Raw genomic sequence first — 72,089 nt, 5'->3', positions numbered from 1 at the left:
CATTACGATGCCACATTCAGTGGGTGGTTGGCCCTGGCATATCCTGCAGCGTGGCGGTATTCGTCCTGCATTATTTAGACAACCCCAGTGACTTGCTGTCGCTGTGTTAAATTTTTAATCAGTAATCATGCAAATCTCGAACAACATCGGAATGAATTTCACCGGTCATCTTAGTGCTTACTTTCAGTCTGGTTCCCTGGGTCTGACACTGAGTGTCTGAGCGTGGCGCAGGCGCAACAGACCCAGGGAACCAGGCTGGCTTACTTTGAGCTACGTTACGTCTTTTGGGACAGCATCTCTCGCCATATACCCTCACGCACGTACCCTTGAAGATCCGGGTTAGAATTAATCTTCAGTAACCCATGTTTGACGTAAGAGGCAACTGCATGGATCGGGTGGCCAGGCTCGCTGACTTGGTTGACAAATGTCATTATATCCCAGTTGCGTAGATGGATGCTCATGGTGTTGATCACCAGTTGGCACGAGTGGCACAATCGTACTGTTGCATAGAAGAATGGTTCGTCAACATTATATCTCTACGTCTGTCAACACCAGGTGTCAAGGCCTGTATCACTCCGGGTTTTCCTCCCATCCCAAGCAGACACACCGCGGCATGAAGGAATACTGTTCAAAGCGGTGTTCAACCAAACTCACTCACTATTGGTGGCAGACTAAACCCAGAATGGGTCTGTATCTCTTTTGAGGTGTAGTTCCTATGGTACGTAGTTCTTATGGAGGGTAACCGTTGACTCTATGAAGTCACTCGGGTCGAGTTGACATAACTAATTGGTTCATTTCCTCATAAATAAACTGATAACAGCCAGCGACATGTGTTAGAAAGTAATATCACGGAAAGGTAATTTATGGCACTCAAACCAATGATAGAGTATAAGTGCACATAATCAGCCTGTTGAAGCATTGGACAATGTCACTAGTATTCTGTACTACCAAACTCGCGAGTTTGTTGGTATAAAATTAGTTACATGGTCCTGTGATTAGAGGAAATGGCGACATATCAACGGAGTGAGTGAGTGAGTGAGTGAGTGAGTATATTCTTATGCTGCTTTCAGCAATATCACGACCGGAGAACCAGAAAGGGGCGTCACGCATTGTACCCCAAGTCAAAACATTGATTACACAACAGTCTCGTTTCCTGTTGACTGGGTTCCGTCCTATTGCGCAACTTAGTACGATAACCAGTCCAGAATTTTGAGACCAATTCATTTAACTGGAAAACGAGGCTCTGCCGCTAGAAATGTTTGGCGGTCTGGTATTATATACTTGATATTATATCCATCACATTGTGCGTTACAGAACTACACTGAATAAACGTAAAAAAAACACATAACAGGTGTAACCAGTGAGCCAGATGCATTGTGAATCATTTTACGACCTCATCAAACTGGGGCAGTCTGTGACGTCTTAGTTAAGGTCATGCTGCCTACACCTCGCCATAAAATATACAAATACGATGTTCTTAAAGTTTAAAATTAAAGTTCATTTGTAAATACCATTTTCTTATGAAACAAGGAATTGGAATTCAGTGTAACCATACTTGTTTGTGATGTCTAATTTCACTTTCACACGAGAAATTCGGATCGGCTGAAAAGTAGGTCATTGTGTAAATAGGTTAATGAGACTCGTGTTTCGGTTTGTATGGGGAATCGAACCGGGTCTTCGGCGTGAAGAGTGAATGCTTTAACTACCAGGCTACCTCACGGCTCCCACTTCAACCGAATTATCCCATATCACAAACTATCAATGATGTCACCAAATGTGTCACCATAAGGAAACTCGAAACAACTTTATTTGTGAACTGATAAAGAATACGTTTCTATATATTTATGTGCATAAATTTCAGTTGATTACGTATCATTTGACTGGTTACACATATTTTTTGCGTGTATGTTTCACCTAAACAACATAGGCCACGCCCACTTCCGGTCTACAGAGATTTACATAGTATACACACCTGTTAAGTTTATAGTTCAATAAACACAAGACACATTTCAGTCGATTCTTAAATAATATATTATTGTGGAAACTATACATTACATGTACATATCCATGTTACCCTGTCTCGGTTCGAATCCCATTTGTAGGTTTGTCCGCACCATATCCGTGCTCCTGGGTTTTGCTAAACTGGTCAGCATATGAGACGAGGATTTCATCTGGCTTTTCTCCCACATTCAGCTGTCACGTCACTATATAGCTGGGATAACGTTTAAACTGGCGTTAATCACTGACTGTACTGTGTCGTCAGACTGACCGACTAACTGACTGACAGACCGACCTGCCGAATACCCACATACCCACCCACCAACCCACCCATTCACTCACTCACTCACTCACCCACTCACCCACACGCTCGCTCGCTCGCTCACCCACCCACCCACCTCTCACTCACTCACTCACTCACTTCTGTGCTGACGTTATTTACGACAAACCTCATTCTGTATATTCCATTCAACTGAATACATAATTCACAAGTCGTAATTCACTTCCGATTAATCCTCATTATCATTTACAAATACAGCATCCTGTTATGATAATTCTATTCGATTATCTTCATTTTCTGCCTTTGCCTCAAAGGTCAACGGTCACGTCATCTCATCAAGCTCCGTAAGGTCACAGGTCATCGGTCTAATCCATTGTTAAGTGCAAGGAGGGTGGAGTAGCCTTTTTTAAACACACTGAGTGTGTTTTACTTGTGTAGTGATAGAATAAACCAATTTGTTCTCCGTTTACTTTAGGTGTCACTGTGTCTTGATAACACCGTTAGTGGGCGATGCATGAGTAAACGCCAGTATTTACCCGCCACACTCCTGGAATTAGTGGAGTGGACATTACACTAGACTGGGTTCCGTCCCCTTCAGAATGAAACTAACCCGAGATGCACTGAACAGCACTGCTGTGCTCTGATCACATCAAACAAGTCGGGGTGGTTTGGAGTTTTGATGACGAAGTGCATGTATTAGCTCTAGAATTGCCACAGTTATTCAAGTAAGATTGTATCGTGTAAGGAACCATGACTGATCTGTTGCGTTGTTTAACGCAGCCGCACTATTCCAGCTATATGGAGACTGTCTCTAAATAATCGAGTCTGGACCAGACAATCCAGACATCATGAGCATCGATCAATGCAACTGGGGAACGATGACATGTGTCAACCAAGTCAGCGAGTCTGACCACTCGCTCCCGTTACGACAAGCATGGGTTGCTGAAGACCAATTCTTACCTGGATCTTCACCGGTGGGTGGTTTGGAAGCCTGTACACTTGTCACGACATTGTTACAGTTGGGCACAGGGGTCGCACCTGAGTATATATGTCAATGACAGATGACAATAAAGCAAAGATGAAGATGATGATTAGGTTTCACTGATTTTGTGTAGCAATAATTGAAGGATATTTATATATATATTCATGTCCAATATACATGATAAAAGGTCAGTTTTACCCTTGCGCTCACCAATATTCCAACAATGATAAAACGGCAGAATATTGCCCTTGCGCTCACCAATATTCCAACTATGATAAAACGGCAGAATATTGCCCTTGCGCTCACCAATATTCCAACGATGATAAAACGGCAGAGTTTGGGACTTGTGCTCATCAATATTCCAACTATGTCACGAAGACATATAAATCAAGTTTGGATCAGAGAATCCATTGTCAGCTATAATGAACAATGATGTATATCAGATTACAATAACGAGCGTTTAACCACCAATTCAGTAGGCGCCAGTTACAATTGGCATAAGTTGCTGCAAACCTTTTCCATCACGGAGTCCCCTCGGGGACATTACGTATCAACAGACATTCACCCTTCATACAGCACTACTGTCTTACTTGTATCTCGGAGCGGTGGGGTAGTCTAGTGGTTAAAGAGTTCGCTCGTTTCGCCGAAGGCCCGGGTTCGAGTCCGCACATGGGTACAATGTGTGAAGCCCATTTCTGGTGTCCCCCGCCGTGATGTTGCTGGAATATTGCTAAAGGCGGCGTACAACTAAATTCACTCACGCACTAGGACCCATGAGAATATTTCAAAATCTTGACAGTTTTCTTTAGGATGTTTTATTATTTTATAGATATTCGAGCTAAAAGGTATTGCCTCATATACAGAGACAATATATCTGGAGGTGACAATAATTACTAGCAATGATATATGCTAACCATTACATATATCATGAGAAACCTGTATCTCTGGAGCAAAATGAGTAAATGTTAGTCAGACCAATCTCAAACACTGTCAAATAACGTTAAACAGAAACCAGAACAATAAGATAGAATATAAAATATGTCGTACAGAAAAAAAGAGTACTGAACAGGTAAGGAATTGCCGTTTCCGTGATTAGATTAGCTACAGCTTGTAGGTAACCAATCCTATCTCGAGGCTACATGAAGACCTGTTGGTGCCCTGACTCCTCCTCGGGGCAAGTACACTGATTTCTTACATCTTTATCTCCTGTTTGACATGGAAGTCACGGTTTCCACGCCCTAGGGTCACCAAGCATTCACAGAGGTCACAATGCACTATCGGCCTATACAGCAAACCGGATAAGACTCCCCTCGTTGCCTAAACACAGGTGTCATGGGGCGAACTCCCAGGGCAAATACAGACAAAGCTCAAATCTTCTGATGCTGTGTGAGACAGTTTTCTTGTAAAGAGCTTCTTTGCTGGGAATGCCGTTTTTTTGTCAAAGATCTATTTTCTTGATTAGAACTTTGAATCATCTTACTGGTTCAAAATTATCTAAAAATCGAGACATATTTGGCTAAAGAAATTCGGTTTAGATTGATGTTTCGATTTTTTAGTTTAAAAGTTTGATTGGGTTATATTTTCAGTGGATATTGGAATTCACTGGTGGCGTCAGGCAGTGTTCGCCCTTAACCCTGAAAAGCTGCAGGCCCTAACGACCCAGAACCATAAAAAGTTGTGGGTGCTGATCAGAATGTGTAGGCCCTATATTCTAGCTACAATATAAGTAATTCCCACGAAACAAAACTGTGTCGATTAACAAACTGAGTTAAACAGTTTAATTTAAGTTTAGTGACTGACGAAGTCTTTGCGATGCATTCGGATAACTTGTTCAAGGTTAAAAGCTCATATTTCATCAATCTAAATTGCTTCCTCGAAAATGATAGTCGTTTTACTTACAGACAACTGTTGCTGATCGAGATAGAAACCAAAAATTACTGAATGATATTTTCTGAAAAATACTCTTAGTTATTGGTGATGAAAGAGCTGTCGGCCATAAGGGCCTAAAGAAAACAAAAGCTGTAGACCCGAGTGGCTTTCAGTCGGCTTCGGACCTAAGGACCGACGTTAATTTCCAACGCTGGCGTTAGGCAACAAGCAAAATTCTTTCTATAGTAACTGTGTGAATGCTGCGTACAGGGCGGGACATGCTTACCGTGACACCTGGTGTACAGTGCGGGACATACTTACCGTGACACCTGGTGTACAGGGCGGGACATACTTACCGTGACACCTGGTGTACGGGGCGGGACATGCTTACCGTGACACCTGGTGTACGGGGCGGGACATACTTACTGTGACACCTGGTGTACAGGGCGGGACATACTTACCGTGACACCTGGTGTACGGGGCGGGACATACTTACTGTGACACCTGGTGTACGGGGCGGGACATACTTACTGTGACACCTGGTGTACGGGGCGGGACATACTTACTGTGACACCTGGTGTACAGGGCGGGGCATGCTTACCGTGACACCTGGTGTACAGGGCGGGACATGCTTACTGTGACACCTGGTGTACGGGGCGGGACATACTTACTGTGACACCTGGTGTACAGGGCGGGACATACTTACTGTGACACCTGGTGTACGGGGCGGGACATGCTTACCGTGACACCTGGTGTACGGGGCGGGACATACTTACTGTGACACCTGGTGTACGGGGCGGGACATACTTACTGTGACACCTGGTGTACGGGGCGGGACATGCTTACCGTGTTCAGGAACACCTGGTGTAGAGTGCGGGACATGCTTACCGTGACACCTGGTGTACAGTGCGGGACATGCTTACCGTGACACCTGGTGTACGGGGCGGGACATGCTTACCGTGACACTTGGTGAACGGGGCGGGACATGCTTACCGTGACACCTGGTGTAGAGGGCGGGACGTGCTTACCGTGACACCTGGTGTACAGGGCGGGACATGCTCACCGTGACACCTGGTATACAGGGCGGGACATGCTTACCGTGACACCTGGTGTAGAGGGCGGGACATGCTTACCGTGACACCTGGTGTAGAGGGCGGGACATGCTTACCGTGACACCTGGTGAACGGGGCGGGACATGCTTACCGTGACACCTGGTGAACGGGGCGGGACATGCTTACCGTGACACCTGGTGTACAGGGCGGGACATGCTTACCGTGTTCAGGAACACCTGGTGTCGTCCCAAGAGAATAATACTTCCCGTTTACCCGGGCTAACTGATTTCATTGTGGGTAAAAGACAAACTAGCGCTGGATACTGTATTAACAGGTCATTGAAAATCCGCAAATAGAGCTGGTGGTCACACAAGAAAATATGTGAATTGAATGTTTCAACTTATACCAACAGCAGGACGCGATATAAGCGATATATAATGCTTCAATAATTGTGCACCTATATGTTACAGCATGGGCTGAGAGAGAGACAGAGGGAAAGAGAGAGCATCACACACAGCCTTCCTCGAAGCAACGCACACACACACACATACAGAGAGAGAGAGAGAGAGAGAGAGAGAGAGAGAGAGAGAGAGAGAGAGAGAGAGAGAGAGAGAGAGAGAGAGAGAGTCACGCAAGCACGCACGCACACACACGCACTCACGCACACAAGTACGCTCGCACGCACGCACGCACATATATGGGTTTCAGCGTCACCAACTCTCAGTTGAGACACGGCAGCTTTCCTCAAACTATATTCATTACAGTCGTCCAACATCAGTAGGCAACGCAGACACACACAGAGAAGCACAGCCACACATACAGATAGAGAGTCACGCAAGCACGCACACGCACACGTACACATATGGGTTTCAGTGTCACCAACTCTCAGTAGAGATGCGCGGACCTCCCCAAACTGTATTCATTATGTACAGTCCATCATCAGCGGGTAAAGTAATAACCTTAACGGTACCGGGGCTGCTTAACTCTCAAGTCTACATGCACACCGTGTTCAAATATTATTTATCCATCGAGTTGTTGACCTAGCTGCAGGATTTCACAACGTTCTTCCCTGGAATCTGGATAGGCCTAATATTTCTACGTCTAGATCGGCTTGGCCTTTCTTTATTGTTATCATTTAGACTGGTTATCATCAAATCACATTTATTCCACAGTGCAGGATTATGGAAATGGGTTCTTCCTCCCATTTCCATCGACGTTTTGACGAATTCAGTCTATCAACATCTGCAAATATTCTGATATTGTACGTCAAACTGACGCTCTGCACCATGCACACTTTGTATAACGATTCATGCACTTTCTCTATAACCCGGTTGTGTATTCATAACACTATACACAGGTTCTTTGTTCCCTCAGACTAGTTACTTATTGTGCAGAGACTTAAACCACTGGGGCATTAAACGTTACATGTGAGACATCCTTTAATATACCTCTTCCAATAGGGACATTCAAGCATGTAACTCAGTAATGTATCTGAGACCGGCTTACTTGTGGTGTCTGTGTAAAACAGGGGTCAGACAGGGAGAACGCCTTTTGCCCTTACTATTTAGCTATATTTATTAAGGACTATAGAACTGTATCTTTTAAGTGTCATCTATGAAGGAATCAGAGGGAAAATAATATGGCTCAGGGACTGTGAGACAGACTATGAGTTCTTCTACGTATGGATTTCTGAGTGAACTTTTTTCAACCTGGAAATCGACATTTAGCGATGCTCGTTAATATTTTGTTGTGGATTGGCTTAATAATATCAGTTTCACTTTTCTACAAAATGATCTGACGTCGCACGTCACGTAGAGATCAATCAATCCTATGGTCTCTTCTTAACAATGCACAAAGCCCAGGACAACAGGGAAAGTCGAGCCTAGACCAGACCAGTGTACATGCTCAACAACACACGCAGTGCCAGACGTGAGGACAACACAAACTGCTTCAACATCAATAAGTCCAAAGAATGTCGCCTTGGTAATAATATGGTTATAATAAGCTATGAAATACATTCCACTGAATGAGATATTATTCCCAATCACGCTATCGGTATATCGATGTTATAACATGGCCGTGTATATTATTTAGATTAATCCATTGAATGAGCCTGAAGGGACATATCGTGATATGAACGAGAGTACAGGCCACTGCCTAGACTTACACGTGTCTCTAAAGTAATGATTAATAGCAGGGATGTCACGATACATAAGTTTCATGAATCGATACGTATCACGATACATATTTTCACGGAATTATTGCGTAAATTTAGTTACATTTTAAACATTAATATTTCATATTTTATAATTTTTGATTCTCAGAGATTAAAAAGTTCTAATTTCAGATCTTTGTGGATGAAAAATAATCATTTATAACTCTCATAACATCAAAAAAACATGATACATTACAACATACATAAACATATTTAAACCGATACTTTCAAGACTAAATACAGTTTTTAATGTATCGATAATTGTATCGTCTCAGAAAAAGTATTGATGTATCGAGGCATTCCTAATTAATAGTTCAAATGCTAATTTCTAAAAACATATAAATATCCCTATAACAGACTGGCGTCCTCTTATCTAGACTTGTCTCTTGAATCACTATACATACATGGGCTTAGCCTTCATTACAGCCTTGGAGCTGTCTCTGAATACATAGTCTCTGAAACATATAATTTTGATAGTAACAAATAAACCCATTTACATTGAAAATGAACCCCAGTGAGATGGGGGTTTTAGAACCTGAGGAAATCTAGATTGCTTCATTTAGGATTTAGCATTGTAGGCAGGGCTAGGAAGTAGGGAAAATAATGTGGTTCGGGGCCTGTGAGACAGACTGCCTTGGAGCAAGGTTAGCCACTGCCATGCATTCCTTCTTACCTGTATACTGTGTATACTGACAGTGTACATAGTTCTGCTTGATGTGTGGCAGGTGTGGGTGACAGCAATGTGGCTATTCATGAGACACAGTATACTGTGTGTTAACTGAGCGACTAGTAATTATTCTGGGAGGCTGATAGGCAGGGGATTAAACAGTTACCCCACTGTGACCACCAGAGAGGGAAAGAGAGGAGAAAGAGGGAGCAGGAGAGAGAGAAAGAGAGACGGAAAGGGAGGGAGAGGAGAGAGTAACCACAGTAGCAAACTGTACACAGTGTCAGATCGGACAGACATACTGAACACATCAAGACACATCTTGAGCTACACAGACATTTAATCACACACGTCAAGGACATTTAACGTAAACAGTGTACTTTACATACCCTTCACCACTCAATGCTTACAAAACACACGGACAACACAGCCAGGGAAGGAAGGATGAATGTATGGACTGCTTTATTGCTGTGGGAAATTAGACACACAGTCACGTTAATATGGTCACAGCTGGTATATAAATCATTATTTATACATGACTACCGGCAACAACCTACATAGAGAGTGCACCCAAAGATGCACTAAGACCAAGGTTTCAGTGGTGTGACTTTTAATTATCAACAGCCACCCAATTTAATGAACGCATTGATTTTTTTAGACAAACACTGAATAATGCATAACCTTTGAACATTAAGCCATGTCTTATTTTCTGAATCAATAGTAATTTTTGTTCTATATTTGAGGAGAGTGAACACTATTGCTACTTTTGTCATGTGCAAACTGACAAATCTATGAAATTTAACGTTCTTAAATCTCGCTCGCATATGGGAAAACTGGTCATTTTCTCTTTGTTGCGCAACCCTATTTGCGCTACAATTTGCCTGTGTGTGGAAGAAGCTATAATGATGCAGGTTACGGAGGTTTACGACCTCAGTAAAACCCACCAGCACGTGTACGGTCCTGACAAACACGATCAATGTTAATTGGGATCACAGGTTCCTGGGAATTCCAAGGGACGCAATCCCTTACAGCGAACTGTTCCGCGTGTGCAACAGTATACATATGTTATCATACAGATTGGGAGAGTACGTGAATGAAATTGAATATTTTTGACACACCAGTATCTATATTCGTTTCACAGCTTGACATTTCCTAGTTTTAATGTTTATGCCACCCAACATCAATAAATGGTAAATGGAGATCTGGCCCTTTGAATTATCATTTATGATGAAGGCATATTTCTCTCCTAAGCGGGGCGGTGGGGTAACCTAGTGGTTAAAACGTTGGCTCGTCACACCGAAGACGAAGTCGATTCCGCAATGGGTGAAGCCCATTTCTGGTGTCCCCCGCCGTGATATTTCTGGAATATTGCTAATAGCGGAGTAAAACCATACTCACTCGCTCTCCTAAGCTTTGCTCCTAAAAGATATATGGACTCTTCCACACACCTATGTTCACCATTTGTTTGTTTGACGGTGGTGTGTAACTAATCGAGTTTGGACCAGACAATCCAGTGATCAACATCATGAGCATCGATATACGCAATTGGCTACGGTGACATGTGTCAACCAAGTTAACGAACCTGGCCACCGATCCCGTTAGTTGCCTCTTACGACTATGAGTGAGTGAGTGAGTTTAGTTTTACGCCGCACTCAGCAATATTACATCTATATTGCGGCGGTCTGTAAATAATCGAGTCTGTGCCAGACAATCCAGTGATCAGCAGCATGAACATCGATCTGCGCAATTGGGAACCGATGACATGTGTCAACCAAGTCAGCGAGTCTGACCACCCGATCCCGTTGGTCACCTCTTACGACAAGCATGGGTTGCTGAAGACCAATTCTTACTCGGATCGTCACGCGTGGACATTTGAGTGGTAAAATAGAGATCTGTCATTTACGTTAAAGACAAGTTTCCTTCCTCAGCTTTGTCCCTGCCAAATATATGGACTCTTCCGAGATGTCACCAACCCGGATTCACCTGCTGTGCAAACATGCACCTGCCTACCGAGCAGCTATCGCGTGTCCATGCATGTATAGCTGAATTAACGGGAGCAAGTGACGAAACAAAACAGATTTAGTAGAAGCATATCTATTTAGTAGTGAGTGAGTATGGTTTTACTCTTTTAGCAGGTGGTTTTGTACAATGACACCTTGAAGTGAACTGCGTGTCTCAAATAAGGGCGGTTCTAGCCACATTTGTACCCATGTTGGGAATTGAACCCGGCTCTCCGGTTCACGCTTTAACCACTAGGCTACCCAACCGCCCTTGTCTTTGAGTTGTGTTTAAGCGGTGAGGTGAGGTGAGGTGAGGTGAGGTGAGGTGAGGTGAAATTGGGTTTAACGTCGTGCTTGAGAATATTTCGCTCATATGACGACGTGCATGCGTGTGTATGTGTATGTGCGGCTGCTTGTACTAGCCCAGACTGAAGCTGGTTTTATAGTGCTAGCCCACTGAGATACCATGCCGCAGTGAAGCATGAATACCCCACTCAGACACATTATACTGACTCCGAGCCGACCAGTCCTTGTTGTACCCATTAATGCCGAGCGCCAGGCAGGGACCAACAAGTACCATATTTTAACGTCTTTTGGTATGACGCGGTCTGGGATCGAACCCGCGACCTTCCGCTCTCCGGGCGGACGCTCTAACCACTACACCACGGAGGCGGTTGTGTTTCAGAAGGTGTAGTAACAATAAAAACAGAGTTGACCTATCCTCAGAAAACATCTAAAGGTTCCAGCGAGCCAATCAACTTCAGCCTACCACCATGTCATCCATTAATATCATACACTGCACCACAACATCCAAGTACGGTTGAGAGACAAATATTTATGTGAAAGATTTTAAATGTTTATGTCCAGGGTATTTTACGTAAATTTGTATGTACCATAATGCCAGTATTTTAATTGTCTTTCATGAATCGTTGGGCTGCGTTTGATTTCATGGGTTATCTCGGGCAAGTGGGTGTGTGGAGGGAGTCTTATGCTCACATTCAATTAACCTAAATATAAGGTGAATATCATGCCTAAACAATTTTCATGTCCCGCCCCATCCAGTCGAGACTAGCCCCTGAGCGATTGTGATTATGTCTCTGACGGCACACATACTGATGTGCCTGCCCTGTGGAATTTGTTTTACAGTGGCACATTATGTATATTATGGGTACATATTTTGCACGCTATTTCTAAAAATGATGTAATGTTTATCACGTTTTACGTTACGTACTCTGTGCCTTTCATGTAAATCAAACCCGTGAAGATCCGGGTTAGAATATTAATCTTCAGTAACAAAAGCTTGTCGTTAGAGGCGACTAACGGGATTGGGTGGTGGGGCTCGCTGACTTGGTTGACACACGTCATCGGTTCCCAATTGCGCAGATCGATGCTCAAGCTGTTGATCACTGGATTGTCTGGTTCATACTCGATTATTTACAGACCGCCGCCATATAGCTGTAATACTGCTGAGTACGGCGTAAAACTAAACTCACTCATTCAATTAAATTACTTTATCGTGTGTGAGTGAATTTAATTTTACGCCACTTTTAGCAATATTCCAGTAATATCACGACGGGATGACACAAGAATTGGGCTTCACACATTGTACCCATGTGAGGAATAGAACCCGGACTACGGCGTAACTAGGCTACCTCGCCGCCCAATCAAGTTTACACTGTCTCTCTCATAAGTCGCTGGGCGAATGCTCATAAAATTGTATCCTTTAGTAAGTTTGACCATATTGTATATGCGTGTATCTATGAGTGAGGTGGAATCTTCATCTAAACTTCTACAACCGCTTTGTTGTTAAAGTCCTCTTGTTACAGGCTTCACCCCCCAAAAAAATAAAAAATTAAAAAAAACTAAACTAAAAAAAACTAAATAAAATAAAATAAAATAAAAACATAAAAAAATAAAATAATACAAAATCATGTTACGTAATCATTAGCTATAAACCATACCCAACACAGTTGTAGATCGCTTGCGTGATGAAGGTACCTGCATCTGTACCAAAACATAGTACTTTGAGGTGCAGGTTAGAGTAAGTGAGTAACTATGGTGTTATGCCGTTTTGTTTTCTATATTCCAGTAAACAGGCTGCACACACTGTACTATTGTTGGGAATAGAACCCGGGTCTCCGGCATGACGAGCGTACGCTTCACCCACTCGTCTACCCGACCGTTAGTCTGAGCTGGAACTGACCTTGAGGAACCAGTGATTGTCGAAAGAGGCAACTCGGTTCACAGGTTCGCTAACGTATTTGCTGCATCGTTTCCCAAATGCGGAGATCAACGCTTATGATGTCAATCACTGGATTTGTACAGACTCGTTTAGTTCCAGATCGCCGTCATGTCTAGAATATTGATGAGTGCGGCGTTCAACAACGAACAAGATTGAGTGAGCGAGTTTAGCTTTACGCCGCTTTTAGCAATATTCCAGTAATATCACAGCGGGGGGACACCATAAATGGGCTTTTACACATGGTACCCACGTGGGGACTCGAACTCGGGTCTTCAGCGTGACGAGCGAAAGCCTTAACCACTAGGCTACCCCACCACCCCACAACAAACAAGAACAACAAAAAAGTACAAGGTGAAAGCTTTATCATAAATAACCTGACCGATGCGGTTCAGATATGTGTATACATTGGCCGGAGAATGAACGGAGTTATTATGAAATTGACATGAGTTTGAAGATGTAGATTTCAGACATGTATCTCCACGCTCTGATTCACTCACGTAATAACGAGGCAATGACAGCCTGTCAATCACACTGAAATGAAGGTTATTACATGCTCGGTTAATATGAGATTCTTATACACCGTGAGTCACGCAGACGTGGTATATCACAGAGTTATATAGAGGAGACATTTCACCTTCGTAGAAACAAGCTCCGATTATGACGATGCTGGTTATAAGGAATCCATTTCATGAGTAACTATAATGAACATCAGTCTTCAAGCAGGAGTTGATGTACTTACGTTGAACATATATACGCTATTACGACACCACGATCTCTGTAATCTAATTGATCTCAGGTAATGGGAAAGACCAATAAGCTCAACTGTTCAAGTAGCGAGTGGTTGGGTTTTAAATCCTCTCCAATATATACTATACAGACAAGTGAGTGAGTTCAGTTTTATGCCGCTTTTAGCAATATTTCAGCAACATTACGGTGGGGACACCAGAAATTGGCTTCACACATTGTACCCACGTGGGGAATCGAACCCGGGTCTTCGGCGTGACGAGTGAATGCTTTTACCACTAGGCTACCCACCGCCCCCAGCTCAAGTATATACCACACACTGGATACTACAAATTAATTATAGAAACAGTAAGTAAACAGAAGGAAGAATGAAAGCCCTGATGTAATAAGGAAGAAAAGGGATGAAGAAATTGGAAGAAAAAATCAGGTCTCGAAATTATGATGGACATTACGCTTGTTTTTTCATAATTCAGATTCTTCCATGTCTCGAGTGTCATTGAAGGATTGTGACAGTCTTAATTTGAAAATGATGTCATAAAGCACGTATACTGCGGCACACACTGTCTTCTTTGTTTAAATTTTAAAATTTCAACAACACTACGTTTTGAATAATAAAAAATGTCACCTGACACTGGGTGATGAGATGCATATGTCATAAGGACAAATAGACATTTATTGCTGAAAGCTCAAGAATATATATTTTAAAGGCTCGGTATATTTTTATTGGGATTTTGTAAACAAACATTCAGCATCCTGAGAAAGACCGTTAACATGTTGTATACACATGGCCCATGTATCAGCCACTGTGGGTAGCGCCAGGTTGACCCAGTTGACCCTTTTAAACTATTTGTTTCATATAGCCCCACTTGGCTCTTCACCATATTCACGAGTCACGTGGCAATCGTATTTTACAATGTTCAAATATGCTCTTCATTTAACAACTGGGAAAAAATTAAGACTTTTGACATTTGAGAAAGTTGAGGGATGGTATTCCAAACACGATGACATTTTAACCACCACACAACTGTAACGTGGAACTGAAACCCCAGCTCTGACTGAAGTGGTGTGGGGTTTGACATAACGTGACATTCTCTTGGATCATCTATGCTCTCACACTGGGATTGGAGCGGACGGGGTTTGGCCTTAAAGGTGGAGTCATTATTGGTTAAGCATGGCTTTGATCTAAAAACAGACTGGGTGTTGATTTGTAGACTAACATCAAGTCCCTTAAATGAAAATATTTACAGAAAAACGTTTTTTAAATGGTCTGAATAATATATATATTTGTAGCCTAACACCAAGTTAGAAACTGCAGTAATCTAGACTTGCATGGGCTGCATTGAATATATTCTGTGTGACAGACTAGTTGATTTCAAGAGTTTTAACTTACAGGGTATGGAATATAACGGTATCTTGGCCTGGCGTGTTTAATACCGGGGTCTTATCAGTTTGAAAGGAGTTTATTTAAACATCAGATAGGTCACACTACTGATATGAGAAAGAGTCAGAGGTTTTAATCAGCCCCAATGTTAGACTAGTCTCTGAAATGAACATATACTACTCACACTTTGCTAAGGATCACAAAAATTCCCAACTTTCATTAAACATAGATTAATAATTTGAAATTGTATCCATTTAAAACTAGATAAATAATGATATGGTAACCCCTCTTTAGGCAAACAGCCACTTTAATCTAACCTTATGCTCTTGATACATGAATTACCCTAACAAATGATTTTTTTTATGGCACCAATCAACCATTTTTCAAATCATGGAACGGGTCATTGACAAGTACACAACACCTGTCAATAACAGGTATCGGATCCACAAGATGCAGTGACATACTGAAACCTAGTATCCATGCTTACAATAAGCTCAGATATTTAAACCAAATTAGTTTTCTGTTGAATCAATGGTTTGATCCTTAGCAAAGTGTGAATAGTATCTTTTACAGAAAAAAGCTCATAGTAAAAAATCAAATATAATGAAAAGGAGCCCTGAGACGTTCTTCCTTTTCAGAAGCTGTGGAAATCCAGACTTGCCACATTTTCTAGACTTGCGTGAACTTTCTTGGATAAATTTGCTTCTGGGTGTGTATGACAGACTGCCCAGATTTGTCAGCACGTGTATAACTGCCCAAACTGTATGTGTACTCATACATAAAATGAGTTAGATCAGAGCCAAGAGGTTTGAATTTCTCTATGCTTCTCAAGTAGAGCTGAACATTTGGGAGTTTTATGAGGGTATATGTACATCGGGAGACTCAACTCAACTAGATTACAGCCAACTTGGTGTCATAATAAATGGGTTTTAGTTACTATCTACCATCCATCATAGCGCCGTTGATAAGTGACCAAAACACTATCACTTTTTCAATCAACTGTGTAAATAGAAACTAACAATAGTCTTTTGACAAATTGTAAGTGGTTATGCAAAATATTGTCAATAGCCACGAGGATACAGAAATGAAAGATGTTTTTTTTCAAAAGTGTTAACAAACATCCAACTTCAAGATTGAGTTGTCAATACACGCATAAAAAAAGGTATAATTGTTTTCAGAACAGCATTGCCATAGGGCTTATTTTGTTAAGAATGGTGTTTTCCATGTATTTTCACCTGTGCTCAGGAAATTAGAAATACATTAAATGTACTTGTTGTATTGTAAGCCATGGTTTGTTAAAAAGTACTAGTATTCCTTATTTCTCATGACCTACTTGTCCGGATATGCTTAAAAAATATGCAAGACCTCTCAAGAAAAGAAGAAAAAAAAAGAAATTAACTCATTTTTCGTTTTCCGCCTGAATCCAACTTCTTGCACCTTAGACCACCTGCGTGACCAAAATGGGGGTCATCCAGTACTTAAGAAACAAGTTGACTTATAAATTTGAACTGAAAGGGAATAACAACCTCAAAACTAACACATTAGTTCTGAAAAAGGTAACGAGAAACAGGAATCTATTCAACTGACCTTAAGACAGGAAAATAGGTGAAATGACTAATATAGGTGAAACACAAGAATTCTAAATTCTAAAGTCACAACCATACATGCTATATACATGATATATATGGGATATAAACATGGATATATTTGTCCACAACAATGTCATAAACTTTACGTCGTCATGTTAATCCACGTAGAAACGTATTGCATAATTGTGACATTATGAATATTCATGTCCATGGCGGAATGAGTATGCTACTAGGAAAACGTCTTGTATGACTCCACATATCACCTGTCTTGATGTTGTGTTATAAAACAGAAGGCACCTCGTGTGTGACGTTCAGACAGAATCCTCTTGGTATACACACAACCGGCTCTCTTTTCTATCGGTGTGGTATATCATTTTTGGCAACAAAGGCGACGGGTTTTCAGAAAAACGTTAATCCATTTCTCAACACAACTGTTTGAAATCGTGACCTAAGGCCGTGTTGACACATTCCGTATTAACAATAACTAATAACATGTCACTCTTTGTTCACACACTTTCATGGCGTTCGGCACGTCTCCGTAATAAAAGCATCCAATATTATAACCTACACACACCTTGTCTCAATATCCATTGACGGGTCCGTTTGTGTTCTGGTTAATGTCTGGTTTCAGTGCAAATTTGAATTTTCTTTCGTAAGGTGCGCCGTCATTGTTGAAACGGGGTATAAACACCTGCGATGCACCTGGAGAGTTGTCGCTTTCGTTAACTTTGTTGTCAACGTTCGTGTCTTTCTTCAACCCCACACCAATCTTTGTAGTCGTGTAGGTCTTCGCTTTGAACTCCATACATGTCTTAAACCACTTCCTACATTCGTCGATGTGATAATCCAGAAAACTCACAAAACACTTCTCCGGATGCTTTGGGTAGACTATCGTCGTTTCGGCAAAACGTTTCGGCTTTACTCTCGGTTCATAAAATGTTCTGCTCACAAATCTCTTCCGAGTCGAGTTTTTGTAGCAAATAAGAGTCTGCGCGAAATGCACGGGAGTCATGGCCGGCTCGAAGCACACCTTGTCATTGTAGCGTTTCATGGTAGCCAGGTCCAACACACTACCAACATACTTTTCTTCGTAATTGGGAACTTTCACAACGGCTACTGTCTCGGATATTTGTTCAGGGACCATTTTCGTGTCTGTCCTTAAATTGTCGAGCGACCGTCTCCCACTGTACTCCTCAACTCGTCTGCCCGAGCCGAGGTGGCTATTTTTAGCCTCGGGATCCGACCGAGCGACATTGTCATTCAGATAGGACTTGCCGAGAACCCGCCTCTGTGAAAACGCCTGTTGAATAGAAAGAAGATAACCTTAGCAGTTTTTTAACCCGCTACGTGAGTAAATCTCGAACAAAACATGCCCCAGGCAACACAATCATTGATTGATTGAGAGCCAACGTCACCAACTACGAGCAGACGACAGCACAACACGCGCTACCAGTAGCAGACGACATTTCGCTGGCTGTCCTGTACACTGTTTGACCCGTCGCTAGGACGGAGTAATTGGATTTAACAAGCAGTCGACCGTTATTGATGATAACAGTCACTTTTACAGTCGTCAATATACTGTCGTATATACCCGAGTACGTCCGTAATGTGTGCAGTAGTCAAACAAATGTAAACACCGTACCTCCGATATCTGCCACCTCGCCAGTTTTACCCTCCAACTGCGGGCCTTGCCTTTGAAGTTAGGTGTCATTCACTCAACTGAATGCTTTTCAAACTAGGTCCGATACCATTGTAATTCCTTTACGAGTGTTATCAATGGCCCTTTAAGAAGACGACAATTCAGGTTATGTGTGATTATGTGGTATTGTGGCATGCTACAATGGCGACGATGGTGTCTGGTTCATAAATATGTACATACCGCAGGTTTCAAGACAAACAAAACTGAAGTGACATAAACTCATGTGTTCCATTTATTGACATTCCAAGATGTTTGTCTTTGATTAAAATCAATTTTAATTACAAGTGAATATGAAATGAACCATGAACGCTAATGTATACTTATGTGAATATCTATGTGATAAATTGAACAAATTGAATTATTTATAATTTTCTAAATAATGTATGGACATTATATTACATTTTTATGTTTCATCTTAATATACAAAAAATGTATGAGTCAAACAGTTTGAACACCTCCTAAACTTCACCTTTATTGCTAAATTACGTGATATTATTTTGAGACATAAAACATCCCATATGATAATTAAATAGTGATGCATATAATAATTTATTAAGCATCGAAAATATTGACTAACATTTTGGTAACACGTTGGAAGAAAAGGGCAATAACCATTTCCATCAACTATAATTTAGTCCGTAAACTTCTCTTGGACTAAATCAGAATATACCCGTGAAGATCCGGGTTAGAATTGGTCTTCAGCAATCCATGCTTCTCGTAAGATGCGACTAACGGGATCGGGTGCAATGGTCAGGCTTACTGACTTGGTTGACACATGTCATCGTTTTCCAGTTTGTGTAGTTCAGTGGTCGTGCTGTTGATCACCGGATTGTCTGGTCCAGACTTGATCATTTACAGACCGCCGCCGTATAGCTTGGATATTGTTGAGTGCGGCGTTAAACAACAAACCAACAAACAAACAAACAAGATCGGTATAAAAAATATCTGTTAAAATATTTGCACTGTTTGCCCCATACTTGCCAGTTTTAAGCGTCTTGGTTTGCCTATTGTAATGATCTAGAAATACAAGTTTTAAGCATATAAATGTACCGATTCTAATCATCTATAATCGTCTGTTTTAAGAATCTAGATTTGGTTATATAAATCGTCAAGACTTGCCAAGCTTATGCATATACTTATGATTATCTAGAATGGTCAATTTCAATCACCTGGACGAGCACGGATGTGCATGCATGCACGTGTGTGCATATGTCTACTTTTTACTACTCCATCTTCCAAAGACGAGACGTGTCCAAACAAGACACATGTCCCATTCATGCTTCTGGCAGGTTATACTTGAATAGGCACTTTTAAAGCTCCAGCCAACTTGGATACCAAAATGCACATACACATATATAATATACATGACTCCGAACAGACCTGTCCTTTTGTTATCCCGTTAATACCGAGCACCAGGCAGAGTAACACGGAGTAGCATCTTTCAACGTGTTTTGATAAACGAGGCTGGGGGTCAAACCACAGACGGGGCGTTGGGGTAGCCTAGTGGTTACAGCGTTCGATCGTCACGCTGAAGGCCTGGGTTCGATTCCCCAAATGGGTACAATGTGTGAAGCCCATTGCTGGTGTTCCCTGCCGTGATATTGCTGGAATATTGCTAAAAGCGGCGGAAAACCAACCTCACTCACTCACTCAAACCGCAGACCTCCGGCTACCCCGGGCAGGCACTCTATCCGTTACGCTACGAAGAGTGTCAGACATGCTCAGAGACCTAGTATAAACACAAGGTAATATTATTTTTGTCGTTTATTTTGTAAGTTAAAGATTTTATTAAAGTAACATGACTCTGTTGTACCGCTTGACCTATTTTGACCATGTCTTGTGCAACACCAGGTACAAAGAAATAGAAACGAATGGGTTCTGTCGACCACTAGGTTGTTGTGCTCGAGTTTGGTTTTATGTGAATATAAAGCCTGAACTGTTGTTTTTTCCATGGTATTCTTCAAAACTGACACTGTTGGGAGAGAAATATTATTATTATCGTGTATTTTGTAAGTTAAAGTTATGAAGGTAAACATGACCGTTTTTGACCATGTCTTTTGCAACGCGAGGTACAAATGAAAAGAAACGAATGGGTTCAAAAACGAAACTTAAAATTTACAAAAACACCTGCTTTGGGTGTGTGTGTGTGGGTGTGTGTGTGTGTTTATTTTCCAAAGAATAAAGTAAATATTTTAAAAAGTGTTGCAAAAACACTACAGGTATTCTTTACAGCAGGCATTTTCCTTTATAGGTCAGTTTATTTTAAAGAATGAAATACACTTGACAATTTCCCGGGAGGGCTAAGAGGAACGAGACATTTATTCTCATCAGCCTAATATTGCCTTCTAGGGCGATAACATCGTCTACAGTGAATCTATTGTCATATAAGATCAATACTATCGATAGCAGGTTGAGATAATACGTAAACTGCTGCTACCCCCTCCGTCTGCTGGCAGGTGGTGTTATATGCGAGGACTTCAGCGTTAAAACGGGGGTTTATAGACATGTACCATCAAAGAAAATTCCGAAAAAAGATTTTGGTAAAATTTACTCGAGTTTCACATGAGACAGTTTGATATTTATAGTCTGATTCAATGATTTTTCATTCTGTTAAGTCTTATCATTCAAAGGTCTCACATTCTTGCCATCGATTCATGTCAATAAAATGATTTATGTTAGAGTTGAGGATATTTAATCACTATCAAAAGCCACATGGCTAAGCGTACAATATACAATAGGAATACGCTTTTGACATAGACAGGTTGGACATATTATACTTTAAAGTGAAATAATGTAACATACAATATATTATGAATTATGAAATTGTACATTGCCAATTATATTAAAGGTAAATATATAAAAGTCCAGCATGTATCTTAGCTAATTATGTCAATAATTCAACCTCTTTCTACAGTAATACCGAGCAATATATATAAGTACACAATGCTATTTAGAAAGTGGTTACTGAGAAAGTGTTATCTAAAATATAACTTTTAATGTATATAAGGTAGTGCATAATATATAAGGGCATATTTTCGGACCGTTTTCGAAGTGTAACATGTTTCATTTACATTTGGTAGCATAAACATTGGTTTTAATGGATAGAGAAACATCGACCCGTTAAGTCAACGCAGGTTCGATATTCGATAATTGTTACTGATATGTAAACATTGTCATGCATTCAGGTGTGTTAATGGGCATAATAACTATCAAAAGCATAGTGATTGAAAATGCAAGTAAATGTTGCAATAATCATAATGCCCTATGTAATTAGTTCTGTATTGTAGATTTTCCTCAATGTATGCATACCAATATGACAATTACAGTTTTGTCAACTACCCGACACAATCACGTGCCCTGCAATATTGTAATTTTTCAATTACAACGTCAGTAAACCCTGTCAGTCAGCACGGATACCTGGTGCAAAAAAACATTTGACACTTCCGGCACTGTAGATCCACGTGAATCTCGTGCATGCACGTGCAGCAGGGTGAGCGCACCCAGTCAGTCAGTAAGCACACGATCGGAACCTACCTGTTGGTTGAACGGCATCTTGTCGAGAAATGGCGGACAGGTGGTTTTATTTACCCGAGAATCGATATATATCGCCAGGATACGTCGGCGACCTAGTTCACAGTGAATCAATAGACTACTTGCAGTGCGGTACGCCTAGAAATATGATGCATAGCTCAGGTGTGGCGCGGATTAAACATTATATGATAGATTACGCATGAATTATACTATAATTTCATGCCGATGATTGGCGGTGTCAGTTTGAGTGACAGGTGTCAGGATATGACAATTATAGATTAACATCGGCCTTGTCATGTAGAGCTACAGACTGTAATTAATAGCTGACATTGATGTATACGTGGAAAATGATAAAAGTGGTTTCCATGTTTTCAGTGTGATTAATATTTGATAGTTTGACATCAAAGAACGTTGAAACAAAATCAAAGGAGTTGCGAATGTTTTAAGTGTTAATTTCATCCCAGCAATGACACGTCAACTCCTGGACTTCCCTCATTACGCCTCGGTATCTCCTTGGTGCTATCTATTAGATTCTGATTTGACAAATCGCTTCACGGAACTGAAGACATTCCAAAACAGTTCAAATAAATAGTTCAAAAATACACTTCTTATGAGAAAAGTCTCGGTTAATCTATATTTCATTACTTAAATATAAACAACCCCCCGTTTGGTTTAAAGTGAGTGAGTGAGTTTAGTTTTACGCCGCGTAATACAGCAATATCACGGCAGGGACTCCAGAAATGGGCTTCACATATTGTGCCCTTGTGGGGGATTGAACCCGGGTCTTCGACGTGACGAGTGAACGCTTTAACCACTAGGCTACCACACCGCCCCGTTTGGTTTAAACGAGAAACATAGCTAAGAACATTAAATGCATGGATCACTGAAAATCAGAGAACACCAGGTGTTCGCGACAGTTCGTCACTACATGACAGTCATATATTTTGTCAACTCAAAGGCTCATTTACCCAGACTTTCTCAAGGTCGCGTAAAGCCCCTGGCAGTATATGCGACAAAGGAAATGTTCAAAGATTATTTGCTCGGAGGCAGGACCAACTTGATGCATATTTACACTGCGAAGATTAAATCTTTTGAAGTGACAATTTTGTGTAAACAGTCGTCAACATACTTTGTAACCCGGGTTAGCAGGTATTCAGTTGAGTGTAACGGTTCAATATGTTGTGGTTTTCTCGGAGCTTCTCCCTACTGAGTGAATGCTGTTGGTTTAATGTCGCATTTACAATTGTCAGATGGATGTGGTGTGAGTGAGTTGGGTTTCACGGGGACACCAGAAATGGGCTTCACACACTGTGCCCATGTTGGGAATCGAACCCGGGTCTTCGGCGTGACGAGCGAACGCTTTAACCACTGGACTACCCCACCGCGCCAGATAGATGTGGAGGGCAGGTCCGAAGTGATAGTCACGACGATTACTACTTACTGAAACCCATCAACACAGCGATGGTACCTGCAAACCTTGAAACAGAATCCGGTCAAACCTGGATTCGAACACACAAAATTAGGATTCTGATGTTTCAAAAAGACGCAAGCTAACAGTGTGAATAAAACGACAGGGTCCAATTTCTAGACTTGCTGTTGTAAATTTTAAGTGGTATTCTTATAAATTCTAATGACAATAGTGCCATGGCTTGACAGGGCTTTAATCTTGCTGATTTTTGTTGGTGAAAGTATCAAGCAAACGAGCAAAGTGAGTTGTTTCTGTTTTATATTGCTTGTAACGATATTGCAGTAATGCCACAACGGGGGACACCAGAAATGGGTATCAGGAATGTGTGGAATCAGGCCTTCAGCGTGAGAATTCTTTAATTACCATCCGATCACATCCATATGAGTATTTGTTTTCTCTTTAATGCCGCACTCAGCAATATTCCAGTTGTATGTCGACGGTCTGTAAATAACCGAGTCTGGACCAGACAATCCAGTGATCAACAGCATGAACATCGATCTACCTACTTGGGATACGATGACATGTGTCAACAGAGTCAGCCAGCCTGACCACCCGATCCCGATCGTCGCCTGTTACGACAAGCATGGGTTACTGAAGACCAATTCTAACACGGATCTTCACGGGTATCCCACTTGAGTGATTGGGTGATTGGGGGTAAAGGCAGCTTTAAACTGTGTTTCATTTATGTTATGGCATGTGTGCCTTCGACACCACCAGAGCCCTTGGCAGCTTTGGAAGATATTGACAATATGGAGTGTTGACGATCAGTCAAGATGCACCATGTCTGATCACGTGTCACCCTCGATTATCTCCATGGTATACTTATCATAATGGAATGAAGACAATATGCTGGATAACCGAGGGTGTGCCTACTTGTGTTCGAAAGGGAATCAATGGACAGGATGCGACCAATTCTCCGTGGAGAGTTACGTTACGTAGCCTTACCAGGATCCGTTTGGCATAAGTGTGACGACCGATTTTGAACCTTGCACTGTCAACATTAGACCCGCGATGAAACTTCACAATACTTAAACGATAATAACAAAACTTGAAAATAATCAGTTGCAATCGTCTATTGAAACAGATTCCACAATTCATAAAAGACAAAACAGCGAAGAAAAACATATGAATAGATCCCTGAGATTTCACCATGTGTTCGCGAAAAGGGTATGCATGTCAACGCCTGTGAATAACCAGCCTCACTTATCCACCGCGGCAGATTCTACAGAGCGTGAAAGGCAAAACAGCAGTGAGAATTGATAACTGAAAACTTGTGATCAAACCCAGATGTTCGTGTGACGCGATTTCCATCTTCATTAAACTTGACATGCCATCATATAATGGGAATTCCGTAGAACAACTGGGGTGGCCTAGTGGATGGAGCACTCGCTTGTCACGCGGTAAGTCTGGGTTCGATTCGCAATAAACCAAAGTTAGCGGAACAGAACAGATTTTATTTCAGAGAATTGTTTTCCCTCAACCCCTCATCTACAGTATAAATGATAAATGATAAACAGACTATGAGGCAGGACATGGCCCATGATTATTTACGATACATACATTCTTTAATAAATTTTGCTAAAAACAACAGAGTATTTTTATCAGTAGACTTCAACAGCTTTATAAATTTATGTTTTGATGGACGCTACCAAAACTAACGACTTATATTTGACTCTATAAACATCGTACTTTTTACACACACTAAAAAAAGTGAAATTCATCTTCAATTACATAAATGCCATGTTCATTACAAAAATCATCATCTATCAGCAATGAATGAATTACAAGGAATGCCTTTGGGAACTGTTGAAGACGACGTCATTCTAGTTAAACAAGATATAGCCCTGTCACGACATAGTTAATCTGTTCCCGTGTAGTCATACCTGAAGGACAGGTTCCGTGTTTTTTCAAGTCTAGTCAGTCAAGTGTCTTAGAAATAGAGATCCACACATGAACGAGCATACGTTCTGTGTTTGGACTGCAAGTTTGTACCATTACTTTTAAAAGTTTCGTGTTTATTAAACATGCGGGAATGAACAGTCGATACCACCGTGTCGTGACGAGATGTTGATTTAAAGGAGATGAACGGGTGCATTTTGAAAACAAATACAATTATATATTCAATTTAAATTTTTATGCATCTGCTCGGTTAAAAATCATTTAAAATCTAACTGACGTACTATTATTTGAGCTGAGAACACCTTTAATAAATAGAAAACATCACTGAACACTTGCGGTAGCAACACAGTTACCTGTTTTGATAGGAATACACCTGTGTTTATTCCAGGTCAATGTACATAAAAACTACCTCTTAAAAATCGTTGTTTTTTTAGCCCCATCCTAAACCTTTTTTCAATTTTTTTTTTCATGTGGCATGTCCCGTTATCTTCCTCATATGTGGGGCGGTTGGGTAGCCTAGTGGTTAATGCGTTGGCTTGTGACGCCGAAGACCCGGGTTCGATTCCCCACATGGGTACAATGTGTGAAGCCCATTTCTGGTGTCAACCGCCGTGATATTGCTGGAATATTGCTAAAAGCAGCGTAAAACCATAGTCACTCACTCACTCCTGATTATATGCCACTGACCTAATGTTTTAAGATGAAGCAGTCATACGATTGATTTTAAAGGCAGGCTTTCCTCATAATGAAACTTTGCAAATTACTGCGTCAAAGAAAATAAATGACAAAGACTACACTATCATCTACCCTGTATTTTGATGGACTGAATTTGGAAATGCACCAAGACCGTCGAGCAAGAGAGTATACTCTTGAAAATGAAATTTGACCTAAAACATGATCAACTTAATCAAAACATTACTAGGCTGAAAAGAGTCACCGAAACACAGTAAACTCATATTTTACAATGACACAATGACACCCGTCTTAAATACATCACCATCAATTAACCATGTTTGTTTGTTTCATTTGTAGTGACTATCACACATGAGTGTTTACTTGGCTTTTTCACCCGTGAAGATGCGGGTTAGAATTGATCTCTAGTAACCCATACTTGTCGAAAGAGGCGACTAACGGGATCTGGTGATCAGGCTTGATGATTCGGTTGATGCACGCTAATGCGTAGATCGATGCTCATGCTGTTGACTACTGGATTATCTGGTCCTGTCTCGACTGTTTACAGACCACCGCCATATAGCTGGGATACTGCTGAGAGTGGCGTTAAACAACAAACATGATCTGTATATAACTGACTGACTGAGTTTGGTTTTACGCCGCTTTTAGCAATATTCCAGCGACATCACGGCGGGGGACACCAGAAATGGGCTTCACTCATTGTGCCCATGTGGGGATTCGAACCCGGATCTTCGGCGTGACGAGTCAACGTTTTAACCACTAGGCTACCCCACCGCCCCTGTATATAAAATATGTGTATCTATTAACACATTTGCACCATTGTTTGCCCTATACCTGCCTGATTTAAACGTCTTGTTTTGCCTATTTTAATCATCTATAAATCCAAACTTTAAGCATATAGGTTCAGTTGATTGATGTTCATACTATTGATCACAGGATTGTCTGGATTAATTACATACCGCCGCTATAAAGGGACGTCAAACATTAAACAAACAAACAAACAAACTTTGCCATTTTCGAGGAGTTGTCTAATTTTAGCCTTAACATGTACAAGTGATAGCTGTACTTGATATATACCCACGTAAATCCTGTACTCAAGATGGTCTTAATCCGAGATACCCGATTAATGGTTGTAATAGACCTACTCTCGGCGGGGGGTCTCCAACTGAGGGGTGATGACTCATTCAAGGGAGTCATAATATGATGTTTCACCCTCCATAGTGAGCGAAGAATGCGTGTAGGGTTTCTTTCGGTGCGCCCAGACAGGTTTTCATAGACAGGACTTTATAGTCACGGGTTATTGGCCAGCCAGGATGGTGACATTCAAGACTGTACAGTACAGCGCCATTGTATCGAGTGTCCATGGAGCCCATGTCTACACAGGGGAGGGAGGGGATAATTAGGATTATTTCCCTGCTATTTAATAAATGTCGTTAGTCGAGTTAGAACATGTCAGGTTTATGGTTTGATGGGAATATTTCATGGATGATTCTTTTGATGCGTTCATCCGTGCAGGGGAGGCTGTTTCTTTGTGGATATTTATTTTGTGTGTGTATAAAGTATATGGGTTGTTTACGAGATCGGTGGGTTTTAGTTGTCGTGAAGATGAGATGGGAGTACAGGGTCCCGATCACCAAAGCGTTCGTAACTTTACGACCTGTCGTAATTCTATCGTTGTCATAGGTTTACGAAAGTCGTAGAGCTACGGACGTTTTGTGGATCGGGACTCGGGAAGGCTTATTGCTGATACTTCTCGAGTTTATATCAAGGACGTGTTTGTATGTGTGATGTAATGACTGTCTCAGCGTGTGTTGCTAGTAACTGCACATATACGTACTAACATGAGTGTGTAGAATCCGAATTCGTTTGAGCATTAACTTTGTGTATCAGAGACTTCCGAACCCTGGTTTTGAAAAGGGGCGTGATTTGGTAGGAGGAAGCTCTGTACCCCTTCAAGTCTCAGAGCAAACAAGAATTTTAATAGAGGAAGTGACCCCAGTCTGTCACACAGACCCTGGAACAAATATACCTGATGTAGGAATGACAAGTGGTTATGGATGATCAACTACTTGAATGCCCCTCAAACAGTTCATAACCCAATGTAGCCCCTGCAAGTATAGAATATATGGCAAGTCTAGATTATGGATTAAATTTCTGAAAATGAAGACTCTGGACTAATTTTTATCATGGTTAATGAATATAATTCATTAACTGTTTTTCTGTAAAACATATTCATTTCAGAGACTAAATGTTCGTCTAGAAGTGACAAAAGGGTGTAGGATTTCTGACTTGGAAGGGGTGGAACAGGTGATATTGGTGTTGGGGACACCCGTCTTGTTCTGTCAGTCTCTTTATTCTATATTTAATGTGATTTATCGCCTTGATTGAGAAAAACGAATAATCATTGTGTTCAATCAATAATTAAATTTTTCTTGTGTATCATTTGACCTTTTCTTCGCCATGCCCTCTGCCGAGCTCGAGTCTGACACACCAAGAACGACATTAATTTCAGAACCCGGAAAATAGTGAAAAATTGAAAGCGTTGCTCCGTAAAAGTGTTATATATGATAATCAGGACTTAATAGGAGGTCAGGTCATAAGATTCAGGAAATTAAAAAAGATTAAACCTGGATTGTTTTCCTTGTCCCACATCCTTGTCTCACTGGGCTGCGTCATGTTGGCGACAACCGCCAGTCCCCGTTATACCGCGATCGCGTTATATCGGATGTGACATGTACACCTGTGTCTACCTGTACATATGCTGCGCCTGTGTGGCTGGAATGAATGATGTACATATTATATGTACGTATGAGAGGAGTGCTGTATGCGTGACGCATGTGTGTTAATGGCAATATGTTACTGTGGACGATGAATGTGTGAATCTGTAAGCGTCACCTGGTGCTTAATTGGTTACATATCTCTGTATGTAAGGGTCAGTGGTTGAAACATAAATGTATGACTGTAGCACGAATAAGAAATAAAATCCACTCACACACAAACATGTACACATATACATACATACACGTACACGAACGCAAACATATATACGCGTACACTCACGTGCACATACACGTACGCGTCCTACATGAACGCCAACGTACACATGCCCACTCAATCGCCTATATGCACACGCGCGCACACACACAATTTCACAAATATACCACCCGTGAAGTTCCGGGTAAGAATTTATCTTCAGTAACCCATGTTTGTCGTAAGAGGCGACTAACGGGATCGGGTGGTCAGGCTCGCTGACTTGGTTGACACATGTCATCGGTTCCCATTTGCGTAGATTGATGCTCATGTTGTTGATCACTAGATTGTCTGGTCCAAACACGATCATTTACAGACCGCCACCATATAGCTGCAATAGTGCGGCGTTAAGCAACAAACCAACCAACCAACATAATCTCACAAATATACCCAACACACCCCTTGCAAGTCTAGAATATGTGGCACGTTTAGATTACCGTAATTTCCGTTTCTTCTTGAAATGAAAAACTGCTTCATTTAATTGTATTTTATGAATATTACACAGTTTGCATCCTCTTTGATTCAAACTTCTCTTAACAGGACGACACACAGATACAACACCACCAGCTGTCCCTCGCTGTGAAACCACTCACCCATGTAGATAGTCTGTCTCACAGTCCCTGAACCATATGATTTTACTTACAGCCTTCCCTTCCCTTCAATGCTAAAGCCCTAAATGAACCAAGTCTATATTCCCCTGGTGATTCTCTGGTCTCCCTGGGGCTCCTTTTCAATTTAGATGGATTTATTTGTTACAATCAAAATTACACATTTTCAGAGACAAAGCGTTAGTCCTTGAAGACAGCCCTAACTATAGAATGTCTCACAGTCCTTGAACCATATAATTTTCCCTACAACCAAGCCTTCCCTGCAATGCTAAAGCCCTGAAGCAAGTCTAGATTTCCTCGGTTCTGAATCTCTGGCCCCCCTGGGGATCCTTTTCAATTTAAATGGGTGTATTTGTTACGATCAAGATTATACAGATTCAGAGATTAAGCGTTAACCTACATTGAAGACTAAGCGTTAGCCTACCTTGAAGACAGCCCTATATATAACCCAACGATCTCACAGGGAGAACTTGTCAAACCCAAACACATGCCCTCAATAGCTTTTTGACGGGTAAATGTACTTTAGTGCATATTCGTAGTGGGGAGAGGGTGCAGTATGTTTAGTTAAACTTTAAAGCAAACTTAGACAGCGTGTTTGTCTGCTGTAGTAGGTGTGAACAGCGGGCAGGTTGACATAGATACGACCATGTCTGTCAGTGCAGTAGATCTGCACCTTGTCTCTGTCATAATGCAACAGGAGTGTTTGTTTGTTTGTTTAACACCTCACTCAAAACATATATAACTATATAAGGGCGGTCTGTAGTAACTGAGCCTGGACTAGACAATCAAGTGATTGACATCACGAGCTTCGATCTACGTAGTTGAGGTACGATAACATGTGTCAGAATCGGATATGCAACAGGTGTGTTTGTTTGTTTGCTTGTTTGTTTAACACAGCACTCAATAGGTATATGACTATATGGCGGCGGTCTGTAAATAATAGAGTCTGGACCAGACAATCAAGTGATTGACATCATGAGCTTCCACCTACATAGTTGAGGTACGATAACATGTGTCAGAATCGGATATGCAACAGGTGTTTTTTTGTTTGTTTGCTTTTTAACGCAATATTCAATAGGTATATAACTATATGACGGCGGTCTGTAAATAATAGAGTCTGGACCAGACAATCCAGTGATCGACAGCATCACCAGTGATCTACAAAAATTGGGAAGCACAACCAAGTCACCAAGCCTGACCACCCGATCCCGTTAGTCACCTCTTACGACAAGCATGGGTTGCTGAAGATCAGTTCTAACCCGGATCTTCACGGGTCCCTTTTAAGACGGTGGCGGTGTGCTCAAAGCTCAGGTCACAAATCGGTAAAGTTAAGCAGCGTCGAGCTCGGAGAGTCCTTGGATGGGTGACCGTGTTTGGCAGCTTGACTCCTGAGAGTTTCTAGGACTTGAGTCCTGCCCCACAACGAAGCACATGTGGCACATGTGGTCTCACCTTAGGCAAGTGAGTTTCTTCAAAATTGTCTCTGTTCACCCAGCAGAAAATGGGTACCCGGTGGAAAAAAGTCATATGACTATAACCTTCTAGCGCCTAACAGGCAGCTTGGGTTATTCGGGGTAATATTGTGCTGTGCCTTGATTGTTAGCGCTATGAGCATACCTAGTGTGGAGTTTGGCGCTATATAAATGGACTCATTATTATTATTATTATTAAGACAAGCATGGGTTGCCGAAGATCAGTTCTAACCGGGATCTTCACGGGTCTGCGACAGGTGTGACTAATGCAGGATGAACAGCGAGCCGGACACGTGCGTGTATTTTGGAAGCGTGTGATATCGTATTTGGTTGATTACATAGAGACGACGTTTAGTTTTGAAAGAAGGGTTCTTTGATATGCTGGGTTGAGTGAGTGTAGTTATACAGTGTGCCTGGTAGACTCACATCTAGTCTCTGAAATGAACAAATTTGACAGAAAACACGTTTTTAAAATTATGTTAATGATATATAATGAATAGGAGTCACAGAGACTTTCTTCACTGAAACTGTGATTATCTAGACTTGCCACAATTTCTAGACTTGCCTGGGCTACATTGGGTATATGTTTCAGGGTCTGTATGACAGAATATGTGGCTGTTGAACATGAGAGTGTGTTGTTGAGTATTTGGTGGGGTGACTGAGTATATGAGTGTGTGATTAGAAATGCCAGAATCTTACTGAACATTTAAGTGTCTAGATGGTCCACCATTTGAATGTGTAGGTGAACATGTGAGTTGGTGGTTATGTGAGGATGGTTGCGCCAGTAGTTGAGCCTGTAAACATGCAGATATTCTGTTAAAAATAACATATTGTTACTTCGGTGAAATGACGAACCTGCCACAGAAAGGTCTTTTATGAGCGCATCTTTTAATCTGTGCCTGTCAAGCGAGAAGATTTCAGGTGGTTAAAATGAGTAAAATAACATAAGTAAGTATCATTTACGGAACGATTCAACCAAATTAACGTGTAAATGTCGAGTACGTGGTTGTGATGTTGAGTATATGCGCGCTCGCGTGTGTGTGTGTGTGTGTGTGTGTGTGTGTGTGTGTGTGAGAGAGAGAGAGAGGGAGCCTATGAGAGTGTGGTTGAATTAGTGAGCCTAGTTGAGCATGTGTGTGTGCGTGTGTGTGTGTGTGAGTATATAGTTTAGTGTGTGAGCGGAGAGTTGAGTGTGTGAGTGGATCGTTAGGTGCGTGGGTGGATAGTTGAGTGTATGTTTGTGTTCTGGAACAGCAGCTTGAATGGTTGGTTGTAGATGGTTGTTTGTGGGTGAGTGGGCTTGAATGTGTGTGTATGTGTGTGTGTGTGTGTTGTTAACAGTTGAGTGTGTGAGTGTGTGGCTGAATGTACGAGTGTGGCTGTATGCTAGTTGTTGTTAGTGTATGGTTGTTGGCTACAGTTGAGCACGAAGGTGTGTGGCTGACCCATGCGAGTGTTGAAGTGAGTATGGAAGTGTCTGAATGTGAGTTCAGATAGTGGAGAGAATTATTACATGATGCTGCGAATTCGTCGTTGCAGATGTGTGTACTTTGTACGGTAGGTCGTTGATGAGATCTGGATAATTCCAGATGTCTGGGTGAATAGAAGATGTCACGATGCATTAATAGAGTGAGTATGCCTGTACGCCGCTTTTAGCAATATTCCAGATATACCAACGTGGGGGGACACCAGAAATGGGCTTCAGGTATTTTAACTATGCAAGGAATCGAACCCGTGTGTTTGGCGTGACGAGCGAACGCTTCAGCCACTAGACTACCCCATGACCTCTGTTTTTGGTATGTGCAATAAACTGTTAGATCAATATGTCTTTGAAGAGAGTGTTTGCATATTATTTTACAATACCCACCATAAGATGTGGGTATCACACTTATAATATTTACCACCACTATCTCTCGCTTTGTTGGTTTTGTTGTTTAACGCTATATTCAGCAATGTTCCAGATATATGGCGGCGGTCTGTAAATAATCGAGTCTGGACCAGACAACCCAGAGATCAACAGCATGAGCATCAATCTACGCGATCGGGATGCGATGACATGTGTCAACCAAGTCTGAACATCCGATCCCATTAGTCGCCTCTTACGACAAGCATGGGTTACTGAAGACCGATTCTAACCTGGATCTTCACAGGTGCTTTGTTTGCTAATCATATAACCATTCACAAACGCCATACTCACTCACTCACTCACTCACTCACTCACTCACTCACTCACTCACTCACTTATAAATGAAAGGGTCACTGGTCTGACAGCGTTTATGTATTTTAATTTAGGGTCTACTTGTTTAACGTGTCTCATAAGACTGCACATACTTACATATTCACACGATAACATATCGTTGACACAATTTTAATGTACCAAGCGTGCCACGATAATACTTATTCCTATCCTAATCAGCTGTTATCTTGTGACTACCGCTAATAATTGTTTTGACCAACATGCACTCTGTGAAATCTGATAATGTTCAATGCATATTACCTTCGTATTTTATACTCTTGTCGTCTAAACTGGTTTTGTTCCATGCAGGGGGCGATGGGTTAGCCAAGTGGTTCAAGCATTCGCTCGTCTCGCCGAAGGCTCGGGTTTGATTCTCCACATGGGTACGTGAAGCCCATTTCTGGTGCTCGCCGCCGTGATTTTGCTGGACCTTTGCCATAAGCGGCGTAAAACCATACTCACTCACTCAGTTGTTCCACGCAGATATCCTAGTCATTGTTTGGAACAAATGTATCGTTAATGAGCCAGTCATCAAGTCTATCACACAAACGATGTATGTGAGTGAGTGACTGAGTGAGTGAGTGAGTGAGTGAGGTTTTACGCCGCTTTTAGTGATATCCCAGCAATATCACAAATGGGGACACCAGAAATGAGCTTCACACATTGTACTCATGTGGGAAATCGAACCCGGGTCTTCGGCGTGACGATCAAACGCTTTAACCACAACACTTAGATAACATTTATGAAATGATAAAACCGAATTTACTTGTTTCAATACATATTTCATTACTATATCACTCACAACAACGGTTTCCTAAAATTTAATTTACAAAATAGATAGCGAGAACGGCAATGTAATCTGACGGGGTGTTTGTTACTCGACTTCTCTTTGTCTCTGTTTATGTAGACTGACGAACAAAAAGAAAGTACACATCTGGCAGTGTTTTGGCAACACGTACACAACTTTTGTGAGTCAACATATTTTTTAAAATAATAGCTCCGTTTTTAAAAAATATAAAAAATCCCATAACACATGTGTAATTTTAGTTATTGTTTGAATTTTTTATGCCTAAAATCGTTCATGGATCGATTCTTATCTTAGGTTCACATTTTCAATCAGCTGACCTACACTGAAACCTCGTTAATCCGGACGATGCCGTTTCAAACAAAAGTGTCCGTGTGAATACATTTCTAGATTAAATAAAAATTGGTATTCGGTAACATTGGTAATATTAGTAACTGTTAATACTAGTAACATTCTTTAGGTATTCACGCTGAGAGTGAATATTCCGGACTAACAAGGTTTATCGTTAAATATTTTTTAAAAAAAGACTGAAAGACCGTCTTTCATTTTTTTTGACATAACATATGTTTGATGAGTGATTAGAGATAAAATGAAAATATATAATTATATCTATCAAAATATTAAGGAAATATGTCTTGGTGAATCATGAAAATTAGTTCCTGCATTCAGATCATGCATGGGAAGGCATGTTGTCGATTGGAAGACTTCTGTATTTGCATAATATAATTATAAATGTTTAGAATTATGAATAATGAGACATAAGTAAGCAAAACATCTTACCGGAATATACATGTGGTAGGAACAAACATACTTCTCGTGTTGGTGGCCGTCGTTGGCCATGTTGACGAACGTATGCGTTGGGCCAGCTTGTGAGAGATAAAAAACACTTCACATGACCTATTAACAGATTAACCCTTGCGCATGTAGAGCAAACTTATTGATAACGTTAAAGCCCCATGTAAGCCACGATCTCGTATCATGCATGCTGCAGTTGTTAGGGATGGGGGGACGTAGACGTGGACGTAGACGTGGACGTAGACGTGGACGGAGTTGGGATGGGGACTGGGACTTGGATGTTGAAAGTTGACATTGACGTTTGTTTGTTTGTTGTTTAACGCCGCACTCAACAATGTTCCAGCTATATTACGGCGGTCTGTAAATAATCGAGTCTGGACCAGACAACCCAGTGATCAACAGCATGAGCGTCGACATATGTAATTGGCATACGATGACATGTCTCAACCAAGTCAGCGAGCCTAACCACCCGATCCCGTTAGTTACCCCTTCCAACAAGCATGTGTTGCTGAAGATCAGTTCTAACTCGTATCTTCACGGGTCTGACATGGACGTAAACAGAGACGATGTCAACGTGGATGGGGATGGGGAATCGACACAGGGATCGGGGGGTGACTGGGATGGGATGGGACGGGATGGGATGGGATGGGATGGAGGGAGGGAGGGAGGGAGGGAGGGAGGAGGGAAGATGGGATGGATGGGATGGGATGGAGGGACGGAGGGAGGATGGGATGGGATGGGATGGGATGGAGGGACGGAGGAGGATGGGATCGGATGGGATGGGATCGGATCAGATGGGATGGAGGGACGGAGGGAGGATGGGATGGGATGGGATGGGGGATGGAGGGACGGAGGGAGGATGGGATCGGATGCGATGGGATCGGATCAGATGGGATGGAGGGACGGAGGGAGGATGGGATGGGATGGGATGGGATGGAGGGACGGAGGGAGGATGGGATGGGATGGGATGCGATGGGATGCGATGGGATGGGATGGGTTGGGTTGGGTTGGGTTGGGTTGGATGGAGGGACGGAGGGAGGATGAGATGGAATGGGATGGGATGGGATGCGGATGTGGAATCGACGTCGAGAAAGGGACGGGGATGGAGACGTGCATATGTATGTCAATGGGGACTAGGGTGGGGACGAGGAAGCGGACGTGGACGTGGACGTGGACGTGGACGTGGACGTGGATTGGGATTGGGGATGGGGATAAGGATGTGAATAGGGATAGTGTCCTGGGATAGTGACCGGGGATGGAGACGTGCATGTTGATGGGGACGTGGATGTGGACGAGGAAGTGGACAGAGATGGAGACGCGGACTGGGTTGGGGACGGGGACGTTGATATGCCGTGGGTGTGGACGTAGACGGAGGGACAAGGGTCAGGATGGGGACAGGGTCTTCTTACAAAATACTATTTCGGTCACTGCACATATGTATCTTTTTACGTTTTAAGGGTTAGACCTGAGGCCAAAATATTTTGCCAAAATTTTGTGAAGTTAATCACCCAATTCCCTCCATGTTATAATTATTTCATAAAATATATTATCAATTGCTTCAAATTTTACTGATATACAAGTCAACTTAAACTGTAACAATCGCGACAGAGACTCAAATCCTATGTTACGTACCTCTTCAGAATCTCTTATTGTCAGTTTCTTGGCGATGATTGTCCGTTTCACAAAGTGATCATAGAAGTTCCTAACTTCTATCCGTTAACACAGGCCCAAACTCGGTATTGGGACGGGCTATCACAGACTGACGGCAGTCGTGGCGCTGAGTTCGCTTGGAGGACGGACCATGGTGAGTTAAGGGTTAATTCGATATCGGTTGGGTAGTGGTGTTATCAGTGTTTGGGGAATTAGTGTTGTAGTAGTCTTTCCTTAAACACCGCCCGCTGTAAGGCGTGATGAGACACGAGCGTATCTCAATATACGCGTTTAACTTGTTTAATGCAGTGATTGGCCTCAATCATATCAGCTGTAGTATATATGTTTCACAGGGATCTGAATGTGTGGTATTATCCGCCCTCGTTGATATCTGATACCTACATGCAGGGGGTAGGTTAGTAATATACATAATTTATCGACCAGAACCATACATACACTCAAAACCGTTTAACATATGTGCTTTAATCTTTGGTTTTGATATCTAACAACTTTAGAATATAAAAAACTCCATATCCTTCTTATTCATTTGATGAGATTATTTCTGCTCTACATATTTCTAAATGGACACATAACATACTTTGGAGCATGTTTAACACTTTATTTGTAAAGGGAATGATTCCAGATCCATATACATACTCAAAACCGTTTAACATCTATGTGCTTTAATCTTGGTTTGGACATCTGACAACTTTACAATATAAAAGACCCATATCCTTCTTATTCGTATTAAAGATCATTTCTGCTCTGCATGTGTTTAACTGGACATATGACATACTTTTGAGCATGTTTAATACTATATTTGTAAAAGGGCTGATTCCAGAATCATATATCAAAACATGACCGTTTAACATCTTTCTGCTTTAATCTTAGCTGTGATCTTTAACAACCGTACAATATAAACATATCCTTCTTATTCATAATGTAAAGATAATTTTTGTTCTGCGTGTCTAACTGGACATATAAAATACCTTAAGCATGTTTAATACTAGGGGTGGGTATTGCAGAGAATTTTCATATTGCGATATATTAAGATGCGAAAGCATGTATTGCGATATGTATTGCAATATATTGCATGAAGTATTTTTAAACACAAAAATACTTATAATCGAGTTACTTCTTGATTTATAGAGCAAAAACACAACAAAATCACTAGGCTTGTTTAAGCTTTAATAACAACTTTTAATCATGATAAAATAAAAATGTGAATAATATTTGGCACAAATGAAACAAGGACATATCCGAACATTTCCGAGTGTTACGAAGTTTTCCGAATGCAAGTGAAAATACCGGTTTTCGATCAGCGTATCGCAATACGTATCGTTTTCATGTCGGAACCGGTAAATACCGGTAAACCGGTTATATTGTGCAGCCCTAATTAATACTATCTATGTAAAGGGGCTGATTTCAGAACCACATACAAACACATGACCGTTTAACATCTGAGTGCTTTAATCTTGGCTTTGATCTTAAACAACTTGACTATATAAACATATCCTTATTTATAATGTAAAGACAATTTCTGTTCTGCATATATCTAACGGCACATATAAAACATATTTATTTATTTTTAACACTATATTTGTGTAAGGGCTGATGTCGTTCTTGTGTCTATCCAATAACGGGGATAGTAAACATCTAGCGACGTGACTGAACACACGATATTGACAATAATAAGAACTTTAAAAAATCATTATGTTGTGTAACCACCGGATAATTGAATTGTAGTCTTCCCTCCTGGACTGACAGCGTGCATTATTTTGTGATTGTTTGGGGAAATTACATTGATCTTCAATATTTGCACTTAATCGGGATTTTCGTGATTGTTAATTTATCCCAGTTTTGTAATAGGCAGACTTTTCTTTGGAATCCCAGAAGGGACATGTCAATATTAACCAAGCCGCGCAATGCAACAATCCGATAGTTTTCATGATTAAATCTAAAATATGACCCCCAAACAATTTTCAAATGAGTGACAACGCGTTCTATTGATAATGACGCAATGTTGCGCTTTGGTAAATTTTGCTTATTTTCGTAAGAGCGACAACGTGACCACGTTCCTTGTAGGATTCCATACTTGAATTTTTTTACATGAAACAAAATGAAAATAAACTGTCAAAAAAGAAACGCAACCCCTGTATTTTAGAGATTTTGATCTGAAGTTTTAGGACGACACGGCATTTTTATTATTTAAGACAGAAGTCTGAAATTTGGCAGAATAATAACCCAGATGGGCATGTTTAAAATTGTCATTTTAAAAAGTCATCTCACAGACACCAGTTTGTCACCAGGGGGGCGTCTGTCTCAGTATCTCGTATGAGCACCACTCGCTGCAATCACTGCACGGCATCTCCTTGGACAAGAACGGATAAGACGCCGGATTCTTTCCTGGGGAATGGCTCTCCACTCCTCCTGCAGTGCAACGGCGAGCTGTTGCAGCGTCTGTGGCGGCGGCTGACGATGACGTACGCGTCGATCCAGAGTATCCCACAGGTGTTCAATAGGGTTGAGGTCTGGTGATTTAGAGGGTCATGGCAAGACATTGACGTTGGAATTCTGCAGGGAAGTTCATTGTTGCACGTGCAGTATGAGGCCGGGCGTTGTCCCGTTGAAAAATCTGTGTCTGTTGGTCAATAATCGGGAGAAGGTGAAGCTCTAACACGTGGTTGATGTAACGTTGGGCTGTCAGGTTCCCTGGAACGATCACCAAGTCAGATTTCTGGTTGTATGAGATGGTTCCCCAAACCATGACGCTTTCTCCGCCAAATCTGTCCACCTGTCGGACGCAGATGGGCGCTAAACGTTTATGACGTCTCCTATACAGACGCTGTCTTCCGTCGTGACGTTGCAAAAGAAAACGTGATTCATCAGAAAACCAGATTCGCCTCCAGTTTTGTAAAGTCCGTATCCTTACGTTGTTGCACCACCTGAGTCGTCGGCGTCGATGTAGGGGGCGTAGTACAGGTCCAACAACTGGTCTACAGGCACGTAAACCCGCTTCTTTCAGACGGTTCCTAATCGTTTGAGCTGACACTCTCCTCAAACCTGGTATTTGTGTGGCAGTCACGGTTGGTAGGGCATGCCGATTACGCAGGTGATGGACCCGGATGTACCGATCTTGAAGGGGGGTCGTGATTCTTGGCCTTCCACTTCTCGGGCGATCGTTGGTCAAATTGAAGTTGTTGTAGCGGCTCCAAAGTCGGGATATCGTTGTTTTGTGAACATTTAGGTGCCGTGCAACAGTTCCAAAACTTTCTCCGGCTTGAACACGACCAATGGCGATATTTCGGTCGGCAGCACTCAATCGTGGCATTTTTAACACAGCTTTTCGGCGACAAATGAATGAATATAATACGGAAGCACATGGGCTTTTATACACCCCTACATTAACTGCCATTTTCATGATTTGCATGTGTTTTTTTTGTGCGAAGTCACCATGAGGGTCATTTCATGCGTTGTGACGGAATAAGCAATAAAATACACTTATGCGTACAAATGCAGTTGTTTGGATGGTAATCTTCATTAATTACGTGTATCATTTCAATACATTCGAATAACATTTAGTTTGGAAGCAATAACTTCATTCAAACGAATTTTTCATATCTGAGGACAGGGGTTGCGTTTCTTTTTTTGACAGAGTTTATTATCATTTCTTGTAAAAGTCTCGGGAAAATATTTTATGTTTTCTTCTGTGTTGGTTGTGCACAAGCCGTTGTCTCATATGAAACAAATTTCTTAGGTTACGAACTTTATGTATGTTATGCGAAAAAATGACTTCAAAGGTTATTGATGAAATTTTTATCTTCAGTTTAAAACTGTTGAACAATCTCGGCAGTCCGTTGGTGAAAGTTTCTGCTATTTTATTACGTTAATGTATGACTTATGTGACGCTAGTATATAACTTAGACGTGAGTGAGTGAGTGAGTGAGTTATGATTCACTGTTAATGGACTTCGTGTGAGTGAGTGAGTGAGTGAGTTTAGTTTTACCCGGCACTCAGCAATATTACAGCTATATGGCAGCGGTGTGTAAAGAATCGAGTCTGGACCAGACAATCCAGTGGTCAACAACATGAGCATCGATCCGCGCAGTTGGAAACAGATGACATGTGTCAACCAAGTCAGCGAGCTTGACCAACCGATCCCGTTGTATATACATGTACATCTCTGGCTATGTAACTCTAATTGTCACTTAATTAGCTGTATATCACTGTGCTGTATTCACATATCTTTGTCCTCATTAATTTGTGTCAATGTTCCCAATGTGCCTACATCCCAATTTGCCTACAAATGTTGTTGTTTTGGGAACTAAAATCCTTTTTTCTACTTAGGAATACTTAGGGGTATGACCCTTACATGTAAGGTCCTACATCCAACATTAGCCCTCTGCCCACTTACAACCTATGATCTGCTGAGATATTTAACCGATCATCCTTCATTATGAAAACAATAGCCCTCTACTCAACAAGATTAAAACGTTTTCTTAACACAGTGGTTTCTACTGAGCCGACCTAGACAGCGTGTTTGTAACGACATCAGAGTCCCGATCCACAAAGCGTTCGTAACGTTACGACCTGTCGTACTTCTATAGTTTATCATAGGCTTACGATGTCGTAGCGCTACGAACGTTTTGTGGATCACCCAGCCCTGTTCAGCAGATTTAGAACGATGAGATAGCTTCACTCGACGACGATGTTGCTGCGACTGTTGCCTCTTTCCCAAGTGTGAAATCAGCTATGTACCGCGACCGCAGAAAAGTTCTTCCACCTTTGTCCCAGACGCGTCGTGACGTATCTTCAGAAGGACCATGGACACAGAACACAGATGGACGACAGTTTCTATCCGTCGTTGATGGGGAAGACAACAAGATTTTTAGTGTGGAGACTCTAGCCGACGCGGACAGTATATACATGGACGGTACCTTCCTCTTTTGTCCAAATCTCTGGCTGCAGCTGTACACTGTACATTGTCTTGTAGAGGGGAGGATGTTTCCTGTTGCCTTCTGTCTCCTACCCAACAAGTCCTGTGACACTTTCACCAGATTGTTTATCTTACTGACTGAAGATGTTTTAAGACGACTTGGTATTGAACTGTCTTCAGATACAGTGCAGACTGACTTTGAGTGTGCCGCAGTCAGAGCAGTCGAAGGCGTTTTTCCAGAAGCTGACATCAGAGGGTGTTTTTTCCATTACACTCAAGCACTGTGACGACATGTCTCAGAGAAAGGTCTTGTTTCAGAGTATCGTGACGATCCCCGTGTACAGTCCTATGTCAGAAGAGTTGCTGATTTTGCAAGCCGACATCGTCCAGGGCCCTTATTCTCGTAACCTTCATAGCCCTAAGAATTCTTAACTTTGATCGTAGCCAATGTGTTAAGAATGGGCTTAAGAAGTTCGTAGGGCTACGAACGTTTCGAGAATAGCTGTCCAAGATGTCTGGAAGTGATGGAGTCTGGACCAGATGATTACAAGATCCAAACATCCAACGATTACATGACAACTACGTGGCTAGACTACGACGCCTGCTTCCCTGTCAGAATGTGGAACCAGCACTGCAAGACTGGACCAATGACCAACAACCACTTGGAACAACCACTTGGTAGGTTTCCACAAAGGGTGGAAGAAAAGAGTCAAGAAAACCGACCCTAACATATACGAACTTATTAGAGAACTTAAGAAGATGGAGTCTGAAGAGCGCATCTTAAGGAGACAACTGGAACACGGCGGCACCAGACGACAGCGGTCCCGAATCTACAAAGATTTGGACTCCAAAATACAAGGACTGAAAGACCAGTTGTCCACAGGCAGAAAAACACTGCTGCAGTTTACTGACGCTGTGGACATCTAGTCAAACTTCAGTGACATCGAACATTTTTGAAATGTATTATGTATTTTATTGAATAAAATCGAAGCATCAATGCAATAGAAATCGCAAATATTTCAGATGTATCAGGACGTCCTGTCAATATTCGACCCTGTGCCAGACTTCCTGACTTGTTTGATGCGTATCATTGTATCCCAGTTGCGTAGTGACATGCTCATGATGTAAATCACTGGAATGTCTGGCCCATACTCGTTTAATTGCTGTGAGTGAGTTTAGTTTTACACCGCTTTTAGCGATATTCCAACAATATGGCGGCGGGGGACACCAGGAATGGGCTTGGCCCATGTGGGAAATCGAACCCGAGTCTTCGGCGTGACGACCGATCGCCTTAACCACTAGGCTACCCCACCGCCCCCTTTATTTACAAACCGTCGTCATATGGGTAGAATATTTGCTGATTACGGCGTTAAACAGCAAACAACCCATTGGATTACCATGCCCAGGATTATCATTGGTTATCATGCCCAGGATTATCATGGGTTATCATGCCCTGGATTATCATGGGTTATCATGCCCTGGATTATCATGGGTTATCATGCCAGCATTATCATGGGTTATCATGCTCAGGGTTATCATGCCCTGAATTATCATGGGTTATCATGCCCTGAATTATCATGGGTTATCATGCCCTGGATTATCATGGGTTACCATGCTCCGTCCCGACTATTTACAGACCGTCATACAGGTGGAATAGAGTACACTACGTTTATAACGAACTGTCGGATGTAACGAACTTTTTTCTGTCCCTGCCACTTCAAATTTTTCTCGAAATGCATAAAACGAAGTACGGTTGTAACGAACAGAAAAGAGGGTCCTTTGGAGTTCATTATAACCGTAGCTTGCTGTACTGTACTGCAATTTTACAAGCGATGAATATATACATGTGTAATATCTACCACAATTATACGAGCAATGAATACAAGCGCATATAATGTACACATTCTAAAGGCTCAGTACAAGTGTCCGGAAAACACGTAACAATGAACCACGCGTCGTCCGATAGAACAGTTACATTAACTGTTAATGGCAAATGTAACGGTTGATGGTTTAAAACACATCGACACCGTCATCATGGCCCATGAGACTAGAACTGCCATATGATGTTGTCCCATGTACACATTAGTCCAACTGGTGAACAATGGTTCCGTTGTGCAGGTGCTATGCGAAGCGTGATGGGTTGGTACAATGAAGAGGTATCGGCCGAACTGATGGCCGAAATACGTGTTGAAGATGAACTGCAGATGTGCATGTACGCGTGGGTGTGCGTGTGTGTGGGTGTGTGGGCGTGTCTACCAGTAAGACTGATGCCGGTTATAGAACAAGTCTATGTAGATTCCATGCCACTTATAGTCTGTTTGCAGTGAAAACGTACCGATGAATTTCACTTTAAACAAAAAAGTAAATCAAATAAAGTGAAATTAAGATTGCGAATCATCATAATTTTCCCTTGCCAATTAAACATTTAAATTTCAGAATTTGATTCAACTTAGGATAAAAGTTGTTTAACAGAAGAGTTAGTTTAAATCGACGATCATAGATTCAGTCGCAGTATTGATACAAATGCACGTTTGTATTACAAGGGAGTAAACGCATTAATTGGAACAGTGATGTATTTTAATGTATGTACCCCCCTTGTAATACAAACCAATAATAGCGATTTGAAACTATGATCGTTTGTTAAACAACTTTTATCCTAAGTTGAATAAAATTCTGAGAATAAATAAAATTATTTGACCTTACGTTTTTGTTTAAAGTGAAATTCATCGGTACGTTTTCACTGCAAACAGACTATAGGCAATATATAAAACGTCCAGATATTACAGTCACTTTATAAATTCACTAAAAACAGATAACAATAAATCAATGATGCCAGGATCATAGGGCAGAAATATAAAGACGTACATTGACTACGTTCTTTTTCGATCCTAACAGTTTTTACTTCTGGCAGATGAAGTGAAACTTCAAAATGTTTTGATTTGTTATCATAATAATCAAGATGGAAATTTTAATGGGTCAAAAGATGACTATATATATTTTCCAATTAATTCCAAATTCATCTTTGTGATGGATGTAAGGATAAGCTGGTATAATACCAATTGCGCTTGCGGGTGGCGCAACCGAGATCGCAACCCAGTCAAGAATTCTGGGATATTATCCCGGTAGTCGCGGGGAAAATAACATTAACAAAAGCAACAACCGGTCCGGGGAATTGCTCAGAGTCTAGATCAGTATCCCTTTAACATGGATATTCGATATTTCTGAGCCGACCTTGTTTTATCACCTTAATGCCGGGCGCCATGCATGCCGGGTATCCTTGGTAAACGTCGTTTCCCGAACACTTGGTAGTATCGTTATTTGATAGTCTACTTTTAGTGTAGATTTCTTACAACTACGGAAATGCCTTTTTCGATTTTAAAGGACCCGTGAAGATCGGGTTAGAATTGATCTTCAGTGACCCATGCTTGTCGTAAGAGACAACTAACGGGATCGGGTGGTGGGGCTCGCTGACTTGGTTGTTACATGACACGGTATCTCAATTGCGTAGATCGATGCTGTTTTGATCAATGGATTGTCTGGTCCAGACTCGATTAGTTATGGACCGCCGCCATAAAGCTCGGATATTGTTGAGTGCTGCGTAAAACTAAATTCACTCACTCACCCAGAAATGGGCTTCACACATTGCACCCATGTGGGGATTCGAAACAGGGTTTTCGGCGTGACTAGCGAACGCTTAAACTGCTAGACTCCCGCGCCGCCGCCGATGTTAAATGACGAAGGCGTGGAGTTGACTTTGGATGTACCAGATCGCCAAACTGTCTACATTAGTGAGTGAATAAGGTTCACACCGCTTTTTGCAATATTCCAGCAATATCACAGCAGAATTGCAGAATTGCTTCACACACTGTACCCATGTGAGAAATCGAACTCGGGTGTTAGGCGTGACGACAGAACGCTTTAACCGCTAGGCTATATATTGCGAGGCTTGTGGGGCTTCGGTGTAATTTACATGCGTGGGAATACGTTCAATAGATCCTTTGTTTGATGTATTGATTTCCCGGAAGCGTGAGTATCTACATCCTGCGTTATGTACACTGACATTTAGTTCCAGAAATAAAGTTGTCATATTTAAAAATACACTTAAAAGTGGAAAATGAATATATTCTAAAACGAGCCCAGAGCAATTCTTAATGTCGTTCAAGAGCCGAAGCTATCAACTCGTTCATTCATTATACTTATGGGTTGGGCTTTATTCTCCAGGAACTCTCAGAGACTATCGACTAGACAGTCTCATTAAATGTTTATTCTATTATGATCACTACCTGGGTTACTTCGTCACATGCTGGGGCGGTGGGGTAGCCTAATGGTTAAAGCGTCCGCTCGACACGCTGAAGACCCGGGTTCGATTCCCCCACATGGGTGCAATATGTGAAGCCCATTTCTGGTTTCCCCCGCCGTAATATTGCTGGAATATTGCTAAAAGCGGCGTAAAACCATACTCACTCACTCACTCACTCGTCACATGCTTCACCGTCTTCACTTTTCTATATCTTATCACTAGTGAGTGTGTTAGTTTAGTTTTACACCACGTTTATTAATATTCCAGCAATATCACGGCGGGGGAAACCAGAAATGGGCTTCACATGTATCTATGCGGGGAATCGAACCCGGGTCTTTGGAGTGACGAGCGAACGCTTTAACACTAGGCTACCCCACCGCCCTCTTATCATTAGCTGTATTCTCGTCACGTCAAGGCGCGGTTTCGACTCTTAACATTGGTAAAATGTGTGAAGCCCATTTCTTGGTCCCCGGTCGGGTTATTGGTGTGGTGGAATATTGTGAGGCTCACCCACAGTATTGGCAAGACATATCGAAACTATCAAAGCTATGGCTGTCTATGTGCAAATCTCCTTGTTAATAATTTGTAACTTGTGACATGTGTTCATATACAAGTGAGTGAGTGAGTTTAGTTTTACGCCTTTTAGCAATATTCCAGCAATATCACGGCGGGGGACACCAGAAATGGGCTTCAAACATTGTACCCATGTGGGGAATCGAACCCGGGTCTTCAGCGTGACGAGCGAACGCTTTAACCACTAGGCTACCCCATCGCCCCTGTTCATATACAAGCACTTAACAGATATAGGTGGTAAAACAACATGTGTTGTCAAGTGGCATTGTTTGGAATTAGCCTCTGTTTTCCAAGCAAGAATAATTAATCGATAGGATCAGTAAGTGTGACGTCACAACGCTTTCAGCACAATTTAGCAGAAATAGCATACACAAAGTTGATAAAATCAAACACGAACCTTGGCGAGGCGAGCGAACAATTTATCAACTAGGCTAACGATTAACAGGCAACTTGGGTTGTACACTCTAAATACTAAAAGTTAGACTTATGTCTAGTCTATAAAAAAACATTTCTTTATAAGAAAAACAGTTTCGAAATTATGTTACTAAAATATAACAAAAAGGAGCTTAGAGACTTAATTCTTCATTTTTAAAAAACTGTGGTAATCTACTCCAGGTATATTTGTTTCAGGGTCTGCTTGACAGACTAAGTAAAAGTCATCGCCAGAATATAACCAGTCTCGATTATTCCCAGAAACAGTCGGAGGCCAAAGAAGCAAAGTCACTGGACAATTATCTGTGACAGGAACTACATAGTCCATGCTGTGGCTGATGTATTTCTTTCCCAAAAGAAACCTGTGGATTATAACAACATCATGTAGTTGTCCGACATGGTGCTTCCTGGGCCTCTGCACATGTTGTTTATACAGAGGACTCTCATGTGACCTCCCTCAACATCATTTGCAGGGACTGCATGTGCCAAAGCCCAGGATGTACCAGACCACAAGTAAGGTGGGCTGTTTACGCCATCAGAGACAGTGCTGAAAAGTATGGTGCAAAGTTAGTGACAAAAGCAAATTTACATGTTCTTGACCTCGATAGGTTTCTTACAAATCTGGTGACTTTGGTTTGCTGCATCTTCTCTTCTGTTCTCATGAACTCGGCTTCCACTTGTCATTCCTGCATATAAAACCATTTCGCGGTTGGTTTTATTGCCTGTACCAATGACAACGTGATAGCTGAGGTACATTAACTGTTAACAATGGTGTACAATTACACATCCACACTGTCAGCGTGGCACATTAGTGCGTGATCGTGTTGTCACATGTATAGAATAGTGCCAGGCATAGTGTCTGGTTTCACGCTCATGAAACACGGACTCCACACAGTCTGTGCTAATTGTGATAAGCTATCATACTGGAGTATCAATGGGTGAACTGTTAGTGAATATCTGAGCGTTGATGAGCAGAACATTTGGTGTGTGTTGAGTGAGAGGTTGGATGTGTGAGTGGTTGAGTGAGTGGTTGGATAAACGAATGAGAGTGGTTGAGTGAGTGGTTGAATAACGAATGAGAGTGTTTGAGAGTGAGTGAATGAACGTTGAGTGAGCAACAAAGAGTGGTTGAGTTAGTGGTTGAATGAACGATTGGTGAGTGAGTGGTTGAATGAACGAAGGCGGTTGAGAGTGGTTGAATGAACGAATGTGGTTGAGTGAGTGGTTGAACGAACGAATGAGAGTGGTTGAGTGAGTGGTTGAATGAACGAATGAGAGTGGTTGGGTGAGTGGTTGAACGAACGAATGAGAGTGGTTGGGTGAGTGGTTGAACGAACGAATGAGAGTGGTTGGTGAGTGGTTGAACGAACGAATGAGTGGTTGAATGGAACGAACGAATGAGAGTGGTTGAGTGGTTGAACGAACGAATGAGAAATGGTTGAGTGAGTGGTTGAACGAACGAATGAGAATGGTTGGTGAGTGGTTGAACGAACGAATGAGAATGGTTGAGTGAGTGGTTGAATGAGCTGCATTTCTATAGCGACATGCATGCACATCTGTTAGTGTCTGTGTGTGTGTGTGTGTGGAGTGAGTGAGATGAGTGTGTGAAAAATGAGTTTGTGAGTGAGTTCGGTTGGATGTTTGCTGTAACAATTCCAAGCACCAATGATTACACGCTCAATGCTATCACTGTATGATACACTTTCCAGTCTTCGTACCGGTAATAATTCATCCTCGATTATCTGGGGAAGTTTATGTAATTCTCTCATGATATGTACACAGAACCTCCATTTCTACTAACCCAGCAAAGAGTTCCTCTCGCTCCTGATCTTCAAATCATCAACCAGACAGTGTGTTTATATGTATCTGACATCTCACATTAATGGTCTCTGGAATCTGAATCTATTTAAATGTGTGAGTGAGTTTAGTTTTACGTCGCTTTTAGCAATATTCCAGCAATATCACCAGAAATTGACTTCACATATTGTACGCATTTGGGGAATCGAACTCGGGTCTATGGCGTGACGAACAAATGTTTTAACCACTAGGCTACCCCACCGCCCAACTCCTTGAATGAGTGAGTGGATATTGTTTGTACCCATGTCAAACTCGAACCGGGCCGTTGTGAGACGAGCGAACACTTCAACAACTAGGCTATCCACCGACCTGGCAACCCGAATTCAAACCTCCAAACGTCCAACAGTTAGCTTTGGGTGTATATCCTGAACAACACCATTACGAGAAAATGTTCCTTGACACTGATTTGTTTCTTCAAAACTTGGTCACTTTAGTGTGATGTATTTTATTCCTTGTTAAAAGAGCTCCTTTCTTCTCATTTGCCATCATCATTTCACACTTAGTTTGCTTTCCTCCATATAACTCCCTTTCTCGGTTGACACTATAGTACTCCGCGAAATTTGTACCAATAATAGCAATAGGTAGGGTGAGAATAACCATCCCTGTCACAGCACACATCGACGCTATCACTTGACCAGTAGCACTGACCGGGTAGATATCGCCATAGCCTACCGTCGTCATCGTAACCACCGCCCACCACCACGCCGACAGAACATTTGAGAAGGTAGCCTCACGCAGTTCACTAAGAAACGCCAAAACAGCGAACATAAGAGTCACACAGATGAAACTCCCAACCATAAGACAGAGTTCACCCGAGCTGGACTTGAGCGCCACTAACATGACCTTGAACCCTTGACATGACCTTCCGATACGGAATAGTCGGAATATTCTCGAAAAGGTTAGTCCCTTCAGAACGATATACATCAACATATTGGTGCTGTTTAGCACACACGCATATCCTTCCATGTAATAAGAGGGCCATTTGCATAACAAAAACAGGAGGTCAATCATATTGAGTAAACTCCTAAGAAAGTTGCACTTTCGCGGACATGTGATGAATCGGACTGCAAATTCGATTGTAAATATCACCGCCAAAACTAGATCGATGTGAGACAAAAAAAGGAACGGTCTAGTGGTGAAAAAAGCCAGCTCATTTTTCCATCCCCGAAAAAGTACTGTTCCGTTTAAAATCTTAGTGATGTTGCATTTGGTCTTTATGTCGGGATCTACTTCTCTGAAGCTTTTCACGGTTTCAAACATGAACACCAGGGTCGAGGTGCATATCAGCGTGAAGAAGAACTTTTCCCACAGCTGAAACAGAGCATGACCCACGGTTTGAATTATGTCATAGTCTTTAACATTTGTTTTACGAAATTAAATTGCTAAACAGTTCTGTTTTTTTCTGGACTTCTGTAAGCAATGGAAGTTTCTGTTTTTGTCAATTTTCACCTGGGGCTAAAGTTGGACCTACTTTTATAATTTGGGATTACACTTCCTCAGCAAGAGCCGCGGTGGCTGAGCGGGTTAGGCGCTTACTATGTGTGCTGGCAATTAGGTGCCTGACTCTGAGGGTGTGGCTTCGAATCCAGGATGGGCCTCAAACCAACAAAATTGCTAGAATCTGTACTTTACTGAGAAAATGTAATGCAAAATATAACATATGTTACATTTAATATGAAACAAACATAATTTCTTACTTTGGCTGGCAAAGATGATCCCGGATACTCCAGGAACATCCAGACAGCATGTCGGACTCTTGACTGACCCGCCATTTTCTTGGACATACAGAAGTCAGACACTTCATCATGAAACACTTGATTAAGCTTGGCGAGGACCGCCATGTCGTTCTGGACCTTGTAAAGCACCTTCCAGCAGCACTCGGACACATGTGTCTCAGGGATGCACCAGAAATGAAGCTCCTTCTTGATGGACGAGCTGCAAGCTCCTGGAGGAAGATGAAGCTCTCCCGTTCTGTAGTAGTTGAGGATGTAATGAAACATCTGGGGATCTCTGTCGAAGAAGTAGATTTGCTTATCGGGCTGGAAGTTCTGAGAGAGGAGACTTTCATTAGACAGTAACGTGTCTGGGACCTGGTTTAGAGTTGCCAACGATGTTTGGAACAACGTTCCTCCAACATTGATGGTTATGACATTCATCATTGGAATAGAAACTGCAGAACCCTTTCTACGTCCATACGAAATCTCTGCTAAACGCAGAGTGGGATGTAAAGCTCCAACTATGCCATGAAGTCGCATGGACAAACTACAGATCACGGAGATTGTGTCCAGTCTGATATGTTAGACAATGCCTTCCCCTAGTGTAAATGTAGAGACTTGTTATGCAAATAGTCGTCATGTCGGCGTTTATTTGGAGGCTTTTAGAGTAATCACATTTCGTTGATCGACTGTTTGGTAGAATTGGTAGTGATACGGTTAGATAATCGGATCGGGAGTTATTGGTATTTGTAAATGCGCTTCGTTGATATTGCTTGTCATATATAACTAAGTGATCGCTGTCCATCAAAATGCAATCGACATGTCATGTTGTCATGACGACCAATGAAACATATTGATGAAATCAACAAAACAAACCACAGGCGTTAATGATCACGAAAGACTTCTAAATTATACTTTGGATTAATCAGTAATGTGTTACCAACAGAAATAAAGGAACTGATGAAATGTTAGGGATCGAGTATTGACGATAAATGTCTGTGTAATTCATTTCTGGCGTGGAGATCAATATTTGGTGTGTCACGATGGTGAGCAATACATACGCCTAATTTTCATGGTATACTGTCAATTAATGTGCCTGTGGTATCCCCTCGTTTACTCAGCCAACTACCCCTGGTGGTCTCTAGGTCTCTGGCATACACCCGAGAACATCGCATAGATGCTCTATTGGGACATGCCAAGGGACTGAACCAGGCTCTCAAATGTCCGTATGAAGCCTCATCGGAGATCGGTGTTTGCAATATTCCAGCTACATGGCTATTAAAACGCGAGTTTAAAACGCGAGTTTTGGGGAATCAGCTCGCTTGGCAAGAGGTCTGCCCATACCAACCCACACACAACACAACACCTGAGTAAATAAACAAGGAGTTTATTACACAGCAGTCACTGAACGATTTTACATAATCAGTCAATAATAGCATAGTTTACAATTAATTATTAGAACATGATCAGAATGCAATCAGATATCAAAGTACATAAACATCACATGTAGATTCGTTATACACGACACATACTACATTAATCGCGATACATATTCCAATGTACACAACAATAGTTCAGAACTCTACACATCACCCCAGTGGGGTTTCATACAATCTACATTCTGTAACGGTCCCAAACAGCATATAGTATTCATGCACAACGTAATACAATAGTTAAAATATCCGACACACTCTATACATTCTATAATAGTCACAAAACAGTGTAGTGTCAATCAGTATGAAATACACAATCCTAAACTGCAATACAGAAGATATGAGACACATACTAAGGGATGCCTCGTTCCACATAAACCTGAAGGTACTGCCAGGGTTGTAACTTATAGTTAAGGTATTTACAATAGATTAAAGTTAACCTAGAATAACAATGGTATATATGTCAAAGTAGAAGAAAGTAAAGTTTCTTACCTGAGTAAATAAACAAGGAGTTTATTACACAGCAGTCACTGAACGATTTGTGACTGTGTGTTGTCCCTGTTTTATACCTATTCCAGTTATCATAGATAATCCCATTTACTGATACACTGACGATAAAGTTGTTGTTGTGAACTTCAGTTGCTATATCTAAATCCTATTGCCTAACTCGACTGACGATACGGTGCCAACTGCGCACTTAAGCTACTCTATCTTGACCGGATTATATGATAATTTTCATAAACGTATTGAAGACATCGGTGTTGATGGGTGAAGTTCACAGTGAATTTGATTAGTTTATTGCTATCTGCAGACCCGGACCAGATACTGGTTTCGGATGTTCGTTATCAATGTGACCCTTGGCAGCTTGAAGATTGGGAACAGAGGTCAGTTAATCTGTACATGTCCAGTTTTCAATAATATATACTGTCATAAATATTGGTAAAACTTTGTCTAGTTTTGCCGTGTTAATATTGCGACAAGCATGGGTTGCTGAAGACCTATTCTAACACGGATCTTCACGGGTGGGATAAACGGTGATGGTCTGGCATTGTCATCATCAGAATTCCCGAAAATAATTTTAGCGAATGGAACAACGACTGGACCCACAATTTCATGAAGTTATCACAGGCCAGTTAAATGCCAATTCACAATACCCAAAACAGGACCAGACTGGTCCAATTAATGTAACAAGACGAGTGTTGGTGCCATTTTTAGGACCCGGTCTCAATCAAACACCATCCGTTTGACGGTACTGCTCCAGTAGGTGTGAAAATTCAGCAGTCTGTCTTAAATTCGCCATTTTGTCTTTAAGAGAATGTCTCATTCAAATGGTCTTCTTACTTCAACTGCATTATTGATTGTAAGTGTCTGTGAGGCCCACACACGTGGGGTGGTTGGGTCGCCTAGTGGTTGAAGAGTTTGCTCGTCACGCTAAAGACCCGGGTTCGATTCCCCACATGAATCTAATGTGTGAAGCCCATTTCTGTGTTCCCTGCCGCGATATTGCTGGAATATTGTTAAACTCGGTGTAAAACCAAACTCACTAATTTGGACACACGCGCTGTTTATCCATGATGTGAATTTTAATTGTGATTAGAAGTAGAACCGGAGTATCGTAAATGGAGACAAACGAGCGTTTTCTTAAATCATTCGTTTTATTATATGTGTCGAGAGTATACGTAGGGTTTATCCATATGCATACTACTGAAATAAGTAACTGTACATTATTTGATTATAACATGATTTGTCGTATTTTCCTTAATCAATGTTTAATTGTCGACAGGATAATATCGAACTGAACCTGTAGGATTTGACACTCGGCATCGTGACACATGTTCTTGAAAAGATGCGGTGTGAAATGTCAGTTCACAAATTCAGTATCGTTTGTGTCCACTTTGGCGTTGATGCAAACTTGACAACGACGACGAATAGACGTCGCGTAGCGATTGAAGAAAGCTTGGGGAATGTTGCTCCATGTGTGAAACAATGCTTGTCCCAATTCAGCTAACGTCAATTGCTGATTCTGGGTTTGACGTAAACGTCGCTCCATTTCATCCCAAGTGTATTCGATAGGGGACAGGTCCTAGGAAACCGCTGGCAAGAGGTGTACTGGAATGTTCTGCTGTCTCAGGAAATCTGTCACAACATAAGCGACATGCATGTGGACGGGCATTATCTTGCTGAAGTGTCAAGTCTCTGACCTTGAATGAACGGCTGGACATGGGACCCAGTGATCTCATCCCTGTATCGCAGACCTGTTAGATAGTGTCCGATCATGAGATGTGATGGCACCCCATACCATAACGTTTTCTCAGCCAAACTGTCGGCGTTGAACAATGCACGCGTCAGCATAGCGGTTACCTTGCCGTCTGTACACCCTTGCCCTGTCAATCTCGACCTCTCAGTGAACAAAACACCATCCCATTCTCGTCTCCTGTACCGTAGATGCTGTCTGCACCAGGCAAGACGTGCATGACATTGGAGCAAATTTTGACGTATTGCAGGCCGTCGGGGCTGGATGTTGTGCTCCCTCAGTCGGTTCCGTCCAGTCCTGGAACTGATTGGACGTAAGCCAGGAATGGTCCGATCAGTCAAAGTGGCAGTGTGGACGGCCGGTCCGAGGCAAATCTCTCGTGTTCCCATTATGTTGAACACGTCTCCATAGAGATGAGATCGTGTTTCGATGGACACCAACATGTTTGGCCACTTCATTTTTTCATTTTGGGTCTTTCCAGTCTCCGGCATACCCAAGGCCGGAGACGCTGCATTTCTGTAAGCCGTGGCATGAAGTACGCGCAGTTTAGGTTGAAATTAACGCTTTTTCCACAACATTCGGAGCTTCGAGAATAATCACCCGTTGTTAATTTTTCAATATCAGGTGTGTGAACTTCAGGTGTCAAAAAGCCTACAGAAAGTGGGTAAGTTCACTGTGCACAAAGTCCACGTGGCATCAAATTTTAAGCAAAGTGCTTTGCTGCACATTTATGTTGGGTTATTTTTATAAATAAAAATTATATTCAAGAAACTTGTATTTTATGCACTTTTATGTCATACACAGTTAAATTTTTCGTCAGTATGCAATCAAGTTATTGATACAGGTTCCCGGCCGAGGCTGCAAATCGATACATCATCAATTAGACACATCAAGTAAAGTGATTACAATTTCGGTGTGTTTGTTCTACCATCTATGGTAGTCTTGTCGTCAAAGGAATATTGTAGCGAGTGAGATGGGATTAACGCTGCTTTGAATTATTTCTAACAGTGGGTCGAGGTCGAAGCTAGGCCATTTGTTGCTTTATAAAGTAAGTGTGTGAGTCACGTGTATACAACAGTGTCTGATTTCAAGCTTACGAACCGTACACGCGATCGGCTATCACTTTGGAGAGGCAGTGGCTGAACTGGTAGCGACTATTTAAGAGCTGGTGTGCGGAAATTGGGTTTACATTGCGTTCATGCATGCTCGACATTTAGGGTATGTTGAGTGAGTGGTTGAGTTAGTGGTTAAATGGGGGAGTGATTTAGTGGTTGAATTTGTGAGTGGTTGAGGAATGGTTGAATGAGTGGTTGCGTGAATGGTTGAATGGTTGATAGAGTGTTTGGTTGAGTGAGTGATTAGTTGTGTGACAGGGTGGGTGAGTGATTCGTTGAGTGAGTGGTTAAGTGAGCGGTTGACCCGTTGTCAGTAGCCCAAAGTCCTTGTCGGATGTCATGTTCGCAAACCACGTTTCAGAATCAGGGAAAATGTAGGATTCGAACCAGCGGACTCGATTTAAGGATACAAGTCTGTACAACGAGAAAAGACTTAATATCACAATGTCTTTGTGGCAGTAGATTAAAATGAACGGAACGCTGAAAGAAAAACTTAATTAAAGCATTTTCAGACATTATGTCGTATTGTTATCTCAAGATTCATAGCGTGCTGTTGAACTATTGTGCTCTTGACTTATAAATCAACGGAGGCGGGGCTAGCTGCTTGCATGATAAAGTGATTGATTGATTGGTTGATTGATTTGTTGGTTGGTTGATTGATTGATTGATTGATTGATTGATTGATTGATTGATTGATTGGTTGGTTGGTTGGTTGGTTGGTTGGTTGGTTGGTTGGTTGAGTGGTTGGTTGGTTGAGTGGTTTGGTGTAAAATACTGTAAATTGCACTTCTTAGACAGGCAATTTGTGGTACACGTTTATATGACATGTGCATGTTTGTAGTCTTGCTTGAATACGATACAACACTTTAGGGCTATTGTCAAAATGTGAGAAAAAAAATATTAAATCATGTAGGTCAGGTAGCCTATACGTCTATGACCTTTAAGTTTTCTTTAAGCTTCTTTAAGTTATTAAGACCAATTCCCAATTCGACGCTTCCTTGACAATTCCGATACAATTCCCTAATTTGACCTGGTATTATTAATATAATTTCGGGTATTTACAAGTGAACAATTTACTTACCATTGCATGTGTTCGGATGGAGCTGAATCAGGGCTATCTGTTTAAGGAAGATGTCTACTATAAAACGCTTTGAAAGCTTTCTATGATCTTGACAGCTGTAATTTGGTACAGCGGGTGGTGCTCAGGTGCAATAAAAGCTTTACACGTCTTTGGTGCCCTCTTGTAAGAGCAGTTTCGTTTTACATAGCGTAGAGTGTATGCTTAGTTACAAATGTGCAAAGCACACGCGTTTGAATGTTGTCATGGAAATCAACCTGCCACATCTCTTGTAACCAAAACCTGATGAGAATGTGGATGTCCACACATTTGCAGACGAAACGAAAAACAGATTTCAGGATGCCTTTGAAAATATTAGAAGGAACATCAGAAGATCAGATACGACAAATCGGTTCATAGTGACCCTTGCAATTTACTAGCCTGTGCATGTGTGTGTGACGGATGCGGCAGTTGGAACAGTGCTCTCTGTTTAAGGAACATCTCCACACTAAGACCTTTTTGAGGCATTATCGTTTGGTTGTACCAAAGTCGTTAGAAGGATCACAGCAACACGTTTTGTTCTCAGTAGAATTGATCATGTTCACAAAGGTCCAAAACTCTCGGAGATTTCTTTGCATACTACTAGCAATATGTCTTTAGTGAGTGAGTGAGTTTAGTTTTATGCCGCTCTCAGCAATATTCCAGCTATATGGCGGCGGTCTGTAAATGATCAGGTCTGGTCCAGACAATCCAGGGATCAACATTATGAACATTGATCTACGCAGATGGGATACGGTGACATGTGTCAACCAAGTCAGCGAGCCTGATTATCCGATGCCGTTAGTCGCCTCTTACAAGCATGGGTTACTGAAGATCAATTCTAACCCGGATCCCCACGGGTGTTATATGTCTGTGGACTGCCTTAGTAACCTCATAACAAAAGCATTGTGGATCTGTTCTGACTCTGCATCCGGACAAAATATGTAATATTAAATACATTCTTCCGTTCCGATATACCTTAAATGTTGCAAAGAATTCTTATAAACGGAATTTCATAATGTGATTCCATTCTTACTGCAAATATGTAGGATATCTAAGTAGAAACCACTATAATGGCGAAATGGCATTTAGAAGCTGGTGTAGTCATACAAGACAAATCGTATGGATAACGATTTCTTTATTTATTTCTCACGACGTTTAACCCAACACATCCACCTGAGGGACAAGAACTAGCCCAGAAACATCGTGAGAAACATATAAAGAAGTTCTTGAATTATAATGGCTTTTCTGTTGACTAATGCTAGCCTCCATGGTTCTTAGTCTAGTATTAAACACATACCGCATTTTTGTTTAGGCGGATATTACACTTAAAGCGACTTTGGATAGTCGAATGAAAACGACCGCCTTAAGTGATGTGTAAATACACTTGTGTACTGGGTCACTGGATCGATATATTACTCGGAGGAGCACAGATATAGGTGGCCGTACATTTTTGTATATTCAGTAATTCTCATTTTGTATTTTATTATCCATGCCGATTTGTTGATTACAAAAATAACAAATAAAAAGAACTTACTGAAAGTCTTTCTGTGTTAGTTCAGTCAGTGCACGATGTTTTCAGAACATACGCTAGGAATAAGAAGAAACAGAAATGGATTAAACCTATTGTCCTGACGTGTTTATCCACATCAATGCTATAATGAAAAGCGACACAACCTTTTCCACATCCATAAGAAGCTGTAATGTAAACATAATTTATTTGTATTGCCATGAGACTAAAGGTAAATACGTTTAATTAGGGAATTTTGCACAAAACAATTTGCAATATTCAAATGTGTGGCCGTGTACCAACAGAAGTATGTTTGCTTGAGTGAGTGAGTTTAGTTTTACGCCGTACTCAACAATATTCCAGATAATTGGCGGCGGTCTGTAAATAATCGAGTCCGGACCAGACAATCCAGTGATCAACAGCATGAGCATCGATCTGCGCAATTGGAAACTGATGACATGTGTCAACCAAGTCAGCGAGCCTGACCACCCGATCCCGTTAGTCGCCTCTTACGACAAGCATGGGTTACTGAAGATCAATATTATATGTTAGAGGCCGTGGGGTAGCCTAGTGGTTAAAGTGTTCACTCGTCACGCCGGAGACACAGGTTCGAATGTATACATAGATACAAAGTGGTGTCTCCGAAAATGTTGCTGAAAGCGACATAAATCTAAAGTCACTGATCTAATCTCACTCATGATAAATGTTTGTGAGAACAATAATGAAGCGTCCGTAAAATGTCAAGAGCTTTTTTTGATAAGGTTGTTCTGTGGTGTGAGTGAGTTTAGTTTTACGCCGTAGTCAGCAATATTCCAGCTATATGGCGGCTTCTGTGGTGTGAATAACAACCATGGATTAGACTCAACTCCATACCTCACACCCGTCTCAAAGTTCCTTGCTCGAGACCCTTCGACGCCGCACACAGCAATATTCCTGCTATATGGCTGCGGTTTGTAAAAAATCGAGTCAGCAAATCCTGTGATCAACAACATGAGCATCAATCTACGCATTTGGGATACGATGACATGTGTCAACCAAGTCAGAGAGCCTGACCACCCGATCCCGTTAGTCGCCTCTTACGACAAGTATGGGTGGCTGAAGACCAATTCTAACACAGATCTTCACGGTCTAAGGCCCTTCGAGGGGGATTGGTTTCTACCAGTCTGGCTGTATGTTGGGGAGGTCGGGCAGAGCGGACAGGTGGGGGTAAAGTCATTTGAACCACTAGACAGCGCCCCTGACAAACCCTTTCCACATCCATAAGAAATCTCTGTTAAAAGCAGAGTCGATTTACAATTGTGACTATATCATTAGTATATATTTTACTTGTTTCAGCAGTATTAGGACTGTACGATGTTGTTTGTAAACAAATCATGTCCGTACCAGATAATCCAGTGATTGTCACCATACGATACGATGACAGAGCATGTATTTATGAATCACTATGACATAGTGATGATACCAGGTGTTCGCGAAAAGGTGAGCGTATCCTGCTCTACCTGTGCCACGTGTCATAAACATATGCATAGACTAGTCAATTGTTCACCTGAAATAATTCGGGAACGTATGGTATAAGTCAAAATAGGGAATTGTGTGGAGGGTAGGATAATAGGCCCACTCAGAAAAAAGCCCCCAGGCAAAACGTCCCTAAGCTAAACGCCCCCATGACAAAAAGCCCTCAATGGTTAGGAAAAAAAGGCCCTCAATGAAAAGATGTAATAGAATACCAACAAATCCTTTTGCAGCACATTAATTTATTCTCACATGAATATATTATTTAAAATAGTATATAAGATTTAACATCAGCAACATGACGCATATATAATGGCACATAAATAGCTACAGGAACACTATCATACAGTTTATTCCTGAACGTGGTGATACTGACTTTGGTAGTGTCAGAAGGATGATTGCGTTCCTTTGTCACGATCGGGTCTTCTATATTCAGGTTGGTGTGTGGAATACTGGGACAATCCAAGGCTGATCTATTTGTACATTGCCACCCAGTACGACTAATATTTGAACTTTTCTTGGTTTACATATACCCATCTAGAATAACTTTTCTTGGTATACATGTACCCATCTAGTATAACTTTTCTTGGTATACATATACCCATCTAGTATAACTTTCTTCGTATACATATACCCATCTAGTATAACTTTTCTTGGTATACATATACCCATCTAGTATAACTTTTCTTGGTATACATATACCCATCTAGTATAACTTTTCTTGGCATACATATGCCCATCTAGTATAACTTTTCTTGGTATACATATACCCATCTAGTATAACTTTTCTTGGTATACATATACCCATCTAGTATAACTTTTCTTGGTATACATATGCCCATCTAGTATAACTTTTCTTGGTATACATATACCCATCTAGTATGATAACTTTTCTTGGTATACATATACCCATCTAGTTAACTTTTCTTGGTATACATATACCCATCTAGTATAACTTTTCTTGGTATACATATACCCATCTAGTATAACTTTTCTTGGTATACATATACCCATCTAGTATAACTTTTCTTGGTATACATATACCCATCTAGTATAACTTTTCTTGGTATACATATACCCATCTAGTATAACTTTTCTTGGTATACATATACCCATCTAGTATAACTTTTCTTGGTATACATATGCCCATCTAGTATAACTTTTCTTGGTATACATATACCCATCTAGTATAACTTTTCTTGGTATACATATACCCATCTAGCGCTAGCTTGACACCACCTTTATTGTTCTAAGAACCTCCATGATGCAGTGTGATAAGTAAGGAGCAAGTGACCAATTTTAGCCAATTCTCTGAAACAACATTTAGCAGACTTCATTCCATTGTTAAAATAATATCGTGACTGAGGATCCTGGGTGCATATGGGTTTACATATGTTACTTACTTGTAACAACTGTCAACAGTGGGAGGAATTGCTTAGAAAACATCGTGTTATCACCTGTCAACCCAAAATCAACACAAAGGGTGTTTTATCCTATGGGTGAAATTGTGCAAGGGCTTTTTGTCATGGGGGCATTTAGCCTAGGGTTTTTTTGGTCCGAGGGCTATTTGCCCACCCATATCTCAGACGGGGTATGACACCTCTTCAAGAACAGGTTTTGTGTATGTTGTGTTAGTGAGACGACACAGTGCAAAGCCCTATTCTAGTCAATTGTCCTCCTGATATAATTCGAGAACGCATGGTACAAATCCAAATGAGAATTGCATCGGAATCGCCGTCAGTATGAAATGTGATATGCGTGGGATGGTCACTTCTCTCAGACCAGAGTGATTTGACGCCTCAGCAAGAACAGGTTTTGCCTGATGTTGTATCAATGGCACTACACAGTACAAGGCCCTTAAAACTTATTTTAGTTCTTGTTACCTAAGTGACTTGCCATGTATATTCACTGTGACTGACTGTATACAAACAGCAACATCTAATGTTGAATATATCTGGCAACAATCGATAGGGAAGGGTGGAATCAGTAATGACAACCCGGGTGGCAAAGCAAAACCTTTTACAATCAATACCCACAATGTCCCCAGCTACTCCCGTACTGTTCATCATTTAGAGCCTTTCAAACCCGGGCTAGAGATCGATGACTTAACATAGATTTTTCTTGGTGGTTATACAGTGGACACTCTGATAAACAATGAACCATATGGATCACAACATTGAGACGTAGGATGACATTTTATATGTATTCTGTATAAATCATAATTTAACTGGCTCGTGTATTGTAACTGGGTATGATAAATATTCAACTTTTTACAGCATGAGAAAAACACGAAGGTGCAACACATTTTCTTTTATGTACGACTAAAACTGGAATGCAGATGCCTTATACCTTGAATAGTGTTCCATAACCTTACAGTCGATGGAATAATAGAGCTAGTTGAGCGCTTAGATCCACTGGATGGAAAATCAGTCTGGAATTCTGAAGTCATATAATATATTTGAACGGACAGTAGTTGGAAGAGTATCTTTAATATATATGTACATTGTATTTTGCATAACAATTGTGTTTCACATTCCTCCTTCGTGCTTCGACGCCATATAGCTGGAATATTGCTGAGAGTGGCGTAAAACTAAACTCACTCACTCACCTAACGTTTCCATTTACATCTAATCCGAGAAGATCCCGGTTAGAATCTGTCTTCAGCGACCCATGCTGGTCGTAAGAGTCCACTGACGGTATCGGGTGGTCAGACTCGCTGACTTGGTTGACACATGTCATCGTATATCGAGTGCGTAATGCGATACTCATGATGTTGATAGCTGGATTGTAAGATTTGATTATTTACAGACCGCTGCCACACAGCTGGGTTATTGTTGAGTGCGGCGTGAAACATAAAACAAACAGTCATATAACCTCTTCTAGAGGGAAGTATTATCTTGGGAGCCCAGAACATATTCTGACAGTTCGAGAGTTTTTAACAATTGACAATTCTACATTACACTAATAACACGTAAAACGCTTTTCTGACACGCAGTAATGTATTCCAGTTCAGGATAAACTGTCACTGCATTTATCCTGAATATCTAATACTGAATATATCTGGCAAACATCTATGAGGAAGGATGGAATCCGGTATAGGTGAAATGATATAACTCAATTATCAACCCAAGCGACATCCACAGTGGTATCGTACACACCTTTAGAATCAATTATCAACCCAAGAGACATCCACAGTGGTATCTGTTACGTGGTATGCAAGTGAACGCACTAATTGCGAGTTACGTCCCTTTGATATGTGTGCTACGTCATTAGTTGGTGTAGTCAGCCATGATGTTCAAGTAAAAAGGATCATCGTCCATCTCCTCTTTTGTTGTGCCTTGTTCTGAATCACTACACATAAACGAACACGTAACATGATGGCAGCAGGTGACTACGAATGCTCTCGCCCGTATGATTTCGCTCTCAATAGTGAAATTTGACTCTCTCTCTTACTGTAATGTGTTGAACTCTCGCCCTAACACAACCCACGTGCGTCGTCCTTGTGGATGTGTAGTGAACTCAATCTCTCTTCTCTATTCACCGATATGGTAGATCAAGTCCAGGCACAACCAGTTCTCAAACCGGTTAGCGGAATTAGACCTCCAAACTTCAATCTTGACTCCAACATTGCCGAAACATTTTCGTCAAAAATGGAGAAACTACTACATTCTCACTAAGCTATCTGACTATCCTCACAAGTATCAAGTTGCCATGATTCTAAACACTCTCAGTGATGATGCCATGAAAATCTATAATGGATTTCACTTTACTACTCCTGAAGAGGAAAGGACTGTAGCAGAAATCATTGAAAAGTTTGATGCATTTGCAATAAGAGAAGTAAATGAAACATATGAACGTTTTGTCTTCAATAACAGACGTCAGAAGGAAGGTGAATCGTTTGAATCATTTCATGGTGCAATCAGAAATCTTGTAAAAACATGCAACTATTGCAGGGAGTGTGTACCCTCTATTGTTAGAGATCGTCTTGTGCTAGGGATTAGAGATCAGACAACTCAGCAATCTTTGTTGAGAGAACGAGGCTTAACTCTAGAAAGATGTATTGACATTTGCAAAGCTTCTGAAAATGCCTCTACTCAATCTAAGGTTCTCAGACCTGAACTTGTGAATAAAGTTTCTCACAGACCTGCTAAGAACAGTCAGAAAGGTGCTAACAAGGCTAGGCCTCACTCTTCAAACTCTTCTCAGTCTCACAACAGACAACAAACTACTAGTCACTCATCTGCTCAAACCAGAGAATGTCTTTATTGTGGAAATACTCACGTTATGATAAAGAACAGTGTCCAGCATGGGGAAAGACATGCTCCAAATGTAAACGCAAGAACCATTACTCTTCTAAATGTGACTCTTTGAAAACAGAAACCACAAAGTCAATAATGTGAAATCATCGAATGATGATTCGTTGGATCATGAGGAGGATTGGGTATTCTCTGTACAAGCCAAACCTCAGAGACCTGTTCAGTGTCGCATGACAGTCGCGGACTGTGACGTCATCTTCACCATCGATCCTGGAGCTTCTGTGAATGTTTTACCTGTGACTGTAGTTCAAGACAAGATTGGTGAACTCCAACCCACAACCAAGAATCTCAAGATGTGGAACAACTCCGACGTTACTCCACTTGGGTCAATACGACTCTCTGTAAGCAACCCAGCTAATATGAAGAAATACAATGTCGAATTCACAATTGTCGAGGATGAGTTGACCCCTCTTCTTGGTGTACGTGCAGCTACACAGATGGGACTTGTGTCGTTCAATGAGAATAACATTGAGCGAGTGTCTTACGTGCAAATTGAGGACAACTACAAAGATGTTCTTCAAGGGATTTTAGGTAGTTTTGACGGCACCGTCCATCTCTCTGTGGATGACACTGTGACCCCTGTTGTCATGCCCTCTCGTCGTGTGCCGATTACTCTCCGTCCGAAACTGAAAGCTGAACTGGATCGTATGCAGAAACTTGGTGTAATTGCTCCGGTCAGTCAGCCCACTCCATGGGTAAGCCAAATCGCCATTACTCAAAAGCGCTCAGGTGATCTCAGGATTTGTCTTGACCCACAAGAACTCAATAAAGCACTCCAACGGGAACACTATACTCTTCCCATTCTTGAGGACACTCTCCATGAACTCGGACAGTCTCGTGTCTTCTCCAAAGCCGATCTCTCATCTGGATACTGGCATTGTGTACTCGATGAAGAATCCAGCTTCATCACTACTTTCCAAACCTGTTTCGGGAGGTACAGGTGGCTTAGGCTCCCTTTTGGATTGAATGTCTCATCTGAGATATTCCAACGCAAACTCACTGAAGCGTTAGATGGTCTACCTGGCGTAGTGTGCATCGCCGACGACGTACTCATACATGGAAAAGATGTCAATCACCATGATGAGAACCTCAAGCAGTTTCTTACTCGATGTCGAGAAAAGAACATTCGACTTAACCCCAACAAGTTAGAGCTCAGACTCAGTGAAATCACATTCATGGGTCATGTGATCACGAAAGACGGACTCAAGTCGGATCCAGAGAAGGTCAGGGCCATACATGACATGCCTGTCCCTTCCAACACTGAGGAACTACGTCGCTTCCTTGGGCTAGTGAACTATCTAGCCAAATTTCTCCCAAACCTGACTGAAGTCACAACTCCAATGCGCAACCTCACGAAGAAGGATGTACCCTGGACATGGTCCAAGTCTCAACAAGACTCCTTCGACAAGGTCAAGTTTCTAGTCTCATCTACTCCTGTATTGTCATTCTATGACCCAGCAAAACCAGCAACTCTTGAGAATGACGTCTGTGAACATGGACTTGGTTCTGTGCTGTTACAGGAAGGCCGTCCTGTCGCATATGCTAGTCACTCTTTAACTGATGCAGAAAGGCGTTATGCGCAAATTGAGAAAGAACTACTTGCAGTAGTCTTCGGCCTACAGAAATTCCATCACTATACTTATGGCCGACATGTGTCTGTCATCACAGATCACAAGCCTCTTGTCGCCATAGTGAGGAAAACCTTTGTCAAAAAGCTCCTACTCGTCTCCAAAGTCTCCTACTCAGAACTCAAACCTACAACTTTGACCTCCAGTATCAACCAGGAACCACTATTCCAATTGCGGATACTCTCTCTCGAGCTCCTCTACCTGACAAGACACAGCTAGAGCCTGTACAGGTGAACAGTGTGATGTACACAAACATCACAGACCACAGCCTTGATCAGATCAAAGCAGCTACTTTGACTGACGACATACTCTCTCAACTCAAGACCGTCATTGTGCAAGGCTGGCCTGATATCAAGAATGATCTCTCGCCTGAACTGAGGACCTACTTCAGTTATCGTGATGAACTGACTGTGCATGATGGTCTCCTTCTCCGTGGATCACGCGTTGTGATTCCTGCCTCAATGCGTGAAGAGCTGAAGAGAAAACTTCATGTGGGACACATGGGAATCAACTCTTGTCTCCGACGTGCTAAGAGTACAGTTTTCTGGCCCCTGATGTCAAGTGACATCAGACAGTACATAGAATCTTGTGACATATGCCAGAAGTTTTGTGACAAGCATTCTCCTGAACCACTCTACATGCATGAAATTCCTGATCACCCCCTGGGAAAAAGTTGGAAGTGATATCTTCACCATAGAAGGAAGAAACTACTTGGTAACCACCGATTACTACAGCAACTTCTTCGAGTTAGACTTCCTACCAGACACTACCTCAGAAACAGTGCTCCACAAACTGAAGCATCACTTTGCCCGCCATGGCATTCCTCGCGTCATCATCAGTGATGGCGGTCCACAATTCACAAGTGAGAAGTTTAAGACATTTTGTGAAACATGGGGCCTTGCTCACGAGCTATCCAGTCCCGGGGAACAGCAAGGCGAATGGAGCCGCAGAAGCTGCTGTGAAAGTCGCTAAGCGAATGATGAGAAAATGCAGAGAAGCTAAAGAAGATCCCTACCTAGGACTCTTAAACATTAGAAATACTCCTACTGAAGGTATGGAGACCAGCCCAGCCCAACGCCTGTTTGGACGTTCAACGAAGACTCACCTGCCAAGCCCGGTCTCCAACCTCAAGCCTTTGTCTGAGACCAACACCACAGCCGACCTGGTCGACAGACGCATGAACGTACTTGCCAGACATAACCGCAAATACTCTGGTAAACCACTCCCACCTCTCAACATAGGCGATCATGTCAGAATGCAACCAATTCAGCATGAACAAAAAGAATGGACTCAAGCCACTGTGCAATCTAAGCTGAAAAGTCGCACATACACTGTCATGTCCAAGACTGGGCAGACCTATAGAAGAAATCGCCAACAGTTACGCCTGACGCGTAACCCTGTGAACAACGACCCTGAGCCTGAGGCCGTAGACAACACTCCTATTCACTCTGAAGGAGGGGTTAATGTGCAGTCCGATGACACTCCCGAGACAATAACTAGTGTTGTTCCTGGCATCCCTGTCAGCAAACAGCACCCTGTTCCTGAGAGCACTCCAGAGACAGTTCAAGTGCTCCCCTACAGAACTCGGTCCGGCCGTGTCGTGAAACCAACGAAGCGATATGATGCATAGACTGTAAAGTGTTCATTCTCAAACGTTAAAGTTAATCCATTGAAGCTTTTAATCCAAGTAGGATGATGTTTTATTTACGCCAAAGGACTCATAAATGGTTGAGTTGAGTTTCAGTTAAGTATCATCACTCAGTATTAGTATGTACTCTAGAGTGTTAAAGTGTGGTGATAAAGAAGCCTTTTCATCTCACTCAACGTTTAAAGTGCCTCTAGTCAACGTTTAGTTCTGGTAAAGTTTAAAGTTAATAACTGTTCATCTAAAGTGTTCTTTCTATTTTCCTTTTAAAGGAAAAGGGATGTTACGTGGTATGCAAGTGAACGCACTAATTGCGAGTTACGTCCCTTTGATATGTGTGCTACGTCATTAGTTGGTGTAGTCAGCCATGATGTTCAAGTAAAAAGGATCATCGTCCATCTCCTCTTTTGTTGTGCCTTGTTCTGAATCACTACACATAAACGAACACGTAACAGTATCGTACACACCTTTAGAATCAATTATCAACCCAAGAGACATCCACAGTGGCATCGTACACTCCTTTAGAATCAATTATCAACCCAAGTGACATCTGCAGTGGCATCGTACACTCCTTTAGAATCAATGTTCCACAACATCTCCAGCAGCGGTACTGCTGTTCCTCTGATTGTGTCATTCACCATTAAGTTCCTATTGCACAAAGACGTTTCCCTCAATTATATTAAATTCTACAACATTGTACAGCGTGTATTGTCGCCTTTTGTGCTGTATTAATCAATTTCTTGAAATAAAGTAATGTTTTATATTTGCAATGTGTTTCTTTATTTTGATGATTGTACAGTTAGGAATGGTCTGGCGATCAAAGATACAGGTGGACCATGAATATTTACAACTGATATCAGACCCCTAGGGAGTATCGTCCTGGTGTTCAAGCTATTTAGATAATTAAGGTAGAGGGTTTTAAGTAGCCGCTGACTTTCATTAAATATAGAACAGAGCTCGACTCCTAAATGTGTTGGAACTTTGACTTATTACTGTTGGGATTATTGGCATTGAGAAACGGCAAAAAGACCTCGGACAAAAGAAATATAGTTGATAAAGCCTTCATTATCCGTCTCCATCGTCGAATAAAACAAAGCGAAAGGCTTGTGCTTCAAATATACTGGAAATGTATAGTGATTCATTTCCTGTTTTGTCTATCAGGACAAACAACAATGAATGAATGATTTTTTATAAGGATAATGTTATTGTGTATAAACCCGAACCATTCCACATCGAATATACTAGGAAAATATATTGATACGAAAACTGAATTGTGGATCAGAAAAATAATAATTAATAAATGATTTGTCCTTAAACAAATTTTATTGTGTGTAAACACGGGATTGGTATAGGATACATGATACCAGTTCCCAGCACCCGTTAATCGCCTCTAAAGAAAAGCATTGGTTTCTGAAGTTCAATCCAGCCCGGATGTTCAAGGGGCCTTGCAAGGTGTAGTATGTACAGGCAAATATTATATGTATGCAAAAGAAGCATTTGTGGTGTAGACGCAGTTGCTGTCGTATTGACGAAACAGAAAACTTCTACCTCACATCAATATGACGAAACTGAGTCAGTTTGATCTGGTTGTATCACAAACATCTACATATTTGCTTTCGGACCTTACAGAAACATACAGAAATACCTCATTGACTTCTTACCCTTCCAAACATATTTTGTTGAATGAAACAGACAAATTAGTCACTATCGATGTTCTTCAAGTACTTTTAAATTAAGCGACATATCCTTGACAGACAAGTGTGTTCAATAAAAAAGTCGTCAGATCGATACCCGTAACCAATGCGACAACCTCGTCGCAATGCACGCTATAGAATCAATACCCCACAATATCTCCAGTAACTCAACTACTGGTGATCTTGTCGAATCACTCACATCACGACGAATCCCCTCAACCAGGTTGCATTGCTTCATGTCCAGAGGAATCTGTTTCGGAGGACAATCAAGACTAATTATTCTCCAGTTTTGACGTCTTTTTTATATTTGCAAAAAAAGTCATGACAGAAAAAGGTATGACAAAACAACGTATTAAACTGTGCGTCGGCGGGTTTTCCTTTACGACATCTACTGAAGTCTTGTCAAGATTCCCTGAAACCAAACTGGGTAAAATAAGTCAGTCGAGTCCGTACTATGACCGGACTTGTGATGTGTATTCTTTCGACAGGGACCCTAACGTGTTCAGCTGTATTCTGAATATGTATAGGACATCTGAACTTCATCTTCCGTCCAACATCTGCGGCAATGCCATACGACGGGAACTGGAGTTTTGGGAGATTCCTGAGACTCAGATCTCCGAGTGCTGTTGGATCATCATGTTCCAAGTGGACCAGGGCGAGGAGATCAGTCAGGATTTGGCTGCTAACTTTGAAAAGTCTACCAACGTGGAAACAGAGTCACCTTGTGGCAGATTCCGGGATAGTCTTTGGAAATGCCTCGACCAACCAAATTATTCAAGGATTGCAAAGGTAAGCTGTTGTTAGGAGTATTTCCTCAGAGTTTTAAAAAATGTTCTTTGTGTATTTAGTATGCGCATTCGATTTGTGGGAAGATCATTATACATTTGTCTTGGGATTCTGGGTAAGATTGGGCCCCTTGTTTTTGTTTGTGTATTGTTTAACGCCACACTCAGCAATATTCCAGCTATATGGCGGCGGTCTGTAAATAATCGAGTCTTGACCAGACACTCCAATGATCATGAGCTTCGATCTACGCAATTGGGGTGACATGTGTCAACTAAGTCAGCGAGCCTGACCCACCGATCTTGTCAGTCGCATCTTACGTCAAGCATGGGTTACTGAAGACCAATTCCAACCCTGATCTTCAGGGGTGTGGCCTCTCTCGTATACAGTCCGTAAGAGTCGACTTAAGGATGAGATGGTCAGTCTCTCATGACATGTCATGGTACTCTGATGGCGCAATCATAACTATTATGATAATATCAAACCAAGAACCATAATCAGGGTAAAAACCGTTTGTATGAGACACATTATACGAACGATCAACCCACTTACCATGGTTTCGTCTGGAGACTTATAGTATAATAGACAGTTCATACGAACGTCCCTGGATCATTTTGAAAAAAATGCACTTAACCACAGTAATTCATAGCTGTACAGAAAATTCCAACAAATTTAAATAAGAACATACATATAAACTCGCCCTTATACCCACTTACACTGTACTTCACTCTGTACCTTGGAATGTACAGCCGTACAAAAACATGTGTCATATGTTTTTTTATGATTCATGTTTTCATGACTTAAGGTAAAGGTTGAGGAAGCGTGCAATGGCAATATATATAATATACATTGTACATAAATAACGTTTAAATGAAATAAGAGTCAAAAACACGATCTTGAAAGCATGAAACGGCAGTAAATAAACACGACCATGTTGGAGAATCTGCGCGAAATTATAGCTGCAACTTGACACCATAATTAAAGTTTTAAAGCTAGGAGCATTTCTTGGTACTACGGACAAAAACGGACAACATCTTTCCATTATTATACAAAATCTCTGCTAAATGCAGATTTCTTCGTATGATAAGCATGTGTCATCTGACTATATCATAAAGAAAGTCCATTATACGATCTCGACTCTATGATAAGCATGTGTCATCTGACTGTATCATAAAGAAAGTCCATTATACTATCTCGACTCTATGATAAGCATGTGTCATGTGACTGTATCGTAAACAAAGTCCATGGTACGATCTCGACTCTATGATAAGCATGTGTCATGTGACTGTATCGTAAACAAAGTCCATTATACGATATCGACTCTATGATAAGCATGTGTCATGTGACTGTATCATAAAGAAAGTCCATTATACAATCTCGATTGTATGATAAGCAAGAATCGTTAGGCGCTCTTTGAAATCTTTGTAAAAGAGAGCATGCTCGATTGTACCTCAAACGTTGTGAAAAATAAACACAAACGGCTGGAACAGTTGGAATGTTCTTCGACATGAATGGAAAGTTGACAATTGACAAGCAGAAATCATCCCTGTTTGGCATTGTGGTGAGTTTTTGTTTGTCAATCTTGATGTATATATCTAAATATGAAACTGCTGAGGCGGTCTCATTTGTCTCCTCAATTTGATGTTGGGAGATTTTGTCACCCAAATCTTATGCATAGATAACTATGAAACAGTTGATGAAACACCTGTGTCCCTAATTTGTGAAAAATAAATTAATGAAAGGGAATTGGCTATTGGATGGGTTTTGCACAATATTAGATCGTCGATATACCCGAAACTTATGTTTAACTTCTTGGCTAAATTACCTTGTTTTTACTTTGCAAAACAGAGCAGAAAGTTTGATTCATATGCATAGAAATACAGATCCGCCAGGAGGGGAGCACAGCTGGTGCCAATGGGGATGTCTGTTTCTTGTCTCAAGGTTTTATCCCCAAATTGTATCATGATTAAGTCCAGCATTTCACCTGTTTAATCTGAACCTGGAATGGACTTTTCCTCAGGCATTCCACGAGTGTATGTACGTAGAAAATGTCATAATTGCCATAAATTTCCTTTTCAGACAAAAGCATGGATCTGTATTTTAGATTACTTGATATCCAAGCAATGCCATGTTCCGTGTCTAGACAGTTCACATAATGTTGTTTTCATATGAAAGTGATGTTGTTTGACGTTATGTAAACCAAGAAAAATACCAATTTTCTCATACAATTCATCTCCACAACGGAAATGTGTGACAACATTGATTTATTGTACTCACAGGAAATCCAATGGGTTTTGTGAATACTGATATATGATTAATCGTGATACGAATGGATTTGACCCACTTGGAACAATGAAAAATTATATTCCAAATATTGATTTTGTT

The 72,089-nt window shown here is 41.4% G+C and overlaps 5 protein-coding genes across 7 annotated transcripts in view; 3 read left to right on the top strand and 2 right to left on the bottom strand.

Annotated features, from left to right (window-relative positions):
* Positions 1–16,924: 16,924 nt before the first annotated feature.
* LOC124268736 lies at positions 16,925–35,320 on the bottom strand. Of its 3 annotated transcripts, none has more exons than XM_046703774.1 (2): positions 35,241–35,320; positions 16,925–18,319 (listed from the first exon to the last, which is right to left on the bottom strand). In XM_046703774.1, the coding sequence occupies exons 1-2, from the start codon at positions 35,298–35,300 to the stop codon at positions 17,600–17,602; spliced, it is 780 nt and encodes a 259-aa protein (XP_046559730.1). In that variant the 5' UTR covers positions 35,301–35,320; the 3' UTR covers positions 16,925–17,599. The 3 variants fall into 3 exon arrangements, with proteins under 3 accessions (XP_046559730.1, XP_046559736.1, XP_046559722.1); XM_046703780.1 differs by lacking the exon at positions 35,241–35,320 and adding an exon at positions 22,253–22,285; XM_046703766.1 differs by lacking the exon at positions 35,241–35,320 and adding an exon at positions 18,662–18,745.
* A 623-nt stretch (positions 35,321–35,943) lies between these two features.
* Positions 35,944–36,501, top strand: LOC124269127 (feruloyl esterase B-like). Its single transcript, XM_046704148.1, has one exon. The coding sequence runs from the start codon at positions 35,944–35,946 to the stop codon at positions 36,499–36,501; it is 558 nt and encodes a 185-aa protein (XP_046560104.1).
* Positions 36,502–49,194: 12,693 nt separating this feature from the next.
* On the bottom strand, positions 49,195–51,343 carry LOC124268727 (potassium voltage-gated channel protein egl-36-like). Its single transcript, XM_046703756.1, has 2 exons — positions 50,701–51,343; positions 49,195–50,314 (listed from the first exon to the last, which is right to left on the bottom strand). The coding sequence occupies exons 1-2, from the start codon at positions 51,256–51,258 to the stop codon at positions 49,418–49,420; spliced, it is 1,455 nt and encodes a 484-aa protein (XP_046559712.1). The 5' UTR covers positions 51,259–51,343; the 3' UTR covers positions 49,195–49,417.
* An 11,672-nt stretch (positions 51,344–63,015) lies between these two features.
* Positions 63,016–66,265, top strand: LOC124269122 (uncharacterized protein K02A2.6-like). The gene is made up of 3 exons (XM_046704136.1): positions 63,016–63,047; positions 64,016–65,645; positions 65,729–66,265. The coding sequence occupies exons 1-3, from the start codon at positions 63,016–63,018 to the stop codon at positions 66,263–66,265; spliced, it is 2,199 nt and encodes a 732-aa protein (XP_046560092.1).
* Positions 66,266–69,140: 2,875 nt separating this feature from the next.
* LOC124269109 (potassium voltage-gated channel protein Shaw-like) overlaps positions 69,141–72,089 on the top strand; it is a 12,055-nt gene continuing 9,106 nt past the window's right edge. The window contains exon 1 of the mRNA XM_046704130.1: positions 69,141–69,710. Within this exon, the coding sequence (XP_046560086.1) occupies positions 69,243–69,710 (468 nt within the window). The 5' untranslated portion in view covers positions 69,141–69,242. The remainder of the gene's footprint in view (positions 69,711–72,089) is intronic.

The sequence above is a fragment of the Haliotis rubra genome, unplaced genomic scaffold, assembly GCF_003918875.1.
Source record: "Haliotis rubra isolate DU_JTF1 unplaced genomic scaffold, ASM391887v1 Scf101, whole genome shotgun sequence".
NCBI classification, from domain to species: Eukaryota; Metazoa; Mollusca; class Gastropoda; order Lepetellida; family Haliotidae; genus Haliotis; species Haliotis rubra.
The sequence above is the reverse complement of the archived record's forward strand: the minus strand, read 5'-3'. Positions and strand labels throughout refer to the sequence as shown.

Excerpts from the sequence above, each read along its gene's own strand:
- LOC124268727 (XM_046703756.1), bottom strand. The coding sequence starts at position 51,258 with ATGCGACTTCATGGCATAGTTGGAGCTTTACATCCCACTCTGCGTTTA. Across the intron at positions 50,315-50,700 it reads GATCATCTTTGCCAGCCAAA|CTGTGGGAAAAGTTCTTCTT; the intron begins GTAAGAAATTAT and ends GCTCTGTTTCAG.
- LOC124269122 (XM_046704136.1), top strand. The coding sequence starts at position 63,016 with ATGGCAGCAGGTGACTACGAATGCTCTCGCCC. Across the intron at positions 63,048-64,015 it reads GACTACGAATGCTCTCGCCC|AAACCACAAAGTCAATAATG; the intron begins GTATGATTTCGC and ends CTTTGAAAACAG. Across the intron at positions 65,646-65,728 it reads ACAAGCCTCTTGTCGCCATA|TATCAACCAGGAACCACTAT; the intron begins GTGAGGAAAACC and ends TTTGACCTCCAG.
- LOC124268736 (XM_046703766.1), bottom strand. The coding sequence starts at position 18,730 with ATGACACCTAACTTCAAAGGCAAGGCCCGCAGTTGGAGGGTAAAACTG. Across the intron at positions 18,320-18,661 it reads CGAGGTGGCAGATATCGGAG|GCGTTTTCACAGAGGCGGGT; the intron begins GTACGGTGTTTA and ends TCTATTCAACAG.
- LOC124269127 (XM_046704148.1), top strand. The coding sequence starts at position 35,944 with ATGGGATGGATGGGATGGGATGGAGGGACGGAGGGAGGATGGGATGGG.